Raw genomic sequence first — 69,543 nt, forward strand, 5'->3', positions numbered from 1 at the left:
ACGGAGTAAAAGAAGCTACGTGGGAACGCGAAGATGCTCTGAAGAAGGAATTTCCCCACCTATTTAGGAACCAGTCAAATCTCGAGGACGAGATTCATTTTAAGTGGGTAGGTTTGTAACATCCCGAAAATTTACTAAAATAAATCATGCGCTAAAAATTTTGTTTCGTCGTTGAGCTCAATCCCCTTCTTGAATCATCTCCCGCCTGATTTCCTGATACCCCCGAGGAATCGAGCCGACATCCAAATCTCCCGCTGTCCCATCCCTGTTTTCCCCCCCCGACCCGCGCATCGCGCTTGCGCGCGCCCGGACGCCACGCGTGGCCGACCGCGGCCGCGATCGGCGCCGACGCGCCCGCCCCTCTCTCTCTTTCTCTCTTTATTTCTCTCCCCTCCTTTTTCCTTTTTCTCTTTTTCTTTTTCCCATTTTCTTTTTCTTTTTCTTTTTCTCTCCTTCCCTCTCCCCCTCTCTCTTCTCCTGCCCCGCGCGCTCGGCCCCCCTCCCTCTGCTCTGCCGCTCCCGAGCGCCGCCCGCTCGGCCCTCTATTCCTGCCGCACCCGAGCACGCCCCCCCGGTCTGTGCCACGGCCGCACCAGCTCGGCGCCACCCCTGCCGCACGCACCCACGCTGCAGGGCAGCCCCACGGCCGCGCGCGCCCCGGCCGTGCCTAGCCCGCGCCCGCCGCGACGCGCACACCGCCGCCCGGACCCGCTCGCCTGCGCCCTGCCGCACCCGAGCCGCTCCCTGGCCGCGTGCCCGCGCCCCGGGCCGGTCGTGCGCACGCGTGCGCGTGCACGCACTCGCCGAGCCGCGACGCGTCGAGCCACGGCACCGGCCCGCCTGCCGCGCGCACACCGCCGCCGTTGACGCTGCACAGCGGCGGCGACTCCGGCACAGCGCCGCCTGCAGCGGTCGCCGCCTGGCCGCAGCGTCGCGTCACCTCGCCGTGCGCGGCCCCCCCCGTTAACGGCCGCACAGCGCCAAGCCAGCCCCACCGCCATCAACTCGGTCGCCGGCCTCCGCCGCATCCCGCCAAACCTCCACCGCCTCTCACGCCTATAAAGGCCCCGGCGCCGCTCCTCCACACCACATCCCTAGCCTGAGCTCCGCAGCCGCCTCCCTGACCTCCTAGCACCACTCCCGCCATTGCCGCCGCCGCGAGCACAGGCCACCGCGGAGCCCCCATCCCGCAGCACCGCAGCTCGAGCCGAGGTAGGCACTGGGATTCCTGAGCTCCCCGTCTTCTTTTTCCCCGGATCCGGGCCGCCGTCGTGCCTTGCGGTGCCGCCGCCACACTGACCAGGGTTGGCCGCCACCCGCCGCCGTCGTACCACCTCCTGCGAGCCACCACCTCCCAAATCAACGGGAGGGATCGACCTCCCACGGCGGCCGCCTCCTTTTCCCCCTACTCCGGGCTGCCGCCGTGCCCCCAGTCCGCGGGCCCGCGAGCTCCGACGAGCGCCGGCCTCCTTCCCCTGTTTTCCAGCATAGAGGGAGGAGGAGGAAAGGGGCCATTTAGCCCAAAACCCCCTCCCTTTCCCTTGATTCAGAAAAGAAGCCCTCCACTCTTTGCAAAAGAAACCCCGTCTTTTGTTTTATTTATAAGAGAAGACCCCCATTTCATGAAAATATTTATAAATAGGCCCCTGACTCTTTTAGAATAACCCAGATACTTTCTAAAATATAAACCAAGCCCCTGCCTTCTTAAACTTAATTACAATTAGGTCCCTGGACCCCTGTTTAGGGCCTAAACACTCCTTTGACCTATCATTTTATGCACCTAACGACCTCGGATCTACCCAAAACTTTACCACGTCTCTCTTAATATAGTTTTGACCATGCCATTAGAAGCACACCCAAATATATCACTCTATGCCCTATATTTTTATGTGTTCCCGATTCGAGCTCAACGATAAATCGTTATTTCTTTGTTTTGATTGTGCGCTTGTTTGTGTACGCTGTAGACCACGGAGTGAACGAAGGAGAACCCGTCAACGAGCCGTACTATGAGCAGGAGAACGAGGACCAGTTCCGCGACCCCGAGCCCGAAGGACAGGACTTCCCCGAAGGCTACGAAGACGGCAAGTTCAATCCCATCCTTTGATGCATGTTTCTGTCCTAGTTTTTATAAACACAACCCAATGGCCTGTTTTATAAAGTTGCATATGATTTACTTGCACGAAAACACGGTTGGATAACCACCCCTTGATTTGTGATGACCATTCCTTGACCACCTAGATTAATGTCTGATTTTGCTTGGACGTTAATCGATATTAGAACACTTAGGACCTTACTCATAATATGATTTATTTGATAAAGAAAATGTGTGCGTGTGGGAAGGGATAAAATGTGGATTTTCGAAAGATGAGTATGGACGTGATGGACGGCATTTCTGTGTGAATTGCCGATTGGTGTGCCTATGCCTGTGTGGCAGGGCAAAGAAGGGAGATATCCATCTTGTCGCGTCTAAGGACCGAGTTGGTGTGTCATCTCACCTAACTCCACTATCGTGCAAACCACTCGACCGTTGAATGGGCAACGGCGTAGCATAAATCCCACTAGTTGGTGTGATAGCCATCAGGAGAGCTGAGAGCAACGGGTGACTAAGGAAAAGGGATAAGCACCGAGTGACTTATGCCCGGTTATACCTAAGTGAATGGTCAATGACCCCTTGGTGCATCCCGTGATGGCTAGTCAGGCTTAGCTATGGTGGGTAATGGCTATGTTGGGATCTACTCCGACACGACGGTGTTCGAGTTGTGGTATCCTACTTGTGGGTAAAGTTGCACACCTCTGCAGAGTTAAGAATCTATTCGAATAGTCCGTGCCCACGGTATTGGGCGAGTTACGGTGTGGTCACATAACTAGTGTTTCATTGGGATGTGTTGGTGTGAGTTGTTTTGGAATTATGTCCGGCAGTTGTGCCGTGTGCTACGACGGACGGGGAGTCTGGTAGCAGTTTTAAAACCTGAACTCTGTGTTACTACAAAAACTGATTTCTAAAAGGTTTTCCGTAAAATAAACCCCTGCATAAAATGTCGTTTTTCTGCAAATTAAACCGTAACCTTATCCTTGATTTACCTATGCATATTATTCTGTTATAACCCCCTCCGTGGGTGTGGTTGGACTTGCTGAGTACATTTGTACTCACCCCACTCTTACTTTTTACAGAAGAAGACCCAGACTTCGTTCCAGACGACGCCGAGTAGGGTTATCGTTCTACACCCAACCTTGCCTGTGGAACCGGCCCTGTCGAGATGCCTCCGCTGTCGCAGTACTCTGAGCCCGTGGTAGACCCTATGTGGTTCGCGGTCTGGTGTTATGTCGTAGCCTGGTTAATTATTATTATCATCTGTATCGAGTGTCCTCCAAGGTTTGTACGGTTTTGAACCATCTGATGTAATAAATGTGGCATCAGCCTCCTGGGACTGGTGCTTTGTATCACATTTAAGTCTTCTCTTTTAAGGGGACGCTTCAACAAGCACACCAATCGGCAAATCACACAGAAATGTCATCCATCCTATCTAAACTCATCTTTCGAAAATTCCACATTTTCCCTTCCCACATACACTCACACGTTTTCTTTTTATAAAACAAATTGTACCGAGTTTAAGGTCCTAAGCGTTCTAGTAGCGATTAACGTCCAAACACATTTAGACATTAATCTAGGTGGTCAAGGAATGGTTATAACAAATCAAGGGGTGGCTATCCAACCATGTTTTAGCAGCAAAACAACATGCAGTTTTGAAATATGAAAATAGGTGGTGTTTTTAAAAAACTAGGACAAAATATGCATCAAATGATGGGATTGAACTTGCCGTCTTCAAGGACTTCCGGAAAGTCCTGATCGAGGTAGTGTCCTTCGGGTTCGGGGTAGTGGAACTGGTCCTCGTTCACTTGCTCACAGTACTGCTCATCGACGGGTTCTCCCTCGTTCACACCGTGATCTACGACGCGTACAAACAAACACATAATCAAGAAAAAGAAATAAAAGTTTTATCATTGAGCTCGAATCGGAAACAATTACGATATGAAGATAGGAGTAATATTTCTAGACGGTTTCCTAATGGCATGGCCAAAACTATAATAGGAATGGCGTGGTAAAGTTTCAGGTCGATCGGAGATTGTTTGGCTCATGAAATGATAGGTTACAGAGAGGTTTAGGGGTTAAACAAGGAGTCAGGGACCTGTTTGAAAATAGTGAAATGACCTGATTAGAATTCTGGGGAATGTTTGGGTTATTCTGGAAAAGGGTAGGGTTTTATTTATAAATAAGTTTATATAGTGGAGGGTTTATTTGTAAATATAATAAAGGATAGGGCTTAATTTGCAAAAGGCCAAAGGGTGGAAGGTGTAGCGAAAATGGCCTCTCATGCCATATTTCAATATAATGTTTTGGCGATTGATGACACACACAACACTTGGACTAATATGATTGTTAAGATAAACATTCCCAGGCTTTTAGGTTTAAGTGATGACAAAGACAAGAATTGAAGAGATTGTGAAGAAATCCAAGTCAAAAAGATCAAGACAAAGCAAATTTACTATCACCGGTTAAACCGATGATGAGCAAAATTGTACTCATCGGTGCAATGAACTTGGCACCGGATTAACCGGCGTTGGGTGTTTTACACTCACCGGTGTAATGGACTTGGAGGCAGAAGAAACAACAGAAGTTTTACAGGCACCGGTTAAACCGACGATCAAGGCAAAGTGAGCGTCGGTGCAGTTGTCCAGAGACTCTATTTTTCAGAGGGTTTCTGAGATTACATACACCAGTTGAACCGACGTTAGTTTTAAGAGCGTCGGTTGATTGATCAAGTAGCCGTTGGAGCAGTAACGGCTAGTTACTGGGCAAATACACTCACCGGTTAAACCGGTGATGACAAAAACTAGAGCGTCGGTTTAACCGGCGTTAAGGGATTTCGTCAGCCTTTTTTCCAACGGCTAGTTTGGAGGGTTGGGCTATATATATGCCACCCCACGGCTCATTTGAGTGTGCTGGAGTCCAAGGGAGTATACAAGAGCAAAAGATCATCTCCAACCACCATAGAGCTTCATTGTACATCATATAGACTTAAGCACACTTGTGAGAGTGCTTAGTGCTTGTAATAGGGATTAGTTCTTGCGAGAGCTCCCTTGAGAGAAGTCTTGCTGCGGCAAGCAATCCTTGTGATCCGTCGTGTGACCCTCCGACTTGGTGTGGAGTGGCAACGACACTTTGTGCGGGGGAAGAGGAGACCCCCTTCTTGGTGGAGAAGCTCCGTAGTGGATTTCGGCCGGGTGACCGAGAGAGACGGTGGCGGTGCACGAGACTCGGTGTCTTGTGGGCACTTGCCTTTGCTTGCCGGCATCGCCTTGGTGGCGTAGTGCAAGACGGTGATCGGAAGAGTCTCGGTGTCCCGTGGACGTAGGCGTTTGTGCCGAACCACGTTACATAACCGTGTCTACTCGGGAGTTTGCATTCCTCTTGCACTTACCTCTTTACTTACCGTATTACGTTTCCGCATTTACTCTATCTTGCGTACCTTTACTTTCCTAGTTGGTTTGATTAGGATTGGCTAGGTTGCAAGTCTTTTAGGGGTAAGTAGAGAGTAGCATAGATAAACCTTAGTCATAACTAGCATGTATATGACGTGTTAGGTTTATCTTATGCAAGTAGTTTGAGCCCTAGATTAAAAAGCGATTAGCAACCCTATTCACCCCCTCCCCCTCTAGGGTCGGACACCCTGGTGATCCTTACAGAAGGGTTCTTAAAAAAATAGAATAGAGGGGAGGGGGTTTTGGGCATATTTGCCCTCCTCTCTTTCCTCCCGACCGAAGAACAGGGGAGGGAGGGGCGGCTCGCCGGCGGCGGCCTGGGAGTGAGGAAAAAGAGAGAGGGAGGAGAGAGGATCCGATCCCGGCCTGGGAGGGCGGCTCTAGAGTGAGGAAAAAGAGAGAGGGAGGATAGAGGATCCGATCCCGGCCGTGGCTTGGGCCGGGGTGGTCCGAGGCGGCCCGGCCACGAGGGTGGGCGGCGGTGAGCGGCGGCGGCTGTGGTGGCGCCGCTGCGGAGCTCGGTGGCGGCCAAGGGGAAGGGGAAAGTGAGAGGGGGCCAAGAGGGTCCTATCCCTACCTTGGCTCGAGCTGGGGCGTGGCGAGAAGATGGGGCGACGAGGGCGGGCGACGGCGGCCACGGCGGCTCTGGGTGGCGGCGCAGCAAGGTTGGAGAGGAGGGGCACAGGGGCGGCGTGGCTCGTTGTGGTGGTTGTGGAGCTCGGGGGCCTCTTTATAGCCGAGGAAAGGCGGTGGGGAGGGCTGAGCGCGTCGGGTGGCCGGCGGGGCAGGTGGTGGTGGCCGGCGAGCGGCGCGGCGAGCCTTAATGGCGTTCGGCCGCGTTTGCGTGTCGCGGAGCGGTGTGTGTGTCGAGGGCGGCGTCCAGGAGCGGGGCGCGCACGTGGCCGGTTGCTGTGGCCGACGTCGAGCTTGGCTCGCGCCCCCGCGTCGAGGCGGCACAGTCGGTGGCGCTGTTCGCGCACAGTGCACAGACGGCAGTCCGAGCGGCGACGGCCAGGCGATGTGACAAGGCCGGCAGCGGCGAGCGGCACGGCCGCGTGAAGCGCGTGCGTGCATTCGTGGACGGGACGGTGGCGGCGAGCGTCGCGGCACGCGGAGCGCGTGCGCGGGGGGGCGCGCGTGGGCGCGTGGAGGCGGCCGGGAGTGAGCGCACGCGAGCTAGGCAGGGAGCGGGGGCCGGGGTGAGGCGGTGGCCGGCGCAAAGGGCACGGTGGCATTGAGCTACTCTGCGCGTGCACGAGAGCGTGGCAGAGGTGGGAGAGAGAGAGAAAAAAAAGAAAAATGGAAAAGGAAAAGAAAAAAATGGAAGAAAAGAAAAAGGGGAAAGAGAGAGAGAGAGATTCGCTCGGCGGATTTCGCGGCGGCGACCGCGGCCGGTCGCGCACGCGCGCTGGTCGGGCATGGCGCAGCGGTCGTCGGTACGCGACGCACAGAATAGGAAAAGAAAGAGACGACACAGTGATTGATTTTGGGTGTTAGTGCGGAGATCCGATGGGACAGGTTTCGGGAATTAGGGCTCAGGGGTTTAGGAAGGTTTTGAGCTCAACGATGAAAATTATTTTAGCGCGTGATTTAATTTTAGTGAATTTTTCGGGATGTCACAGCTGGCAACCCCGGACTGGAGCGTGCGTTTCCCTTTGGCGAAGTGCAAGCATCTGTCGGCGGCTGCTTCAGATCATGTGCCGATTTTGCTAAGTTGGAGGTCTGAGGAGCCGCGGCCTCGAGGGAAGAAACGATTCAGGTATGAAGTTATGTGGGAATCCCATGCTGAGTTTTCTAATTCTCTGCTTGAGGCATGGCAGAAGGAGGATGAGGCGACGACCCTACAGGAATTACAGAGCAAATTGAAAAAAGTTTCTTGCCATCTTGTGAGGTGGGAAAGGAACACATTTGGGCATGTACGCAGGGAGCTGCGCAAGTTGAAACAAGGGCTAGAACGGCTACAGTCCGACCCGCAGCGAACGGGTCCAACTCATGCGGAGCTCAAGATCAAGGAGAAAATTCTGGAACTGAACCATAGAGAAGAAATAATGTGGAAGCAACGTTCCAGAATTTTGTGGCTTTCTGCAGGTGATAGAAATACTAGGTTTTTTCACATCCGAGCTAGCAGAAGGAGGAGGAGAAACAGGATTGCTAGATTGAAAAAACCAGATGGACAGGTTACAAAAAATGTCTAGGAGATGAGGGATCTAGCAACTAGTTTCTACAGGGAGTTGTATACTTCGGAGGGGACCAGTAATATGGATGCAGTGTTGAATACAGTCCCAACGAAGGTTACCGCAGCAATGAACAGTAGCTTACTTGCAGCCTTTTCAGAGAAGGAAGTTAAGGAAGCTTTGTTCCAGATGTTTCCGACAAAGTCCCCGGGGCCCGACGGTTTTCCGGCACACTTCTTCCAGCGACATTGGGACTTATGTGGAACTAAAGTTACCTCTATAGTGTTGAGGATTTTGAGAGGGGAGGATGAAGCTACATCAATAAACGATACATTTATTGTTCTAATCCCCAAGGTGGCAGATCCAGAGGAGTTGGGCCAGTTTAGGCCAACAAGCCTTTGTAACGTCCTGTATAAGATCGCTTCAAAGGTTGTTGCGAACAGGTTGAAGCAAATTTTGCCTGAGGTTATATCAGAAGAGCAGTCTGCTTTTGTTCCTGGGCATCTTATTACAGATAACATAATCTCAGCATATGAATGTTTGCATTTTATGAAGAGGAAAAAGCCTCGTGGATCTAGATGTTGTGTTCTGAAGTTTGATATGAGGAAAGCTTATGACCGAGTTGAGTGGGACTATCTGTAACACCCTAATTTTAAATTTCAGTATTTATTAATAAATTAATTGGCTTTAGTTAAATTTTTCTAAGGTTTATTGTGTTTAGATGGCATTTAATCTAATTTTTTGTTCCTAAATAATTAAAATTTATCATAGGTTTAAATTTTTGTTGCATTCATGCTGGTGCATAATTTTATTTGAGTGTGGTTTGAATTCAAATTCATTTTTGAATTCAAACTTTGGTTGAATTAGATTTAGAAAAGAGAAGAATAGAAAAGAAAACCAGAAAATAGAAACCCGAAACCAGCCCGAACCCAGCCCAGCCCAACCCGTTTCCCTTTTCTTCCCCGTGGCCCCATCTCCTTTCCTTTTCTGGCGGCCCAGTCACCCTGCGCGCGGCCCACTCGCAAGGGCCCACGCTGCGGCCTGCCCCGCCCGCTCGCCTCGCGCCACAGAACGCGTCGCGCGCCTCAGCCGCTGCGCTCCCGGGCCCGCGCGTCAGCGCCTACAGCCGCTAGCCCCGCGTCGCCCGCGTCCCTCTCCTCTCGCTGCCAGCCCGGGCCCGCTAGTCAGCTCCTCCTTCCTCCTCCGCAGCGCCCGCAACCGTCACGCCGAGATCCCCGGCGAGTTTCCATCGGGGGCACGCCTCCCCAAGATCCCCGCCCGGCCCTTAAATTGACCCCGCGGAGCCCCTGCGCCCTCCCATTCCGCAGCACAAACCCTAGCCGCCGCCTCCCTTCGCTCCGCCGTGCCATAGCTCCGCGCCACCGCAGGTAAGCGGGTTCCCAAGCAATTGCCGCCGCCGGCGACCTCCGCACCCCTCTGACCCCTGGACTGCCTACTCAGGGACTGCGCGGACCTCTTCAGCTACTCAGCGAGCCCGGAGGACCACCGCAGCAACCCGGACCACGAAGCGCCGCCCGCGACCGCTGCCGGAGCACGACGCCGACGCCGCTGCACCACTCCCCCGTCCAATTCCAAGCTCGGTGAGCCTCACAACATCCTGCCCTTTCATTTACGCTAGTTGTCTTGGCCTTTAACCCGCTCCTGAGGTCAGCACCTCACCCGCCGGCGAACTTCGCCGCCCCGAGCCGCCATGGTCGCTGAACTTCATGCTCGGGACCTCCCCAAACCCAACTCGCCCCCTAGGTGGATTACCCATGCCGCAAGGGAGCTCCACGGCCAAACCCCATCCCAAATAGCCCCCGGAGTGCCGGATTGGGCATCTCCGGTGAAGCGCCGCCGCGGGATTTGGTTTCCCCGGCGACCAGCGCCGCCGCCGTCGCCCCCTTTCGCCTTGAGCCGCTAGATCCCGATTCAACGGCCCCGATTAGAAGGTGGGCCGATCCGATCTGATCCGCCAGATCGCGATCCGACGGCCCAGAATCAAAGATACCGGTTCGGCCGGTACTTTTTGCTAAAGAGCCCTTTAGTTTTCCGAGATTCAACCCGCAGTCCACCCTTAGTTAAAAGAATTTGCGGTTTAGTCCAAATTTTAACACGCAGCCCCCTGGCCTTTCTGGAATTAGAACCCGCCGTCCTTTGCTGCTAATTTTGCGCGTTAGACCCTGGAGTTAACGTTTAATTATGTTTTAGCCCTCGGTTTTAGCAGAAAAGCCCTGGAACCCTGTTTTTCTTACAAATAAGCCCCTAGAACTTGTTTTTAGCCCAGAAAATGCGTTTTAGTTCCGTTTTTAGCGTTCTTTATATCCACGCGATCGTTGTAACGCGTAGAATAGTTCTAGAATAGTTTTGTGCGCTGTTTTTATGTATTGATGTACTGTTTCTTAGTTTTTGTTAGTATTTGCTTGTATGCTTATTTTGTGCATTGTTTTGGCCATGTGTTCGTGAGTAGACGCCGATCCAGTTGAGGAGCCTCAGTACCAGTACCCGGAGCAGCCGTCTTCGGATCAGTTTGAGCAGCAGCAGGAGCAGTACGAGGAAGGCAAGTGTAACATGAACAACCTATCACTTTAATTACAATTTTCATACTGCATTTTAATACTGTATGCCTTTAAGGATTTCCTAGCCAGTTTATATCCTATATATATACCTTTGGGTTGCATTCTGGTTAGTTGTGCTAGGTTGCTGCGCTATAACACACCCTGGTCCTTTTTAATTAATTTGATTAATGGTTTACTTGAACTTAATTCTGAGAGTGGCACTCTGTGTGGCTTGAGTGGCTCACTTCTCATTAAAAGATGGTTTTTTTTTAGAAACATGGTTTAGGGGGGCCAGCACGGTGCTTACTGCCTGGTTGGCCACTCTCCATAAGGACCGGTTCATAGAGCGACAACCTGGGACAACAGCGCTACCACAAGGCTAGAATGGGATAGACTTGGCGTAATAACTAGATCCTTTTTGGTTTGGAGTAACTTATCTGCGGGGCAAGAGTAGTAAGCTTCAATGGTCCCTGCTCCTCCGGCTTGGTCTGTGCTTGGATTGCGCTCCTGTGCTTGTACCCCCGGAGGTGGGCCCCATCGTCGCCGACCTAACTCTCGCGGTTACGCCTTACCAACGAGATTCTTTTTAAAGGTCTCGTAGTGAGTCGCTGGCCATCTCACCTAAGGAAGTGTGATGAACAACTGGCGTAGCTCACGACTTGTGGGTAAAGATGTGCAACCTCTGCAGAGTGTAAAACTGGTATACTAGCCGTGCTCACGGTTATGAGCGGCCCAGATCCTCCTTTTGATTAGTGAAGTTATCTCCTTCCGACGAGGGAGGTGCTTCTCGGGGTTTACCTTGGTGGCTTGGTTTTGGTATGGTTCTCAGTAGTAGTATAATTAATTCTGATTAATTACTATGTAACTGGGTTAATGGTAATTCATCAACTCGTAGTAAATAGCTTTAATAAAACTTTGCTAACACTTAAAAGCTAATGCAGTTGAGTCAGCCAGCCTAGAGCCTCATAGTTTGTGTTATACTTGTTGAGTACAAGTTGTGTACTCACTCTTGCCTCTTCTCTACTTTTTCCTCTTGGCTACGCTACTGCTGCTCAGTTCCTGCCGACACGAGGGAGTTCGTCCAGCGCTACCAGGACTACGAGGACTTCTAGGTGCTTCGTCTCCCAGTCGACGTCCCTGTGGCGCCCTGCTTCAGCTTCGGAGAGCTTTTATCGTATTTTTGTACTTCGTTTCCGCTGTATCAGACATTTTGTCATTATTGTAATAAATAACATTCGTATTCGCTTTATTATGTCTTTTTACGTGATATGTGCTATGATATACTGTTCATTCTGTTGTATATACGTGTGACTTGATCCTGGCACGTATATGATTGCTCGGTTTATGTTCTTTTATAAACCGGGTGTTACAGAGTGGTATCAGAGCCGTATCGACTGTAGGACGAAGCCTAGATAGAACTGGTCGAGTTTTTAGGACTCTTTCTCTCCAATCCTTGACTGCTGAGACTATTTTACTATTATACCCCTTGACTTCTTTGACTTTTTACCCTTCTTGCCTTGATTTCTCTCTCTGAAGAATAGTTTCGTAGATTTTGGCCTGAATCAGTCATCTGACCACCATGAGCATAGCTAGGTGACCTTTTTAATAATAATACGATAGCACGTTCTACGACGCGTTGTGTTAGTCGAGTTGTGTGTTAAACTCGGCTAAGTCGTGAAAATTGTCTGCTTGTTATTATGCTACATGTTTGATTTGGATCTTTGAATGATTGCATAGCTTAGTAGTTTAAATTTGCTTAAAGAAAATCACTCAGATGTTAAAGTTAACTAATTAATAAAATGAGTTAGATCGTTGGGGGTAAAACAGTCAACTCTATCCTGTCTACTTTATCATGGCTGAGTCTTTTTCCGCAAAGAGTTATCAAATCCGTCTGAATTTATTCCTGCAATATCCTTACTCGTGAAATCTTTTGGTCAAATCAGATGGTGAACACCAGGAGCACCGGTTCAGGTTCTGGCCAGCAGCAGGGTCAGAACAACCAGGGTACTGGGATCCCGATGCCTCCGCCTTTGACTCCGGAGCAGTACTTCCAGCTCCAGATGCAGATGATGGCTACCCTGAACAACACTGTTCAGGCTCTTCAGCACGCTCACACTCAGCCTCCGCCTCCTCCACCGCCGCAGCCTCGCGACAGGCGTGCTGAGTTCCTGAGGGGTCACCCGCCGACGTTTTCTCACACGTCCGACCCTCTTCAGGCTGACGACTGGCTCCGTGCAGTGGAGCGTCAGCTGGACATCGCCCAGTGCGATGATCGTGAGCGCGTCTTGTACGCAGCAGGACAGCTGCGAGGGGCAGCTTTGGACTGGTGGGAGTCCCACCCGGTCCATGACCGCGAGTCTCTCACCTGGCTCCAGTTCAGGGAGCGCTTCCGCAGCCACAACGTCCCCGCGGGCGTTATGAAGATGAAGCAGAAGGAGTTCCTTGCACTGAAGCAGGTAATCTTAAATATAATCATTCAGCGGTTTCTTTTGAGCTAATGCCCCTTGTTCTATCCTTATGAATCTTGAGTTAATCTTCCGATATCTATCTGTCTTTGTGAATTCAGGGGACTATGTCGGTCACGGAGTATCGTGATCGCTTTCTTCAGCTGGCACGCTACGCCCCTGCCGAGGTTGCGGATGACCGCAAGAAGCAGGAGCACTTCATGGAGGGTCTTGAGGACTACCTCCAGTACGCGCTGCTCAACCTCCGCTTCGACGACTTCAACCATCTGGTTGACAGTGCGCTCAACACTGAGCGTAAGCACCTGGAGATGGAGGACAAGAAGAGGAAGGTTGTCCCCGTTGCTTCCGGCAGCAACACTCGTCCACGACTCCAGCAGCCCCAGCAGTACCAGCCTCAGTACCGGCCTCCTCAGCAGTACCAGCAGAGGCCACCGCAGCAGTACCCGCCTCGACAGCAGCAGGCAGGTCAGGGCCCGAGGTTACCGGCACCTCCGGCTCGTGCTCCACCGGCTCCACCAGCACCGCAGGCTCCACGTCCGGCAGCTCCTACCGGACAGCAGGCTCAGGGGCCTCCTCGCACCTGCTTTCACTGCGGCCAGCCGGGGCACTACGCCAACGCTTGCCCCCGGAAGGCGCAGGCGGGACAGCAGGGGCGCCCAGCTCAGCCCAGGGCGCCAGCACAGGGCAGGGTGAACCACGTGACGGCCGAGTCAGCGGCCGAGGCTCCCAACGTGGTTATTGGTACGTTCATGGTTAATTCATATCCAGCTACAGTGCTTTTTGATACTGGTGCTACGCATTCCTTCATTACTCAGTCTTTTGTCGAGCATCATGGTATTCATACTAGCACATTAAAGAGGTGCATGTTAGTATCTTCACCGGGAGGACAGTTGAGGTCTCACACTTACTGCCCGAGAGTCAGTGTTTCTTTGAGGGGAGTAGAGTTCTGTACTGATCTGATGGTGCTAGACACCAAGGGCATTGATGTCATTCTGGGAATGGAGACTCTGGCCAAATGGGGAGTTCGTATAGATTGTGCTCAGCGGACAGTCTTATTATCAGCTTCCAGTGGCCAAGAGGTTGTTATCAGTGCAGTAGAGCCCTCTGGATTTCTTCATCAGATGGAGGCTAGACCCACGGACGGTATTCGCGTGGTGTTTGAATTCCCGGATGTCTTTCCGGATGATCTGCCAGGTATGCCGCCTGAACGCGCCATTGAGTTTTGTATTGATCTCTTGCCTGGCACAGCTCCTATTGCAAAGCGGCCCTACCGTATGGCACCTATAGAGCATGAAGAAGTAAAGAAGACTATTGATGAGTTGCTAGCCAAGGGCTATATCCGTCGCAGCTTCTCTCCTTGGGCTTTTCCGTTGTTGCTGGTAGATAAGAAGGATGGCTCGAAGAGGATGTGTGTGGATTATCGGGAGCTGAATGCAGTCACTATCAAGAACAAGCATCCACTGCCCCGTATTGAGGATCTCTTCGATTTGCTTCGAGGTGCTCGTATATTCTCGAAGATTGATCTTCGTTCGGGTTACTTTCAACTGAGGATCCGTCCTGGGGACATTCCGAAGACGGCATTCACCTGCAAGTACGGGCTATATGAGTATACGGTCATGTCCTTCGGCTTGACTAATGCTCCGGCTTACTTCATGCATCTGATGAACATGGTCTTCATGGATTATCTGGATGTCTTTGTGGTGATTTTCATTGATGATATTCTGATCTTCTCCAAGACAGAAGAAGAGCACGAGGAGCATCTGAGGCTCGTGTTGCAGAGATTGAGAGAGCATCAGCTGTACGCCAAGTTCAGCAAGTGCGAGTTCTGGATTGACGAGGTGCCATTCCTCGGTCATGTTATCTCTCAGGGAGGCATTGCTGTTGATCCGAGCAAGGTGAAAGATGTGCTCGAGTGGGAGACACCGCAGACAGTAAAGGAAGTCAGGTCTTTCTTGGGCTTAGCAGGATATTACCGGAGGTTCATTGAGAATTTCTCCAAGATCGCGAAGCCTTTGACTTCTTTGCTAGAGAAGAATGTGGCTTTCGTATGGACTGATGAGCGTCAGATGGCCTTTGATGAGCTGAAGAAAAGGTTGACTACGGCGCCAGTCCTGACTCTGCCAGACCAGACGAAGAGGTTCACGGTATATTGTGATGCTTCGAAGGATGGTCTTGGGTGTGTTCTGATGCAGGATGGCAGAGTGATTGCTTATGCTTCACGGCAGTTACGTCGGCATGAGCTGAATTATCCTACTCATGATCTTGAGTTAGCCGCAGTTGTGCATGCTCTGAAGATTTGGAGGCATTACTTGTATGGGCAGCGGTGTGATATCTACACTGATCACAAGAGCCTCAAGTACATTTTCACGCAGAATGAGCTGAACATGCGGCAGAGAAGATGGCTAGAGTTAGTCAAGGACTATGACCTGGAGATTCACTATCATCCGGGCAAGGCCAATGTTGTAGCAGATGCTCTGAGCAGAAGAAGTTATGTCAACATGGCCGTGGCTTTCCAGATGCCTCCAGAGTTATGCGAGGAGTTCGAGCAGTTGAGTCTGGGCTTCTTGCATCATACCTCCAGTGCAGCATTTGAGGCAGTACCGACTCTAGAGGCAGAGATCCGGCAGCATCAGAAAGATGATGAGAAGCTGCAGGAGATTCGTGAGTTGCTCAGAAAGGGCAAGGCTCCTCATTTCAGAGAGGATGATCAGGGTACTTTGTGGTACAAGAACCGGATCTGTGTGCCAGATGTGAAGGATCTCCGGAAGTTGATTCTGAGTGAGGCCCACGATACAGCTTACTCTATTCATCCGGGCAGCACGAAGATGTACTATGATCTGAAGGAACGTTTCTGGTGGTATGGGATGAAGCGTTCGGTGGCAGAGTACGTGGCTATTTGTGACACCTGTCAGCGTGTCAAGGCTGAGCACCAGAGGCCAGCAGGTCTGTTGCAGCCTTTGAAGATTCCAGAGTGGAAATGGGAAGAAATCACTATGGACTTCATTGTTGGATTGCCTCGTACTCAGAAAGGGTACAACTCTATTTGGGTAGTAGTGGATCGTCTGACGAAAGTTGCTCACTTCATTCCAGTGAACACTACTTACTCCGGTGCTAGACTTGCAGAGTTATACATCTCTCGGATTGTCTGCTTGCATGGTGTGCCGAAGAAGATTATATCTGACAGAGGGTCTCAGTTCACTTCTCGGTTCTGGGAGCAGCTCCATGATTCGTTGGATACGAAGCTGCGCTTCAGTACGGCTTATCACCCTCAGACAGATGGGCAGACAGAGAGGACCAACCAAGTGTTGGAGGATATGCTGAGAGCTTGTGCTATCCAGTACGGTACTAGTTGGGATAAGTGCCTGTCATTTGCTGAGTTTTCATATAACAACAGCTATCAGGCCAGTCTGAAGAAGTCACCCTTCGAGGCATTGTATGGCAGAAAATGCAGGACTCCTCTCTATTGGGATCAGATTGGTGAAAAGCAGCTCTTCGGTCCTGAGATCATAGATGATGCAGAGCAGATGGTTCAGGCTGTGCGAGAGAATCTGAGGATTGCACAGAGCAGACAAAAGAGCTATGCTGATGGCAAACGGAGAGACCTGACTTTCAGTGTCGGTGATTATGTGTATCTGAAGGTGTCTCCGATGAGAGGAATCCGCAGATTTAATGTCAAAGGGAAGTTAGCACCTCGGTATGTGGGGCCATTCAAGGTGCTAGAGCGGAAAGGCGAAGTTGCTTATCGCCTGGAGTTACCTCTCCGCCTCTCAGGAGTTCATGATGTCTTCCATATATCTCAGCTGAAGAGGTGTTTGCGAGTACCCGAGGAGCAGGCACCCCTGGATGGAGTCGATGTCCAGGAGGATCTGACTTATACTGAGCATCCGGTGAAGATTCTGGAGACATCAGAGAGGGTTACTCGGAACAAGCGCATCAAGATGTGCAGAGTTCAGTGGAGTCACCACAGTGAAGCTGAGGCTACTTGGGAGCGAGAAGATGAGTTGAAGAAGACATATCCGGATCTCTTTGCTAGCCAGCCCAGCTAAATCTCGGGACGAGATTTCTTTAAGGGGGTAGGGTATGTAACACCCTAATTTTAAATTTCAGTATTTATTAATAAATTAATTGGCTTTACTTAAATTTTTCTAAGGTTTATTGTGTTTAGATGGCATTTAATCTAATTTTTTGTTCCTAAATAATTAAAATTTATCATAGGTTTAAATTTTTGTTGCATTCATGCTGGTGCATAATTTTATTTGAGTGTGGTTTGAATTCAAATTCATTTTTGAATTCAAACTTTGGTTGAATTAGATTTAGAAAAGAGAAGAATAGAAAAGAAAACCAGAAAATAGAAACCCGAAACCAGCCCGAACCCAGCCCAGCCCAACCCGTTTCCCTTTTCTTCCCCGTGGCCCCATCTCCTTTCCTTTTCTGGCGGCCCAGTCACCCTGCGCGCGGCCCACTCGCAAGGGCCCACGCTGCGGCCTGCCCCGCCCGCTCGCCTCGCGCCACAGAACGCGTCGCGCGCCTCAGCCGCTGCGCTCCCGGGCCCGCGCGTCAGCGCCTACAGCCGCTAGCCCCGCGTCGCCCGCGTCCCTCTCCTCTCGCTGCCAGCCCGGGCCCGCTAGTCAGCTCCTCCTTCCTCCTCCGCAGCGCCCGCAACCGTCACGCCGAGATCCCCGGCGAGTTTCCATCGGGGGCACGCCTCCCCAAGATCCCCGCCCGGCCCTTAAATTGACCCCGCGGAGCCCCTGCGCCCTCCCATTCCGCAGCACAAACCCTAGCCGCCGCCTCCCTTCGCTCCGCCGTGCCATAGCTCCGCGCCACCGCAGGTAAGCGGGTTCCCAAGCAATTGCCGCCGCCGGCGACCTCCGCACCCCTCTGACCCCTGGACTGCCTACTCAGGGACTGCGCGGACCTCTTCAGCTACTCAGCGAGCCCGGAGGACCACCGCAGCAACCCGGACCGCGAAGCGCCGCCCGCGACCGCTGCCGGAGCACGACGCCGACGCCGCTGCACCACTCCCCCGTCCAATTCCAAGCTCGGTGAGCCTCACAACATCCTGCCCTTTCATTTGCGCTAGTTGTCTTGGCCTTTAACCCGCTCCTGAGGTCAGCACCTCACCCGCCGGCGAACTTCGCCGCCCCGAGCCGCCATGGTCGCTGAACTTCATGCTCGGGACCTCCCCAAACCCAACTCGCCCCCTAGGTGGATTACCCATGCCGCAAGGGAGCTCCACGGCCAAACCCCATCCCAAATAGCCCCCGGAGTGCCGGATTGGGCATCTCCGGTGAAGCGCCGCCGCGGGATTTGGTTTCCCCGGCGACCAGCGCCGCCGCCGTCGCCCCCTTTCGCCCTGAGCCGCTAGATCCCGATTCAACGGCCCCGATTAGAAGGTGGGCCGATCCGATCTGATCCGCCAGATCGCGATCCGACGGCCCAGAATCAAAGATACCGGTTCGGCCGGTACTTTTTGCTAAAGAGCCCTTTAGTTTTCCGAGATTCAACCCGCAGTCCACCCTTAGTTAAAAGAATTTGCGGTTTAGTCCAAATTTTAACACGCAGCCCCCTGGCCTTTCTGGAATTAGAACCCGCCGTCCTTTGCTGCTAATTTTGCGCGTTAGACCCTGGAGTTAACGTTTAATTATGTTTTAGCCCTCGGTTTTAGCAGAAAAGCCCTGGAACCCTGTTTTTCTTACAAATAAGCCCCTAGAACTTGTTTTTAGCCCAGAAAATGCGTTTTAGTTCCGTTTTTAGCGTTCTTTATATCCACGCGATCGTTGTAACGCGTAGAATAGTTCTAGAATAGTTTTGTGCGCTGTTTTTATGTATTGATGTACTGTTTCTTAGTTTTTGTTAGTATTTGCTTGTATGCTTATTTTGTGCATTGTTTTGGCCATGTGTTCGTGAGTAGACGCCGATCCAGTTGAGGAGCCTTAGTACCAGTACCCGGAGCAGCCGTCTTCGGATCAGTTTGAGCAGCAGCAGGAGCAGTACGAGGAAGGCAAGTGTAACATGAACAACCTATCACTTTAATTACAATTTTCATACTGCATTTTAATACTGTATGCCTTTAAGGATTTCCTAGCCAGTTTATATCCTATATATATACCTTTGGGTTGCATTCTGGTTAGTTGTGCTAGGTTGCTGCGCTATAACACACCCTGGTCCTTTTTAATTAATTTGATTAATGGTTTACTTGAACTTAATTCTGAGAGTGGCACTCTGTGTGGCTTGAGTGGCTCACTTCTCATTAAAAGATGGTTTTTTTTAGAAACATGGTTTAGGGGGGCCAGCACGGTGCTTACTGCCTGGTTGGCCACTCTCCATAAGGACCGGTTCATAGAGCGACAACCTGGGACAACAGCGCTACCACAAGGCTAGAATGGGATAGACTTGGCGTAATAACTAGATCCTTTTTGGTTTGGAGTAACTTACCTGCGGGGCAAGAGTAGTAAGCTTCAATGGTCCCTGCTCCTCCGGCTTGGTCTGTGCTTGGATTGCGCTCCTGTGCTTGTACCCCCGGAGGTGGGCCCCATCGTCGCCGACCTAACTCTCGCGGTTACGCCTTACCAACGAGATTCTTTTTAAAGGTCTCGTAGTGAGTCGCTGGCCATCTCACCTAAGGAAGTGTGATGAACAACTGGCGTAGCTCACGACTTGTGGGTAAAGATGTGCAACCTCTGCAGAGTGTAAAACTGGTATACTAGCCGTGCTCACGGTTATGAGCGGCCCAGATCCTCCTTTTGATTAGTGAAGTTATCTCCTTCCGACGAGGGAGGTGCTTCTCGGGGTTTACCTTGGTGGCTTGGTTTTGGTATGGTTCTCAGTAGTAGTATAATTAATTCTGATTAATTACTATGTAACTGGGTTAATGGTAATTCATCAACTCGTAGTAAATAGCTTTAATAAAACTTTGCTAACACTTAAAAGCTAATGCAGTTGAGTCAGCCAGCCTAGAGCCTCATAGTTTGTGTTATACTTGTTGAGTACAAGTTGTGTACTCACTCTTGCCTCTTCTCTACTTTTTCCTCTTGGCTACGCTACTGCTGCTCAGTTCCTGCCGACACGAGGGAGTTCGTCCAGCGCTACCAGGACTACGAGGACTTCTAGGTGCTTCGTCTCCCAGTCGACGTCCCTGTGGCGCCCTGCTTCAGCTTCGGAGAGCTTTTATCGTATTTTTGTACTTCGTTTCCGCTGTATCAGACATTTTGTCATTATTGTAATAAATAACATTCGTATTCGCTTTATTATGTCTTTTTACGTGATATGTGCTATGATATACTGTTCATTCTGTTGTATATACGTGTGACTTGATCCTGGCACGTATATGATTGCTCGGTTTATGTTCTTTTATAAACCGAGTGTTACACTATCTGCGAGCAATCATGCTCCGTTTGGGCTTCCACCAATGTTGGGTTGAGACAGTGATGCGCATGGTAACATCCGTCTCCTTTTTAGTTCTTTTTAATGGTGATAGACTTGACAGTTTTAAACCTTCAAGGGGTATCCGCCAAGGAGATCATATCTCTCCCTATTTGTTTCTTTTAGCAGCAGAGGGCCTTTCGTGCCTGTTAAAAGCTAGAAATCAGTCGTCCGTACTCAATGGGATTAAAGTGGCACCATCAACTCCGGTGGTGTCTCACTTACTCTTCGCAGATGACAGCCTGCTGTTTTTTAGAGCTAATAGGGAAAGTGCAAAGGAAATCAAGGAGGTACTCAACACTTATTGTCAAGCTTCTGGACAAAAGATTAATATGGATAAGTCCTCAATTCATTTTGCGAAGGGCTGCAGGCAGTCTCTTCGAGAGGTGATCAAGGACGAGCTGGATGTCCATAATGAATCTCTGAGTGAAAAATACATGGGCATGCCGACAGATGTGGGTGCTTCCACTAACGGGGCTTTCAAATATATTAAAGATCGTGTGTGGAAAAAGGTCCAGGGTTGGCTGGAGCAGTGCTTGTCATCAGGTGTCAAGGAGGTACTGATTAAATCAGTTGCGCAAGCAATACCTACTTTTTCGATGTCATGTTTTAAGCTCCCTAGAGGTTTATGCCAGCACATCAATGGTTTATTAAGGAACTTCTGGTGGGGTAGCAAGGATGGAAAAAGGAGAACATGATGGGTCGCTTGGGATGAGATGATCAAACCAAAATATATGGGCGGCCTGGGCTTCAGGGATATTGAACTGTTTAATCTTGCGTTACTGGCGAAGCAGGCTTGGCACGTTCTCACGGAGGAGAGTTCGCTAAGTGCGCGAATTATAAAAGCAGTTTACTTCCCAAATGTGGATTTCTTAGATGCTAATCTAGGGTCTTCTCCCTCTCTGATATGGCATTCCATACTTGATGGCAAGGAAGTCCTGGAGCGGGGACTAATTAGGAGGATCGGAACCGGAGAATCAACACATATTTGGCAAATGAATTGGATTCCGAGAGAAAACTCTCTTCGACCCTTTAGGAGGGATTTGACTGATCCTCCGCAGATGGTTAGTGAGTTGATAGATCACACGACGGCATCATGGGACGTCCAAAAGCTTCATGCTGTTTTCTGTCCATCTGATGTTGAGGCAATTCTAAATATACCCCTTTGTACTCAGAGACAAGGGGATTTTTGGGCATGGCACCATGAAAAGAGGGGTATCTTCTCAGTTTGCTCAGCCTATAGGATGTTGGCCATAAACAAAGAACGAGCTACAACATACCTAGAGAATATTGCTGAGAGATCAGATTTAAGGTCTGAGGAAAATGAATGGATGTCGGTTTGGCAGGTAAAGGTACCATCAAAGATACATGTGTTCTTGTGGAGGCTTTCTCATCACTCCCTGCCGTCAAGGGATGTACTGCACCATAGGAACATGGCTACTCAAAGCACTTGTTCGATCTGTGGTATGCCTGACTCGTGGAAGCACTCACTGATAGAGTGCAACATGGCGAAATGTGTGTGGGCTCTAGAACGCGAGGAAATTACACAGCTAATGAGTGAAATTCAGGAGACTGAACCTAGGGTTGGTTAGCGGCTATTTTTAGCTTGCTAAAGCATGAAGAACTGACGAGGTTGATGGTCACTCTTTGGACCATCTGGTATGCTCGCAGGAAGGCGATCCACGAGAGCTCTTTTCAGAGTTCTCTATCTACTCACTATTTTGTGAATAATTTTATAGCCGACCTGGAGATGATCAAGACGGTGCAGACAGCGCCGGTGAGGGGAACCCAAGGTGTTCCACCCCGGTGGATTCCCCCACCACGAGGACTTGTTAAAATCAATGTTGATGCAGCAGTTTCGAAGAATTCAAGCAAGGCTGTGGCAGCTGCCATCGCTAGGGATGATGCAGGTAATTTTCTAGGAGCATCTGCGTTGGTGATTCGTGGACTCTCAGATCCAGAGACCGTTGAGGCTATTGCGTGCAAGTAAGACCTGGCATTGGCAAGTGACCTCATGGTTCACCACTTCAGGCTAGTCTCAGATAATGTTAATGTGATAAGAGGAATCAAGGAGGATGGAATGGCCGTTCATGGCCATATCATCAGGGAGATAAAGGCTAGAGCAGCGCTTTTTAGCACTGCTGATTTTGTTCATGAGAACATGTGCTCCAATGTAGATGATCATACCATCGCAAGGAGTACGATTTATGCTGAGTTTGGTAGGCTAGTTTGGCTGTTAAGTCCGTCTCAAAGCGTTTGCAACTCGTGTAACTTTGTTGATGAATAATGAGTTATGCCTCTAAAAGAAAAACCTCGATCGACCTCCCCGGCACGGCGCCACGGCGGCACCACGCGGGGGCGAGCGCCCGACTAGCTCAACCGACCCCGCGCGGCACCGACCATCCCGCACGGAACCAAAGGGAGACCCAACAAGAAAGCGGTGGGAGCTGAGAAAAATCCGCACCCGCGCCCGCGTGCTCAGCTCCGCCCTTCCCATCCGGCATCCGCTCCCTCCTCTCCTCTCGTCTCCTGCACCGCCCGTTCCAGCCGCCGCCGCCGCCGCCGCCGGCCCAAGTGAGGGAGCAGGGCAGGCAGCCCGTCCCCGCGCCGCCGCAGCCGCGGAGCAGCGCGCGATTCCGGGGACCGACCGACCGACCGTCCCAGGCGGCGATGGCGTACCGGGCGGAGGACGACTACGACTACCTCTTCAAGGTGGTGCTCATCGGGGACTCCGGCGTCGGCAAGTCGAACCTGCTCTCCCGCTTCACGCGCAACGAGTTCAGCCTCGAGTCCAAGTCCACCATCGGGGTCGAGTTCGCCACCCGCAGCATTCACGTCGAGGACAAGGTCGTCAAGGCCCAGATCTGGGACACCGCCGGCCAGGAAAGGTACGCGCCCCAGATCCGTCTGAGCTCTGCGAGGCTCATCGCTCCCCTTCCTCCTATCTGATCTCCGATTGGTCCGTTCGTTAGCGATTCGTTGGTCTGCATCGTATGGATCTCTGTAGCTTAACTGGGTCGGTGACACTTAATTGCTCTGCTACACATGGACGCAGCAGAACTGCTTCGACACTTAATTCGTATCTACCGTGACTGCACGTACCATTTCTCAATCAATCACATTTGTAGCAGCCAGAATCTGCAGATTACGCAGGGGCAGGCAGGTGCTGATACGGGATGGTTCTTTAGATATGAAACTATGGAACTGCAAATAGAGGATAGAACTCATAGCCATAGTTCTGTGCTGAACAGTTAGATTGACAGTGGCGTTCAACTCCTGTGTTTGATAGTGGAGTACCATTATAAATTTGGCTTTTGCCATTCAAGCATTTCATGCGCATCAGCTCACAGTAAATTGCCGTTGCTTCTGTAGGTACCGTGCTATCACAAGTGCATACTACCGTGGAGCAGTAGGGGCACTAGTTGTCTATGACGTGACACGGCATGTCACCTTTGAGAACGTGGAGAGGTGGATGAGGGAGCTCAAGGACCACACCGACGCCAACATCGTGATCATGCTCGTCGGGAACAAGGCGGACCTTCGCCACCTCAGGGCCGTCACGACAGAGGACGCAAAGGCCTTCGCCGAGAGAGAGAACGCCTTCTTCATGGAGACGTCAGCCCTGGAGGCGATGAATGTGGAGGATGCCTTCACCGAGGTTCTCACACAGATCTACCGCGTGGTGAGCAAGAAGGCCCTTGACATTGGTGATGACCCCGCTGCGCCTCCCAAGGGCCAGACCATCAATGTTGGCGGCAAGGACGACGTGTCGGCGGTGAAGAAGTCTGCTTGTTGTTCGTCTTAGCTTGGAAGGATAGAACATGTACTTGGGTTGGCTGATACATTTTGCAGTAGAGAGGGCACAGGATGTTATGGCAGTGATGGTCCTCAATCTGTATTCTTGTGTTAACAGGTGCCTCGTGTTCATTTTGCCATTTGATACATTAATTCATTCAGGACTTCAGATTGCTGGTATAGTTTAGGGATATGAAGGTGTGCGGCTATCAGATTTTTTTCATATAGGCCTTCTGTACCGTATTGCTTTTATTTGTCGTGTCTGTATACCGCCCCTTTTCCGCTTCAGCATGCTATTTACTTTGCTAGACTACTACAGTACCATGGTGAAAATTGACACCCTACTCCGTAGCAGTTACAAGGGTACTCATTGGATTCTATCGATATGCTACTACATGGAAATTGGCATGGCAAATGTTACCGTTGAAATTGTGCCTCTTCTTGTTTGTCATCATCGTCAGCAAATGCAGGGGCTCTGCGAACTGGTGATAACTTCCCAGGCTGTGCAACCTGCCAACGTTACTAGCTTCCGCAGTTCAAACTTCGAACTGACAAAAACCACCATGATTACTGCAGGTTCGGCACAAGAAATTAACACCGCTGAACGTACATGCGCAGACATCTTAAATCTCGTACCTTCAGCGAAATGCTCCACAAGCAAGGAAGACTTTTGGTTTCTTTCAACTACAGAATGTACAGAACTAAAGGTTCTTGTGCTTCTCTTTTGAAGAAGAGTAGATAAATACAATGTACAATAGAAAGGAAGGGAGCATCTAGCAAGGCCAGCATGGGAGCTTCACACTCCATGGGGCCGTTAAACACCTAAAGAATATCCTACAAAATGTCTGTACAGTTTTCGGAAACCTCAGTTTATGTCCCCAGTGAGGGGGACGGTAAATACAGGCAACCGTGTCTATATATACAAAGTTGAGCAAATTTTGCTCGCTGATGTTATTGGCGACAGTCATCCATTCCTTCTATCTGATGACAACGCTGTTGTCTTGCAGATGGGGCAGAGGTTCTTCATCATCAACCATTGCTTTATGCACGCCGCATGGCACTTGTGGCCGCATTCAAGGGTTCCTATAAGTTCTTCAGCTTCGTACTCTTCCTGCAAAACAAGGACCAAATTATCCCTGACAACAAGAAAGCATGCATATGGTCACCTTGAGCAACTGTCAAACATGATGGGTTAACTGTTATCATCAGTAAACCAATACTTCTAAAACTCATAGCTGCAAGTTATTATCTTTTACTACCATAATGTGCAACGGTGGAATCTATCATGTAACAGCTTGCTCGTTGATGATCTAATAAGGCCCTGTTTGTTTCCGCGGCTCACAATCGCGCGAAAACACATCGCGAACGCAGCTCCGCGCTCGCTTTTTGGAATCGCGAGTGGGTAGTTCATTTTTTCCAACTCCACGCCGCGGGCGACTGGCCGTCGAGCGTCCGTCACAGGGTGTTCGGCGGGATTATTCTGCTTATTTTGCTCAAAGTCCATCGCGAATGCGGAAAACGCGATTCCAAACAGGGCCTAAGTCAACAAATTATAATTTAGCAGTGAACATGGCAAGAGGTTGACCTGGCATATTATGCAAGCATCATTCTCCAAAGAGAGCTCAGAAAACTGATCAGACACTCCAGCTGCTCCTGGAACATAGAAAGTTGACCTCAAGTTCTCTTGGATGTAACTTTCTGTCAAACCAGTATTGACATCGCCTATCTGCTCTTCCAATGCTACAAGCTCCTGCAAAGTATGCAAAGGAAAATAATTTAATGAGATACATACATTCTCAGAAAAGAAGGCGCACAAGGAATTCACAAGTCCAAATGAGAGACATACTTCATAAGTCATGCTATCCACATCCAGACGCATGTCTCGATGTTCATCAATAACATGTCCTGCTTCATGAATCCTTGACCGATCCAGCATGGTAGCATTCTGCACAGATGCATCAATTAATTGAAATAGCTGTATAAATTTGAATCATTCACAGGAAGCATGTTTAATTATGCAGACACTGCAGACAGGCTGTACCATCGAGGCGCTGATAACATTTGTGATTTTGTATTGCATACATTTTTCTAGCTAAGGCCAGCAGGTAGCTAGGATTAAAGATTCACATGTCGAGGCAATAAAACAAAATGAATTATACATCTTTGCAAAAAGAAAGGGATGGTCAGACAATACTTCATGCAAATTATTCAAGCAACCATGAATGCAGTAAAAAGCTAGTAGCTACACATTGCAAGATGACAGCCACATGTTAAGTATTTGTACCAAATTAAAAAAGTTAGGGAACAATAATTTTGGGAATTTGATGACCAACATTCTAAAGTATTTCAATTAAGAAGGGCCACAAGACTTCCATGACTGTAAGCAGCAAAATTCTAACATCGATTATATTTGTATTGCCACAAACTTTATCTGTTATCGACATAAAAGTGAATTGTGCTTTGAGAATGAGAATGGAGCAATGATACCCCTGCACGATCAATGATGGAAGCTCAAATGGAAAATGTAAACTGTAATGTAAGTTTACATGATTACCAAGAAAAAATAGACTACAGTTGACCCATTAAAAATACTCAACAAGATATATTTTCTCCTTGTTAAAAAAATATTCCAGCATCCAGAATGTCATTAGAAGATATATGCAACTATGCAAGTAATTGAGGGGTAAAATTTTGGAAATATGAAGCTACCTGATATGGTAGAATTCTTAAAACCCCACTGTTAACTTGGTTTGTAAGAGGTGGATGCATCGGATGCCCAAAAGTATTCTCAGAATTGAATGGGAGAGCCAGCATTCTTGGATCTAAAGGAAGGCCTGCGGCAGAAGGATTTAAACCATGCACCACATTGTTACCAAGGAACTGTTGATGGGATACTTGTATTTGAGGTACTTGCATTTGCATACTATGCAAAGGATTCTGGGAGAAATGAGGTAGAGGCCCCTGAACAATTCCATTCGGCATGTCTGTGGTTCCTGATTAACAATAAGGCTTGTTAAAATAAAGTGTTGCCAAGTACATCACTAAAGCTCATTTTCTGGCCAGTCAGTCGATGATAGCAGAAATTTATTGCTAAACATACTAGCAAAGCTAATAAAAATAATAATATACTTTGTCAAATATGAAAAAAACTGAAAATCATGAAATGGTCCCTTAATTCATCATTCAGCAAAACATCAGATCAATTTATCTTCATTCAGAAGGTTTACTAACCTGGTAGATTGGCCAATGAATTACTATATCCCCACTGTGGTACTCCATGAGCAACACCATTTGCAGCCTGTGGAATCCATGTATTGCACTGGCCCATGTGACAAGTTGGAAACACGTAGTTACCATGAGGTACCAACTCTGGTCGAGCAGGCATTGAACTGAAACTGCTAGGAACATCTGCAGAAGGTCCTTCTAAAAATGGCCAACCATTGCTACTGTGGAACTCTGGTGGGTTTGAAGCTGCAGAGTTGGGTAAACAATTTGATTGAAATGAAGCATTCCATGGCCCACGTGCAGGATCCTGAGGCACGTGAGCAGATGAACTTGAACCTGCAAACCCATGAAGAAAATGATGGTTACCAGCCACAACTGCATTTTTCCTTTTGATGAATCCACTACCCGTGTCACCAAAATTGACACTACTGCTGCTCTCATCGATAGTTCCTGTGGGAACTTGATGATATAAAGATGGTGGTAGCACATTGCCCAGTCCAAAGCTTTGAGTCTGAGGAATATATATGTTAACAGCTGCTGTTGCCATTCCAGGGTTGTGCATAGCAGTTGGGAAGACAAAACTTGATGTAACACCAACATGTGGGTATGAATTATGAACATGCTGGCGCTCATGATTCCGCAGATCACAGATACCAACATTAGCAGTATTTCCTGGAACTCCGGTAGCAACTTGCACACCCAGGTTGGATGAATCAATTCCAGAGCCTCCATAATAGGAACTTTCTGATTGAACTTGGACATGTCCTTGTTCCCATCCAGGATTAACCGACTGATGTGTCCAGACCATATTTCTATGTGACATGATGTCAACTTCTATTTCCTCAAGGAGAACTATAGCAAATTTGTTCAGTAATTATCCTTTATCATCACCACTCTGCATATGAGATTGATCAAAGATGGTCAGTATTCAATCTAATCTGGATAAGTAGAGATGCAAAATGCAACAAAAGTGTGTCCCATGCATCAGATCATTAATTGCAAAATCAATAAAATTCTACTAACAGATCATAGGTGCAAGGCTGATCGGCAGCGGCGGCAGCACAACACATCTATGTCGTGATACTGTAGCAGCTACAATAGTGGTTGCAACGCAAGGTACCAACTTACTAGATTAGCTCATACACATTATTTTGTATCAGATTTTGGTTTGTTGCGGATCTTATCTAGTATGATTTGTTCAAAATTGAAATGGTGCAGATTGTGTTGCATCTTAAGTGACAGGCCGAACTAGCTCTATGAAATGGTATGCATCACAACCTGATAACCCACACTAATGGGGATGCAATTGATGAGCAATCATTGAAGCCAATGGAACCACACTTATGATATAATATATCAAGGTACACCTATGCATTATTGATTTACTCATTTATTTGCTTACAGGTGACCGTGTGGATAGTTATGTTAAAAAGATATGATGTAACTTCCTGTCAAATAGGCAGTAACACCGAACATTTAGTCAAGGTTTTTAAAGCGGTAAGGCGATGGGGAGCCGCTCAGTCGCCTAGGCGACGCCTAGGCGGGCTAAGGTGGGCTAAGGCGAGCCTTAAGCAAGGCGATGGGGAACCGCCTTGTCGCCTAGGCGACGCCTTAAAAACCCTGCATTTAGTGCAGTATTTGCATGTCAACATGAAAGGCAAGAATAGAAGACTTCGGAAAACAAGCAGCAAGGTTTATGCCACTTATGAAAATCTTGCATTAATCTAGTCCCTTCTGCGCTGAGCAAGGGATCTACCAAGGGTGCAGATAGGGTGCCTGAGCACTACTAATGCAGTCCCGCTGTACACAACTAACAGTCCCACCTGGTTGAACAGTAACTACTCTTTTTTTCCTTCAAATCTCCGTGCAGTTAATTACTAAACATCAAACGCAGCTAACAGTCCTGTTAGCGATGTTAATTAGTAAGCCTGGGTATGATGCCCTGTGGCTAGGTCGTGATGCATGACGAGTTAACGACAACTACAATCCTGGCTACTGGACTGGATTGCTAGGTCCGAACAAAACCCCAAGCTTCAAACACATATTGAGAGATGACACAGTACAGTCCATGAGAACTTAAATAGTTGCTAAAAGAAATTCATGCGTTGGTAGCAAAGGTAGTATGGGAACACAAAAATTAACATCCGATAGAGGGTGTCAAGCTTGCAATACATTCCAGTGGTAGGATGGAAAAACTAAAGAATACAAGTTTAGTCATTGAATGTCAAAACAGATTGGTTTCTCATGTCTGCTCCAATACAAACAAACAACATGACACGATAAAAACAAAAATGTAATCGGTTGGCTAAAGTTTTGTTTTCGTGGAGTGGCTCGCCAAAGAAGAGGGAGGTGGATGAGAAGAGGGAGGTGGATGAGAGAAGGCATGGAAGAGTATTGTTTGAGCAATCCAGTTTTTTTTTGGTGGTTTCTCTCGTGCGGTGTTGCGTGTCCATCATAACCACCTAGGGTTCAGCCATGTTCACCACCGCAAAGCTTGAGGACAAGTTACTTTGGGAGGAGTAATTATGGGCATATGTCCAAGCAGCCAAGTGGCCGAAAGTAAGCTGTAGAAGAAGTTATGACAACACATGGATATTAGAATGTGACAACAATGCAGATCCCATGGTTAGGACAAATTGATCAATTACCCATTTCAGTGACAACTTGCTCTACTTAGAATATTTATGTGTAACTTGAGAATATCAGAGCCTTTTGGGATTGACAAATGATGAATTTAGCAGTCTAGCACATTTATCTACTATGTCCATTGCCATATTAGAAACTCTCTATTGGTGTTACTCTGTTCAATCCTCGAGCCTCATAAATTTAAAGCGACGATAAAAATAATATATGAATGGCATTAACTTGAACAAAATGCTATATTATTGTGAAGCACAAAATAAGTACTGGGTATTTGAGCACCACAACCAACCAAAGAAAAAACACCAATCTAAAGCCCCACAACTGTACCACAAACTACCTAGACCCGAAATGCTAGCAACTACAAAATCCCAAGGTCCAGTAGTGACTAACTGAAAATACCAAATTTAACGACCAGAATGAAGAGCGAACTAGAGCCAAATTGTTCCAACCAAACCAAAGTTCGGGGTAGAACTGTTGAAAGTCCAAATGATTCCCTAATTGTTAGAACCAAACTTCATCACAAATCAGCAATGATCATGACAAAAACCATCACAGCTATCTCCCGACTCCATTCCACTAAGACCAAGCAAAACTCTCTACAGTGAGCACCTACCAAAAGCTTATGCTGACTGTGACTGGTTATGTGAGTTCCAATCCGTACGGCCGGCCGAAATGAAAAACCATACTCCATGGCACAAATTTCAAACCATATACGTACACGATCCACCACAAGTCCAAGTCCACAGCCTAATCACCGACGACAATGCTGACTCGTAGCTCCACAGCACACTCTGAACTCCGGAATGAGCTTAGCTGCATCAATCGAGCGAGCATGCAACTACACCACAAAATCCATCGGGAAAAAACAACAAACACTGAACACCGAGCCAGTAGCTTCCGGCGACCGCTGCGGTTTGCTGCAGGAATGCTGGTCCGCGGCCCCAACCAAACGCGCACGAAGCCCTCCGAACGAAAACCCCTCCCTCGCAGCTGACACCCCCCAACCCCCAATCGCGGCCCCAATCGCGGCGCTCGGGGATCCAATCGCTCGCGGGGCACAGTGACACGGGAGCAGAGCAAGCTCACCCCGCCTAGGACGATTCGAGAAGGAAAGAGGGGAACAGCTTCGCGGGGAGGATTCAGGCAGGAAGCTTCACCTCGGGGTCGGGGCGGCCGGTGGGGCGGGTCGCGATCGGCACGGGAGCTGTAGGAATCCGCGGGCCGGAGAGCCTCGCCTCGCCTTTGGGGAGGCGTGAGACGGAATCGGTTGGTGGCGGGACGGTGGCGGTGGTATCCGGGGGAGGGGGGGGGGGGCGGGGGATCGATCGGAAGGGGGCGACGGGACGGGGTGAGCCGCGAATTTATAAGCACGGGGAGCTTTTCGGGAACGGAAGGGGGAGAGAAATCGACGAGGGGGGCAGGAGGGCTGCTTTTTTAACGATTTTTGGACAAAATGTGCGGTAAGTCGAGGCGCTTTTTCGTGCCGTCTCTCCCTCGGCTCGTTTTACCACTGGCTCACGTTTTCCTCTCGGCTCCTTCGGATAGGGCGGTTCGTGCTGGCTTCCCCTTCCCTCGATCGGCCACCGCTGCGGCTATCTTTTTTTAGGACTACGCTTATCTGTTCATCTCTATTCTTGTGTCCAAGGATACCCGTATGGCCGTACCTCTCTCTCTCTGCAATTGGCGTCATCGATTCAACACGTGATGATTTTTGTTTTCACATGCTCGCAGTACCTGGATCATCGACGTGCGCTCGCTGTCTCCTTAATCAGCTAACGCTTCTGACCACAAAGTCTTGCTCTCGCGTGCGCGCGCGCGCCGGATCAGGAGTCGCGGTCTCGCCGATCATGCATGAGACTGTATAAGCCCTTGTTTAGATGTATAAAGTTTTGGATATAAAGGTATTTGATAATTATTGTTCCGTCATGCTTAACTAGGCTCAAAAGATTCGTCTTTGAAAATTATAGACAAACTGTGTAATTAGTTATTTTGTTTAGTTATATGTAATACTTTAAAAAATTTAATGTGATGGAGAATCTTGTAAAAATTTAGAATTTTAAAGAGAACTAAACAAAGCCTAAATACTCTATAATCATTCTTGCTTGGACGTAACTACATGGCGGATGGATCGCAGCTCCACCGGGTCCAATTCTCCTTGCCACAAGAAAAGAAGAGGCCCCGGTACCCGATCCGTCGATCGACTTGCTAGCTGGACAGCGAAGCTACTGCTCGCGCCTTGCTCTCTTGTCGCGTCGCATCCCGCGATCGCGACCCGCGACGCGCGCCTCTGGATGTGGCATTCCCGATCGCCACAACTGCTGCGTGCTGCCAGCCTCTGCCATTTCGCAACGAGTGGGTCCTGCGGAGACGCTTTGTCAGCTCGGAGATCGGCCATTTGACACGCACGCGCTGCTCGGATCGTCAGTCAGTCTCGGTCCCCAACAGTTTCCACGTCAGAGCCTGGGGCTGACCGGATCAGATGAACATGAGATCCATCGGTGCTGACGCTTTTTTTAAAAAAAAATACGCTTTGTTTTGAGGATCGCCGATCGTGGCTTGTTCGATGGCCATCGACGATGCGAGCGAGTTGGTCCTCGAGTCATTGCGTGCGGCCGATGCGTCGGGCCATTCACACATCCGTCGTCTACGTACGTCAGGTCACTTTGCAGGCCTTAGCGTGCCGCTCAGGCGGATGAGTGGATGACGACACCTGATCTTCCGGATAAGAGCAATAGGGTTAGCGCACCCGTGCGGCTTCCCGCGGCACGCAACGGCACGAGGGAGGGGAGGGCTCGTCACCCGAGGCCAACGGCGGCCTCGGGCGCCCGGCACATGGCCTCCACCGCACCGGCTCGTCAGACGGGTGACAGGCCGTCGTCGTAGGCGGTGGCCTGCCAATGGCCAATGCGATGCCAAACCGCAGCGCGGGCCTCGGGCGCGGAACCTGGTTTTGCTTGCCGCGTCCCCGCTCTGGGAGGTTGTGAAGCACGCGGCCGAGCGCGCGTCGCCGTTCACGTGCTCCCGGTTTGTCTACGGACCCGTCTAGCTCCGTCCAAAATCGGGGGGGGGGGGGGGGGGGGGCTCAGAAGCGCTCTTGGCATCGGTGGAACAAAACGCCGCCTGCAGCAGCATATTCCCCGTGGAAGATGCCAGGGAATGGAATCCTCAACCTCGATCCCAAGCCGAACCAGCTCAATGGCAGGCACGTGAATACAATGCGCTATGCAGGGCCTCGCGGAATGCGCTACACCGACACCGAGTCTCTGAACTCTTAAAAGTCAAAACAATTTTGGTTGGCCACAGGCCCGTGACTCACTGAGTTTGTTTACTGTAGCAAACAATTTATCAAGCTTAATTAACCCATCATTAGTAAATATTTGTTTTAATTAACCCATCATTAGTAAATATTTGTTGTAACATCACATTGTCAAAACATGACGCAATTAGGCTCAAAAGATTCTGTCTCACAGTTTACACACAAACTGTGTAATTAATTTTTTATTTTATCCACATTTAATATTTTATTTAATACTTTATGTATGTGTCCAAATATTCGATGTGACATTTTTGGCCAAAATATTTTAGAAACTTAAACAAGCCTGCGCAGAGTCAACAAAGCCTGTCGACATCGATATGCCGCAAAATATTGGCACAAGGCAAGCCAGGGTGATCCCTTGGATGTTTCTTTTTTTTTTAAAGTTTCCCTTACATGTAGCCTACAGACTACAGCAGAAGATCGCAAAAGAAAAAAGGAGACTACAGCAGAAGCAGCAGCAGGTAACCAGAAAACCTCCTGCCATGACAAGAGAGGGCATCCGAACTTGGATCACACCTGGCTGCTGCATTTTTTTTTGAAAAGGCTGCTGCAAGTTACTACACAGACCAAAATACCAGCACACCTCCACTGGCCAATCAGACAATAGAAAAGACTGGAAATCCAACAGGGAACATAGCACAGAGCTGAAAACCATATGGTCATTCGAATAACAAAGTCACAACTGACATAACACTAACACCAATAATGATCTCACACTCACACCAATGCTAGCTTCAACTGAATAACCAAATAAACTGAGGCATCCTGCACTTAAAAAGGTTACTTAGCCAAGCAGAATATCACCAAACACTAGTTCACTTAGAATATAGGGGTAAACGACGAGCTAAACAACTCCAGTGAGCAATGCTCGTCTCAAGACACTTGCCACAGAAACCTCACTGCTTTGCCTCCCGTTCACGGTTCCACTGCTCAATCTTCGCCCTGCGTTCCTCGCTGCTCTCCCTGACTGGGCTCCTCCCACGCCTTGGGGGTGGGCTACCACGTGGGGGTGGGCTACCACGCCTGCGTCTTCCTCCATCATCATACCTGTCGTGCCTGCCGCCTCTGCCCCCTCCATCATCATACCTGTCATGTCTGCTGCCTCTACCCCGCCCGCCACCGCCGCCGCCGCCGCCACCACGACGGTAATCATCACGGTCACGATGGTAGTCATCACGATCACGATGACCCCTCCTTTGAGGTGGGGGGCTTCTGCTTCTGCTTCTCCCATGGTACCTCCTGGAAGCAGAATGCCCATAGAGCTTCCTCCTGAGATCCCTGCCAATTTGTTTCACATGCATGAAGTTACAGTAGCCACCACGGTTGCAGCTGTTCTCCTCAAACTGCCTACAGGTTGCTTCACGGAAGTCAGTCACAGGAGAATACTCCACAATTATTGGGCGGCCAGAGTAAAAGCGACCCTGAAGAGCATTGTATGCTGCAGCTGCTTGTTCTTCCTCCCTGAACTGGACATAGACATTCCCTATCATGTGGTCAGCAAGGTTGTCGCAGACATTCAGGTTCTCGATCTCACCGAACTTGCCCAACTCCTCATGGATGTCCTCATAGAAGTCCTCAAAATGCTCCTGCATCTTCTCAGGATCAATAGGTTGGCCTTGAGCATCAACTCCAGGGGTTATCATATCAGGACGCTGATACATGTTAGCAAGAACAAGAGTCGGTGATATGGTTGGCCTGTTGTGCAGACGGGAACAGCGATCCCCATGACGACAAGCCCCAATCTTGAAGTAGAAAGGGCAGTTGACCCTATCCTTCTCAGTGCCAAAGATCGAAGCCAAGTGCTCCGCCATGATTCAACTCTGTGGCTGACACTATGCCTGCAAGCATAAGCAAGAAACATATCAGTAACCATCTTCAATATAAGATGAACTAGAGTGCCCATACATTCATGGTTTGGATATCTAGAAACCATGGGGATAAAGGAATACCTCAATAAAGGTCGTCAGTGTGCAAGACTAAGTAGACAAAAGGTACACATGCAGCTAAAACAAACCAGGGCTCACAACATACGCTTCTTTTATGATCACCAACAAGTAATATTCCTGTAAATTTAACCCTGTGCAGCCGACTGTATGACTGGAAAATTATACAGCTCAGGCCTTCCAAGAAATCCTAATCCCAATCCCTTTTTAAGACCTAATCTGCAAACTTACTCAAAAAGTTAAATATCAGGAGAAAGTGAATAGAAAGACCAAAATAACTGTGATCTATTTCAGTACTCGTCAGGGCTAAATCTTGCTCCTGGTAAACTGGTCACTTTTTAACCTATATAAATCTGCACACCGTTCAACTAGGTTAATGCCCAACAGATAAACTAAAAGGTAAACAAAATGAATTTGTCCCTCCAATATAATGTTTAGATTCTCCCCCTGCAACTGCAAAAAAATAAACCAAACAAAACCACACAGAGAGACAGCTCTTCGTCTGCTGCACAAGGGTATTCCTTCTGGTGAGGCCTTGTATTTTCCGCCCAACAAAATATTACTTGATTTTAACCTAAGCTGCACACCATTTTAGATTATTATTAATTTCTGATCAGAAGGAAGACCCAGAACACTGTTAAAACTACCAAGAAAGCAAAATCCATTCATATTCTTAATTAACTACTGCTTTGTTTATATTCCAGCAATCAGCCTAAACATGTCACCCTGTCACAATTGCAGCAATCAGCTAACCAACCTTGATTGCAAATTACATCGAGATAATCCTTGTATGGCTCTATGGGTTGATTCAATCGGCTAAAAGGGGGGCTACAAGTCTACAGCTGCTGCATATGCCAACCATGGTAGCTCCTAACTGCAGGATGAACTCGACAGCCGCAAAGCAGAGAGCAGTGCCGGGGCTGCGTCGGTTCACAAATCAAAACCCTAGATCGGGCTTCTAAAAAACAATTGTAAATATACACACAGGAACCAAATCTGCGGTAAGCAGGATTGTTGGAGTATTCGTCCCATCGAAAATGATGTGGATTCGACTACTCGCAGCAAGAAAAAATCCTGCAAATTAAATCTAAGCAAACTAGGTTTCCTTACCAAATCGATCCAAATCCCTGGTGGATCCGTGACGAGCGGCGGGGACAGTGAACGGGCGGGAAGCAGGGAGGACGCGTCGATCGGTGGCCGCACCCGCAGCAGCGACGGCCGACGGGTTGGGGACTTGGGGAAGAGGGAGCCGCGAGCCCGCGAGCCGAGACCGCGAGGAAGAGGATCGAATTGAGGGCAGACGCAGAAGCAGAGGGGGTGTGTATATATAGATATGTGCCTCTTTCAATTAATATATTGTTTTTTTTGGAAAAAAAGTCGAATTTTTTTAGAGCAGAAAACCTAAGTATAACCTAATTTAGCACCCTTAAGTATAACCTAAGTCTATAGTACCGTCTACAGTAGAAAAAGGTTTTATTTCACCCATGGTTTCCTCTAAACCAGTTTAAAACACATCTTTAACACATATTGAAACCGGATTTGCTGATTTGGCTGGTTTTGGCACAGGTTTTGCCAATTAGTCATGCAGGATGGCACAGGTTTTGCCAATTAGTCATGCAGGACAAAGTGGCATAACAAAGTGTCCACTTTTAACGGCTCCGTCCACATGACATTTTATATACCTCTCCGTCGTTCTTTGATTTTTGCCTGTGCCCGCTAGCGGCCACTGCGCACGGTTAAGCAGCCTGGGGCCATGAGCGGCACTTGCCCGCGCTTAAGCAGCCTGTGTGTTTTAAACTGGTTTAGCAAAAATAGAGGGTTAAGCAAATCTTATTGATACTTTAGGAGGTTATTTGGACTTAGCCTATACTTAGAGTAGTAAATTGGAATTTTCCCCCATGTTTTTTTTTCTTCTGGTGCCTCTTTTGGATGTTTGAACTAGGCTTAAGAACAAGGTAGATACATTTTCACTCGGTCAAGCGCTCTTCTTTGCAGCATTCTAAAAGAAAACAACACAAAAGGGCATGGCAAACTTTATGATGTGCTTATGCGAGTCTAGGGACACCTCTTAGGAAGTTGATTCTGGACGAATTTATAGATAGGATAATGATATAAGTTCTGATGATGAATTCGATAACAAGACACTCCCATGACCTGGATGAAGAAAAGCAATGGTAAAATTATCAAGAATTCACATGGATTAGTGTCGCGGTAGATAGACAAATGTATGCCCTTGTTTGTTTTCTGGCAAATTTTAAAGGCTCGATTTTGGAAAATTCAAAAGGTAGATGACTCCGATAGTGCAGAATCGAGAATCCAGAAGTCATTTGACTTTTAGATTTCTCAAAATTGAGCTTTCAAAATCCGCCAAAAGCTGAAACAAATAGAGCCTATGTTCTATGAGCCATTGGAAGCGAGTAAAGGAGGACAAGATTTTAAGATGGGGAAGAACCTTGCCATCATGTGAAGAACAGGAAAAAGATGCAGAAACTGTTGAGATTTTATCCCAAGAGTTTAAAAAAGTTAGGTGCACGGAGAAGGATAATTGATTAGGTGCTATAAATAATCTAGAAATAATACCCATTTTATTGCCCCCAAACAATCTATTTACTTCATTTGACATAAACGGTATGATATCCTGTCACTATTTTTCAAGTAAGTTCGTAACCCTAGGGTTAATTTAGTGTTATATATACTTCTCGCATATGAAAACAACTGTGAAGTATTTTAAAGGTGTTTTTTCAAACGAAAGTCATGATATCTCTGTCACCAGAATCATTTTGAATATAAATTCAACTTGTACGTGGAGTAAAATAAGAGATAAATCTCATTAGATGATAGGTTGAACTAATTGAAATAATGAAATAATCTGATGCAAAATCAAGGAGATGTTCTATTCAGGGGTCCATATCAAAAAGTAAATTACATAGGGTAGTAAAACCGACTTTCTTTCAGTGATCTCGATGCAACTTTGGGCTTTCAATGCAACATATTTTATCAAATGAGTTAATGGTACTATTTTCCACCATCGGCAACTTTGGGCTTTCAATGCAACATATTTTATCAAATGAGTTAATGGTACTATTTTCCACCATCGGCGCAATACCCTGCCTTGAAGGATCACATGCACAACAGATAACAGATACCCATAGAAATCCAGCAGGACAGCAGGATCACTACCTCAACGATCCGTAATCCCTCCCTCGCGGAGCACACCAGCCGAAAACAGTGACGTACAACCTGTTTCAGACTTTCAGCCACTACATCACCCATGACAATTGACAATAATATAGAAGGGCCATCAAGTAAATGATACAACACACTGGCAAAAAAACGCCATCAGAAGATGATAAGCGATCTACCCCTTTTATCAGACATAACACCGGTTGTACACAACAGGGGTTGCCAACCCGAAATAACATGAGCAAAATGTATAAAGTTCTCCTATTCTGGGCAAGCAAGACATGTTAATGCCCTGGCGTGATCAGACAGTCATACAGAAAAAGATTAAGCATACTAATGTCCTAGCATTTTGTTTTTCTGAGCAATTCAATCCCCCATATTCAAGAGAAAAAGCAATTCAATTCCCGTAAGTACTATGTGGGCTTGCAATTATTAATTATACATATGTACGTGCCCAATAAGCGTAATATTGCTTAGGAGTTTTATTACATCAAGCATGGATATATACATAGCTTGTTGTATTATAAAGTCAGTACTGGATGCACTTAAAGTTCCACATTCTACATGCAAAACGACCATGCTGAATTCAGTCAATTCAAGCCTCATCCAAGGGCTACATTCCACATCGTTTCTTAGTAATCATGGTATGAGAACATAAACTAGCAGAGCTATAGCATTGCTGGATCTGAACGCATGGTGTCTTACAATCTTATCTGGCGACCAGGAGACAAGTAATTCAACCACTGCCTCTGAAGATTCAACCAAACTTTGATAACCCACATATTTACCTGAAATAACAGAAGACAATCCTACCAACATGTTGAGATTGGATTGCATACTAGAGAGTAGAGACAGGTTGGAGCTGAAGTCAAACTGATGCACTTTCAGCGCTTCATTAATCCATCAATCAGCCAGAAAAAGAGCACCAAACTACAGAAGGTTAGTTACTCACAAAAGATGATTGATGTTACCGCAATCTTTGAATTTTAAGATGCCTAGTGACCATTTTTATACAAGTAAACTTCTTAATCGTCAATCACACACGTAAAACTGAAAATGTTCACAACATAAAACATAAACCACTCAAATCTTCACCAAACACAACAACAATAACAAACAATACAAGTATAGCATTTGCAACTAAACCGAAGCTTGCAACCTCTCGACGTAAAGCAAGGACTTCATAATCATAACACACTACAGTGGTATGCTCATCAACCAGATCCGATCATCTTATGCATCATAAAAATGTCAAGTTGTTGACTAACCAACAACAATGCATCCACCCATCAAGAAAAAACTGTAAAATTTCAGTTACATATTCTCACTGATCAGTGATCACCATGACCAAAAGTTTCAATCATAGCTATGAGCTGAATAAGCAACTTTGACGAGCAAACTGTTAGCAATAGCTCACCGCCTGACCTCACTGCCGTGGCCTCCTTCGCAGTATGTACACATCGGATTCCTCATAGGCGTAGTCCGGGTCCAAGTGCTCCCGTGCCACCTTCTCGATCACCGGGAAAGCAGCCGGCACGGAGTCCCAGAACGCCTGGTGCGCCTCTGGCGACCGGATTTGGTAGCCGAGCAACACCACACCGCGCTCGGTGTCGGCGAGCGCGTCCATGGCCGCGATGAGGTGCGTCACGGACTCCTGGACGTAGACCACGTCTGCGGCGACGAGGAGGTCGAAGCGGCGCGGGGTGGCGAGCGTGGCGAGATGCGCGGGGCAATTCCAATGGAGTTGGGCGAGGCGGGGCGCGCGGGGGAGGTGGCCGCGGTTGCGCCGCAGGTTGCGGCGGAGCGCGGGGAGGACGGCGGCGATGTCAGTGAGGACGAGGTCGGTGAGGCCGAGGCGGGAGAGGCCGAGTCCTGCCGGGCCGCATCCGGAGCCGAGCTCCACGGCCCGGGTGCCGGGGAAGCGGAGCACGTCGGCGAAGGGGAGGGCCGGGTCGCGGAGGCAGCGCTCGACGAACTTGACGAGGACCAGGGACGAGGGCCACACAGAGGTGCCCACCTCGAAGGAGTCGTTGTCCTGCTCGAACGTCAGCACCGCGCCCCCCACCGGAAGCTCCACCACCGGAGAAGCAGTGAACCGCATCTCCTCCTCTCCGCCGCCGCCGGCCCGTCAAGCCACTGCAGCGAAGCGGAAGGGTTTTTGGACGGCGCGACTCCGGGCGCGGCCGATCCGGTGGGGGGAGGCGGCCGTGGAGAGAATCTTAGATGCCAGGCCCTTGTCGAATTTTAAATTGAATGTGAACCCCTGAAATTTCATGGACCAATGCACTTAGGGACACAATGTAATAAAAAAATCTCCCAGGGTATAACTGCAAAACAGAAGTAACAGAGCACCGCCGAAACCTCCCCTCCGTCTCGTCGTCGCATCTCGCACCGTCGCCGGGTCGCCTCTCCTCCGCTCTTCCCTGATGGATCCCAAGGCAGCGGCGAAGTCGAAGCGCTCGCACACGGTGCACGGCCGCCGCGCCCACCAGACCCCCGCCGCGGCGGCAGCGCACAGGCAGAAGCGCGCCGCCGCCGCCGCCGCCTCTTCTGCCCCCCGCAGTCGAAACCTCCCCTCGAACTGGGACCGCTACGACGACGAGGGCGAGGCGGAGGAACCTGCATCCGCCGTGGAATGGACCGGCGAAGTGGCTCCGCGCAGCAAGGGCGCCGACTTCGGATTCCTGCTAGAGCAGGCGCGAGCGCAGCCCCGCGAGGCCCGGGGCCTCAGGGCGCCGTGGCTCCCCTCCCAGGATTTGCCATTTGGTGAGTGAGCGCCGCGACCTTTAATTTTCACTGCTACTTTCATCCTGCTTCTCCATTACCTGTACATTGAGTAAGCATTTTGATATTTTCGCTTCAAGCACTAGTGGTGATGCTATGCTATCATCCCATAAGCATGCTGAAATCCGATAGTGAGGAGAATTCTAGTAATACTGATTCCGAGAAACTCGCCATAGGTCATCTTTGTTTTCTTCTCTTAGAGCATCTCCAATAGTTCCCAATATATTTTCCCCAAATCTTGTTGTTTGCCAACTCCCCAAATAGGTATAGAGAGGCAAAATAAACTCCATCTCCAATAGTTTCCAATTTGTATTCCCTAAAAACAGAAATCATCGCGCCGCCCCTCCCTGCCTCGCGCCAGGACGTGACGCCGCCCTTCCCTGTGACGCTGCCCCTCGCTGATTATCGTGACGCAAGCTGCAGCCGCCGGCCCTCTGATCAGTGCGAGAACTGGCCTGCTGCTGCCGCCCCTGCCTCGCGAGCACCTCCTGCCGCCGCCCCTGCTGATCGGCGCCGGCAGACATTGTCTGGAGGAACAGGGGAGGAACATGTCAGGCAAGGAACAGGGCAGGCCACCCACGTGCAGTTCAGGCAAGGAAAAGGGCAGGCCATCAATGGCCCAGCACGCCGGCAGGAAGGGCAGGGCGGCCATACGCAGGCCTACGGCGGCGGCGGCGACCACAGAACGCGTCTGTCTATACCCAACGCGAAGGCGATGAACACATGCTACCGTAGGCCTATACCCAACACTGGAGAAAATGGAAAAAACGGATGGAATTCTATACCTGAACGGCGGCGGCGGCGGCGCAGCTTGTTCTCGACGGCGATGGCGATGGCGCGAAGGAGTGGCCGCGCGGGAAGAAGCCCGCGCGAGAAAAAAACGCGCGAGGGAGGAGGATCGGGAGTTCGGAAGGCTGCGTATTTTTACGCACAAGGGAGATCAATTTGGCAATTGTTAGAAGATGGGGAATTAGGATGGGAAACCATTAGAGACTATTTTTTTGACTTTTCCCAAAAAATCAAAGATGGGGAAGAGAAATAGGGAACTATTGGAGATGCTCTTATGAACATTTGAGAGCTCGTATCTCCTAAACTGAATTGATATAGTGTTGAGAATTCCTCCAGCACTCAGTTAGCACATAAACTCTGCATATGTATTTGTTCAATAGTTCCTCAAATTGATAAGTGGAGATATTTCTTATGTTGCTTTATGATTGTTGATTCGCTATTTTTAGATTTTGTGCAGGCCTCCACATCTATGTTCGAAGCTAAAGGTGAAGGGATCTTGTCCTGGTGTGCTGATGATAACTTCATATTAGAGGATGATTTAGCACCAGATTTTGAGGTACTATATATCAACTCTGGATTTTACTTTGCTGTACAGAGTATGCTTTATCTTAAATTGTTAGCATCAAATGATGTCCTAGTAGCTAATACAGTGTTAAAAATAGATGGTGTGGCAGTAACCACACTTTTGGCTTTGTGTGGAATTTGTGGAGGGAGGTTTTGTTTGGGTTCGCCAGACAATAGTGGCCTATTAGAGTATCAGTTAGAATATTGGATATGAATAGTATACGCATTTTTTCGATTGATGGACCTTCTGTGGTTTCTAGGTTTACCACTCATATAGAACCTTCTGTAGTTTCACATCGAAACAATTAAGTTGTGGGGTTACTATACCAAATTTTTTCATATTCACATGACAGCTTCTCCCCCCAACCTTTCAGGTGCCTTTTCTCTCAATGGATTTGCATGCATTGGCCAACCGGCTTTCGAAGCTTAAGCTTTCACAGAGACTTTTTTTAGAAGAAGATCTATTACCTGAGGATCTGGTATTCCCTTGTTTATAGTTATCCTGTTAAGAAGCTGTTTGTTTTGAGTTTGGATTCTTAGGTCATGTACAGTGCAAATATGCTAATATAGATTCTTGAAGAGAGAATAAATGTTATTCCATTAAGTGTCTGCGAAGAGCCTTGACTTACAACGAATATAGCTATTCCGAAGAAGCTTAGATTAGCCGGTAATTTAGTGCCTCGTTTAAGCATTCATCCAGCCAGGCACAGTCCACAGTGCATCTGACTTTCTTCAGCCAATTTTTTTACCAATCTGTTCATGTTACTTACTGTATTGAAATTGTATTCAAAGAGCAACCCCCCTGGTGTCCACATTGGCATGATTTTTGAGTAACTACCCACAACTGTTTTGACATATCGTTGCATTCTACAGGGCCATAAAAGCTAGCTGTAGATTGTGGGTTGTTAAAATCTGTAAGCTGAAGGGATGCATTTTATTGATTGTGGTATTCTAAAATCTCCTTTTAAAACCACTCGCTTGTTTTAGCTTCAACTCTTAGAACCAAAATCCACAATCCAAAGCTAAAACAAACATGCCCTAAGTTTGCCAGGTTTCCAAACACACCCTAAGTTTGCAAGTTCACTGTTCTGCCGGAGCTTTATTTTTACAATTTTGTGACGCATGAACTAGATCTCTTGCTACTGTTATTGTCGATACGCATTGGCTTTATGTTGTAACCAGAGGCAACACTAGTGATAAAATTACCATGCATAAGTTTCATTGGACATCAAAGAGTATAGATAAGTTTATAGCAATATGCCAATATATGGGAAATATGACCCTTTGTAGGGAAATTTTTCTTTGCCTTGGTGCATTAGCACCAGGGAAGCTTAGCGTTTTTTGGTGCTCTTCCTGTCTTGTAACTACAAGTGCACTTCTTGCTCTTTCGGTCACAACCACTTCTTTCTGCAACACTAGCCATTATGGGAGTTGCCTCAATGGCTCACTCTGCTATCATTTGCGGCAGCTATACTTATCTTAGATTTCAAAATTTTCTGTGCTTGATGATTAAACCCTCTATTCCTAGCTTGTTCTGTTCATGATATATACAATTTTAGGGAGGTGAAACTAATGTGTTTGCTGGTTATTGTGTATTGGTATGTAATTAGCTGTTTTACCTTCCCCTGTATTCCTTCTGTCAAGTATCTCATTGTAGGAGATTATAGATTTATAGTTGTATGCCTAGTTTTGTAATTGGTAGTACCATGCTATTGTATTTGTTTGATAAACATTCTATTTTATTTGAGCCTCGTTCTTACCCATTTCGCTTGACTTGATATTCCTGGATTCATCTGATTATTTCTAGGCTGATGTATCAGAAGAAAATGAAATACTGATTGAATGTGGCACCTCCGTGGAAAGTGATCCCAAAGGAAGCTTGGTTGGGGATAACTTGAACCTTGAACCAAGGAAAGACGCAAGTCATCATGAGTATGCTGGCAACACCTATTCTGATGATCAAATGAAATCAGAACATCAGTCCCAATGTTCTGAACATGAAGACGATAAGGCATATACAAGAACCATAGATACTGATCCTAGTACAGGGCATAGCAAAAGGTTAGAGTTTGAGGTGGGTTCTGCAGAAGAAGAACTTGACATGCTTCTCAATTCGTTTAGTGGAACTCACCTTTCTAGCTCCAACTTGGATGAATTGGTTGGACATGATTCAACTTCCCAAGGTACAAAGATCAGTTGGTCGGACAAGAAAGTTACACTTAGCAAGTCTTCCAAATCACCTGCGCTTGCACTTGTGGACAATGCTCTAGATGACTTGCTTTCAGAGACTTCCCTACCTGTACAGAATGAAGGTTTTGCTACACAAAGTTCAACTTCCCAACCAACTGTTAAATCTGGCCAGAACTTTGACTTTGGATATGCTAAGAAGGTTGATGTGATAGCATCCATTGATGATTCACTGGATAATTTGCTTGAAGACACTCCATCGTGCTTAAGTGAGCCAAAGGAAACTACAACTGCACAAGGACGAAACAAAATGCCAGATGACAGTGTCCCCCCTCATTCTGGCCCCTCAAATGCATCAGATGATTTTGATTCATGGTTTGATTCCCTATAGGCGAGAAAAGGGTTGTTGCTGTGAGGAAGTGATGGCTAACTTCAGGATTCTTCTCTGCGATGCAAATGTCCTCTATACCTTTCTTCCCTCCATTCTTGAATCTAACTGGTAAACATATTCAGGAAGCTGTATTCCAAAGTTCTCTATTCTATATGGAGGTCCACTAGACAACCATCAACCATCTTAATATTAAGTTTTAATGGGAAACGATGAGGTGGATAGAGCATGGTATAAAAGCTAAAGAAGTAAAGATCATCTGTGAAATTTGAAGCATTGGATATGTAACACTGCGAACTTAGCATGTTTTTGCTGTCTGTAACCTGTATTTTGCTACACAAAGTTCAACTTCCCAACCAACTGTTAAATCTGGCCAGAACTTTGACTTTGGATATGCTAAGAAGGTTGATGTGATAGCATCCATTGATGATTCACTGGATAATTTGCTGAAGACACTCCATCGTGCTTAAGTGAGCCAAAGGAAACTACAACTGCACAAGGACGAAACAAAATGCCACATGACAGTGTCCCCCCTCATTCTGGCCCCTCAAATGCATCAGATGATTTTGATTCATGGTTTGATTCCCTATAGGCGAGAAAAGGGTTGTTGCTGTGAGGAAGTGATGGCTAACTTCAGGATTCTTCTCTACGATGCAAATGTCCTCTATACCTTTCTTCCCTCCATTCTTGAATCTAACTGGTAAACATATTCAGGAAGCTGTATTCCAAAGTTCTCTATTCTATATGGAGGTCCACTAGAGAACCATCAACCATCTTAATATTAAGTTTTAATGGGAAACGATGAGGTGGATAGAGCATGGTATAAAACCTCGAATCAGGCTGATGCAAACATTTCACAGAAGTATACTTAAAGCATGCTCCGTGATTCAGTCTGTCTACTGATGTGCAATAATTTATGCCAAGTATATGTATAGTCTTTAGAACCTGTGCAGCTAACAGTTGGTGCTTCTTAGATTTGTTCTTTGATTCAGATGTTTAACCTGTGTGCTGCTGCTTGCTGACCAAGCATCTGCCAATGAAAGAAAAATAGATCTTTGTGGGAAAAGGTAGGACATCTGAAGGCCTTCTTGTCCTTCACCAGTTGCCATGCGAAATTGATCTCCCTGTTTCCCAGCAACAAAGTAATTCGATGTAAGCTTTGGTTTTGACGTCTTCATTTGGTCTGGAAAGAAAAAAAATACAATTGTTGGTACAGAGATTCAATTAAGTTGGCTTTGTCGCGCATTTGTTTTGCACTTCGTGCAGTGTACGTTGAATCGTAGTCGAGAGCATATCATGCCAGTCCACCATATCCAAAAAAAATCCTGGTATTATCAATTTGTCATGAGGCCACAGACGTTGTTGGCTGTTGCATCATCCGGGGGGTACACCGATACGATGTTGCTTCGAACATAATAACGGATAATATCTTTCTATTAATATTTTAGGTCCATGTTTTTGGTACAGGCGCGCGTAGCGCGCCAACCTGACTAGTTACTTTCGCGGGCCAACCACATGACAACATGTCGCTCATGCCCATCCCGTGACTTCATCTCCATGTTTGGGTTGGTCTGAAGTCCCCATTGCAGATAAGCTCATTGAATAACTGACACACAGAAATACAATTTATCTGATCGCACGGAATCTGCTACCCCATAGTTACAGATAAACAGGTAGGCAGTAGGCTCAGTAAAAGAAAGTAACGACGGTACCATGATGCCAGATACCTAACAACTCAACCAAAGTCAAGCATTTTTGCTCTTGTTATAGTTTGGAGTCTTTGTCGCCCTCCCTTGTGCCCAAGGCTCATCCGCTGCACTCTACAAGTTGCTTGCGAGCTTGTAGAATCAGGGCCACAGGATCATGACGCGTCGCTGCCCGGCTAGCACAGCAAACTCTGCTCGTTTAATTTTCGTCTGTTCCAATGTCTTTTACGCAAGTTGTGGCTGGCCAAACCCCATCACACGGTGTTCAATGGTAATATGCCATGGATCCTTCGCGGGGGAGAGATTGCCCTACCGAAGAAACAAGAGAGCGCTGCCAGATTTTTTTTCCCCCAACCACGCCCCGCTTCTTGACGACACCCGTTGAACAGAGACCAGGTCCTCCTCCATCAGGAATTCAGGATGCGCTGGAACCCTCGGGCGGCGGAGGGTTAGTTGGCCATGCACAAACAAACCAACCTGACGCCCGCTAGTGCGCTGGTACGCCGAGGCATGACGTCAACAGGAGTCTCCGCGGCGCCGAGCGCGTTCCCAGCGGCGGCCCCTCCGATGATCTCACCCGCCGTCGCCGCCCAACCACCTGCTACTTGTCAAACCCGTCGGCGTCAGCGCGCGATCTCCCCGGATCTCCGTCCCACGTCGGACCGTGGCCGTGCTCGGGCCACGTCGGCGCGGCGGACCAAGTCCGCTGCCGCCGTCACCGGATTGCGTCGGCGAGGCTGCTTTTTTTAAAAAAAAAAAACAAGTGCCGGTGACTGTTGGCGAGATCTTGACGCCCCCGCCCGGCCACTGGTTCGCCTGCACGTCTCCTGGTTTGGTTGTGTCCATGGATGTGAACTGCCGACCATATTCTGGAGCTGCGCCTGCGTTCGCTTGGCTTCGCTGACGCCGCAGCCACAATTGGAAGCAGCGTATTAGCTGGGAGTAATTAAGACCGTGGCAGTGGCATGTTCAGGCCTTTTGAGCTTCTAGACTCCGGACTGGTTAAAGCTCGATGTTTGGGTATTTCTTCGGATTCGTTGCAGCGCTTGCAGGTTGATGTGTGAAGTTCCTCGCTTTTCTTTTTTCTTTTTTCGAAAAAGACGAAGTTCCTCGCTTTTCAGCATGAGCTTACCATCATTTTCTTCCACTGTCTCGTTTCTTTCTTTCCTGCCACGTGCTTCTCGAGTAATTGCAGCTTGTTGCTTCCTCTCCTACGTGCCCATGCTGATCTCACTGTGATGAGCCTGATGTGTTAACCTGTTTTTCTTCCCTATAATTTTGTTTGAAGCAAAGTCCATATCAACATGCATGCATCTAAGTTAGGTGATCCATGTTTTTTTTTAAATTATTCTCATGCTGATAATAAAGCCTATCCTCGTTGAATTCGATTTGCCACCAATTAACCCCAAAGGACTGCAGATCCTACACCTGTTGCGCTTGTCCTCAGAAATGGGGAAAACGAAAGTGAGTGTACCATTTCTTTTTGAGCAAGGATATACTAGGTAGTTGGCGTGTACCCGTCAGGGCAAACGTTTTGAGGCCCGGTTTGCCTGCTACTCCATACACGAACGTCTCAGATGGCATCTGACAGCGCGGATGGATGCACGCATCCAATGATCCCAAGTTTTTCATTCCGCGCAAGCTTTGTCCCGTGACAGCTCATCTCCTGCTATTCTTCGCACCGGCCGGGCCAGCAGCAGGGAAATGAGCGTGCCCAAGTACCCATTTTATTCCTGCTCCGTGGTACTGGTCTTTGTTCCCTAGCGATGTATGATTGCATAGTACGTGCCGTTGGCTCCTGTCTGGTTAGTTTTGGAAGGCTCATGTACCTCCAGATGCTGGAGCACATGGGGCGAGCGTGCCAACGTGGCAAATCATTGCGTGTGCACCTTTTGTTTAACATTTGAGCTTTTTCCCCTTCCTTTTTGTTTTTGGTCAGGTGATAATATATAGTGTGTCACTATTTTAGCTTTATCCTGTGGATTTCAGAACAAGCAACAATTACCTGGTACATGATTAATTAACTGACTGAGTGTGTCGCCGTGTCGGTAAATGTTTTCATTTGAAAATTCTTGTTTGAATCAATTTGCAATCATCTTCTGCTGCCGCGCACATCAGGGGAATGATCGCACACGCACACGTCCTTGTCGTAACATTTGCGCTGCTAAAATAATAGGCAAAAAAAATCTCAGTCATGCGATTTTTGCAGCTCCAACTGGTGGCGAACCTGTAGTGTTCATGAATCATGAATGGTATGTGCGCACTGACAAGTCCAGAAGCTCATCGGGTAAACTTGCATCACTCTTCATATTCACATGATGGAAAATAAAATGGAAATCGCTTAAGATAAGCACTCCAATTTCCTAATAACTACTTATGCAATACTATACGCTTCTCCTAAAAGAATCGAAGTCCTATCTAATGATAAGTTAACAACGCCTTCATTAACTCCACAAGGAGGAAAATAAAAGATGAAGACTTGGAAGATCGGAGCGCCAGCAGGGAGAAGTCGATGTGCACGGCCATGAGCCGTTCGGAGAGCTCCGTGTCCTCAGAGCCAGAGCGCACCGGCCTCCTTCAGTATGGGCACGAGCTCGCCGGAGATGTGCACGGCCATGAGCCGGTCGAGGCCCCCGAGGAGCCTGCCCCCGACGAACACCGCCGGGAGCGCGACGTCGCCGTCGACGATCCCGGCGAGCTCCGCCTCGCCGGCGACCTCGTGCACGGCCGGGTTGACCCCGAGCCCCTGCAGCAGCCGCTTCACGACGTGGCTGAGGCAGCACCCGCGCCTCCCCACGACCACCACGGGGCTCTCCGCCACGGCCCGCCTCACCTCCTCCCTCGCCGCGGCCGGCTGCTGTGCAGGCAGCCTCTCCCCCGCCGCCGTCGCCGCTGCGACGGCGGCGTCCACGACGGCCGCCGCCTCGGCCGCCATCGGCGCGGGGCGCGGGCGCGGCGGCCACGCCCGGCTGGCGCCGTACGGGATGGCCTGGTACATTCTCCTCGGCGCGCGGCTTCTTGCACGACTTGCTCTTCTTTTTTTTTTCTTGGTTCCGTTGCGAAACGCGAGCAGCGAGCGACTTGTGTTGCGCTTGGGCAGGAGGTATAGGCCCGACCCCGATATATAAAGGGACGTGAGGTCAGCAGGGCCGGGGGATGGCGTCATCCGGGGGAGGGCCCACGCTGTGGGGAGAGGAGGAGAGGAGAGGACAGAGCATGCAGGACGGCGACCGCGGCGTTCGCGCCAACCGCGGCGCGCGCGGTGTGTGGCGTGGCGGGGCGTCAGCCGCGGTTGGAGGTGGTTTGGTGGGCCCGCCGGGCCCCGGCCGGAGCCGGACGGCCCGATCGGTGACGGCAGGACGCGGGGAGGAGGAAGGGCGAGAGCCTCAGCCTGACGGGGCGCGAGCAACGTGCAGCGCGTGGGAGGTGACGTTTCTGGCTGGCCCGCCGTGGGGCCCGGTGACGGCCGCCGGCGGCAGCCGCGCAGCGCGGAGTCGGTTCGGCGGCTGGGGCTGGCGCTGAACTACTGAGTCTGCGAATGGCCCAGCAGCTCCCCGCCCAGCCGAACAGGCTGTCTAGAGCTGTACTAACAGTGCCGTGACGCACTATCAGAAAATTTATTTCAGAATAAGGCGAAGTATATATAGGAACAGTAGTGCTTGTGACTTTTCGTATGCCAATATGCCAAACCCGTCATCCATTTTTTTTGTAGTAATTACTAATGAAATTGGGCCTTTGCAAAGGTTCATTTGCTAATTAGTTTCCATTCACGGTTCGAGATCGCGTTTTAAATTTGTGTAGTAATTGCCAATCGAGTTTCTGGAAGAAGAGAAAATCGCATGGAATGAAGTTAGTTTCTCGCGTTTGATCGAGGCCGGCGATCGAGATGAGATCAGCCATACCAGGACTTTGAATTCCCTCGCACGCGATGGCGTAGGCAGAGGGAGCGGCGCCCACGTCTCGTTGGTCGCCGCGCGCGCGCGCGCGAGTGGCTTGCTGGCCGTTTCCAACTTCTCCACCGCTGACCGCCCTCGCTCTATTCTAGTATAGTATGTGCGTGCCTCTGAAGTCAGATTCGATTCGAGCTAGTTGGACTCTACACACGTAGTCACCTGCCCATCTCGAATAATGGGTGAGTTTCTTACTACCTGATCGCTTACGTGCCTGTGCCGGCCTGCATGGCAGCCATGGGTTTTCATTTTTCATTTCGCCCGGGTCTCGCGTTCCGATCGCGTCGATCAAAGCCGGCCTACGTGCGCGTCGGTCACGTGCGTCGTCGTCGCGCGCGCGTTGCGTTCGACATGTTGGCGTCTCTTTCTTCGGTTCCGGATAAGGCTAGCTAGCTCATCAGGCATCCGACTAGGTCGTCGTCGATCGTCGGCTGATTTGTCTTGTAAAGAATAAAATATGGTTCCATCGTCACCCCGAACAAGATCTAATTATTGCGTATATGCTGCGATAATCTGCAGTGTGTGTGTGTGTGTGTGTGTGTGTGTGTGTGTGTGTGTGTGTGTGTGTGTGTGTGTGTGTGTGTGTGTGTGTGTGTGTGTGTGTGTGTGGATTTCGTGTGATTTGATTCCCGTGAAAGCTGCTGCGTGGCTTGTGCAAAATCTCATGTTAAGATTCCTGCTACGGAAACCCTTTTTTTTTTCTTTCATGCCTCTAGGTTGGCATGCAGTTTGGTCGACGGGTGTCGTCCTGCAGCTGGCATGCAATGGGGGGATTTCGTGTAGGTGTGATATATAACTTCTAGAAACAACCGGCTCCACGCTATAGCACAGCTCGCTTTCACCCTTTTTTCCCCCGAATCATTTGATAGGATTTCATTCCTTCAGGATGATTATGATGAGCCAGTGGATCGGACGAGCACGCACCGTCGTTCACTCGTTCAGGCCCGGGAGGACGAGCACGGAAAGCATCAGCAAACCTCGCGTCGGGGAGGCGTGTGTGTACGTGCATGCACGACGACGCACAACCGCCACGTCCCCGGTTCGGCAGATCGTCTCTCAACTCTCAACCGCCCGCATCCGATGGATGTGACGGGGGACCCACGAACACGAGTACTTGGGACGTGGTAAAGAAGAAAAATGTGGAGTGAAAGAGGGCGAATATGATCGAGGGACCGGATCGTCAGAGATAGCAACGAGCCAACGATCGGTGGTTGGGACACTAATATACAGTACATTAGCTGTTCAGCAATTACAATACAAGAATCTAAGCTCGAGTCATAGGGGGGGGATCTGAAGTAGTATCTGACCAAGTTAGGTTTTTAAGATCAGCTTTTTGGAGCTAGATGATGCATGCAGTTGGACTGTTGGAGTACATGTTCTCCTTGTCTCGCTGCGTGCTATTATGAGCTGCGGTTGGTCTTAACCCCTCTCTTTCACCTTACATTTCGGCATAGCAAGCCAAGAAGTACCACTGTGGCGAAGCAGTCACTTTCCCGTGACACCAGGATGCCGTCCGTCGGCCGGAACGCGCAACCACCGGCCTCGCGCGCCAGCCAGTGAGGCAGTGAGTCACGTCGCTGCATGGGCCGCTCGATGACGTCACGGTCGATGCGTGCGGCCCGCGGGCCGCGGCCAGCTCCGCGTGCGAGAAAAATATCTCTGATCCGCTGCAGGCGAAGGCGGCAAAGGTCGGCACAGCGCACCCTCGCGCGGAGCGGGCGCGCGGCGACAAAGAAGTCGAGTGCAGGTACAGCGAATGAAGGAGAAGGAGCGGACACACCGCCGGCGCGAGCTCGACCCCGGTCACGCCCACACGCGCGTGGCGGCGGGTAGACCGAGGCGCCGGCCGGCCGAACGCGTGCCCGCCTGCCCGGGAACGCAGAAGCAGAGCGCGCTGGGCTGCTTGTCTTGTCACGTCCGCGTCGGCCACGGCGCCGCCGGCGTGATCTCTCGCTGACGTGCACCGACTCTCTTCTTCTTCTTCCCATAAGCCAAATTGCACCCGAGTTGTCTTTCTCCATGCAACACAAAGAGCAATATTATCCTTTTATAACCGCCTCCGATGAAGCAGAAGAAAAAAAAAAGAAAACAAAGGAACAGAAAAGACAAATTTTGAATTTTTTTTCGTGACTGTGGCTGAGCACATTTTCATTAAAAAGAAAATAATTACAAACACAATCTTGATGCGAATTTTGAACCTAGGCTGTAGTTGATTTACAGCCGAGAAATCTTGAAGACGGGTGAGGGCGAGCGACTGTAGAAATTCCCTGAGCAGTTCAATTGGAGAATTTGCGGCGAAAAGCAGATCGATGTCACCGCAGCAAACGGCATCACGGCACTGCAAGGTTTCCAGTGGCGAGGGCGTCGATCCGCGCTCGGCCGCCGCCAATGTTGCTGAGGCTTTGACGAGCGAGGAAGATGCCAATTGTTGTTGCCAGTGGACGTACTGGTAGTGGCAGGAGGAAACAACTTGAAGAAAAACATAGAAGATTAACAAACAACTAGGTTGGTTACTAGGGTGCTTTAAACCACCCATCTCTAAAACACGATTCCGGTGTCATTTCCTAGCACGACGTCATGCCACGTCAGCGAAAAAAATCATGGCCGTCGATCCGGCGACCAACGGCCCGCGGCCGGCCGAGCACCTCCTCCCCGCGGCCGGCTCCTCGCGGCCGCCCCCCGCATGCGCCGACCACCGCCGCAGGCCGCGCCTCCCGCAGCCACGCCATGGCCTCCACCGCAGCGCGCGGGCCTCCACCGCCGTGCGCATGGCCCACGCCGGATCCAGCCGTGGACGGAGGAGGGAGGAGGGAGGAGCGAGTAGGGAGGAGGGAGGCGAGCGGCGGGCTCCAGGCGAGGGAGGGGGAACGAGGACGAGGGAGGAGGCCCGCCGCCTCCCGCAGGGCCGCCGCCGAGCGCTCCGCCGCGTGCGGCCGCTCGACCGCTCCCGCCTCCGCTCCGCCCCTACTCCTCCACCTCCTCCACTGCCGCTGCGCTCACGGCCGCAGCAGGGGAGGGCCGCGCCCGGTGCAGCGGGCCGCCGCCGCCATGGCCACCGCGCGACGATCTGAGGGAGCAGGTGAGGGCCGCGCCGCCCATGGCTACCAGGAGGAGGAGGCGCGTGTGGGGCCCCCGCTCCGCCGCAAGGCCCGCTCCTCCTCCGCCTCGAAGGCGCGCCGCCACCCTGGATCCGCCGCCGCCGCACGAGGCCGCCGCGGGAGGGGGAATCCGAAGGAGCAGGGGAGGGCCGCGCCGCCCCTGGGGCCTTGTGGCAGCCCCACCTAAATTAATCCGGCTTAAGTGCGCTAAACATCACCGAAACAGTAACTAGGGTTAACACGCACTTAAAACGGAGCAATCCGGCAGTGCTGTCGGGTAAAATCCCGATTAAACCACTTGAAACAGGATCGACAAAGCAGTCCAGAGAATGCAACATTCCACAATTTTTACAGTACAGAGTATGAAACTGATTGTTATTATTACAAACCGAGTTTGAATTTATAAAAGTACAACAGAGTTCAAGTTTGACGAAAAATGAACGATAGTCTAGCGTCGAAACCAGACGTCATGATGAAGTCCGTACATGACGTCAACCGTAACCTCCGATGTACCACCTGAAAAACAAAGCAACAAGCAAGGCTGAGTATACTAATACTCAGCAAGACTTACCCGACTAAGGGTATACTTAGCCCATTATCTAGACATGCAAGGCTTTTGGCTTGAGGGGTTTGTTTTGCCGAAAAGCAGTAAAGAGTAGATCCTTAATTGCAGGTTTTGGCTTTCAGGTTCTAGTTCAATTAATCATTCTAGGTGAGCATCTATCCAATAGCATACATGGTGGGAAAAAAATTATCTTTCATCATCCAACCAACCATATTCATCATCATCATCTTTCACTTCTTACTCTATGTGGCAAAAGGGTTAAGCAGTCTCATTGTCCGTGAGCGGCGGAACGATTCGAATCGATTTTGTTATCCTGGCCAGGCAGACCTAAACACGTCACGTGGTTACTCCCAGAGTCACACGTGCAACTTTTCCCTTCAATTCCCGCTTCACGGAACAGGCCCACCGCCCTCGACTACAGAGCCCGGCTCTGCACCCGTCATCCCAGATGAGACCAAAGTCAAGACAGTGGGGAGGTATGTTCCGGCCTCGGTTCAATCCAGTACTTAAGCTTACCGATTACCATATTCTCGGCATGTGTCTAGTATGTTCAAACGCTTAACCACCACTACCACACACTGCGGCCTTAGCATTTTCTTCACTAAACAGACGGGGTCTCATCCAGAAACATAGTACCCTGACCTCGCCCGTAGACCTTATATTCTGCAGTATGTAGTAGAGAACCTATCATCTCGCGAGCGGCAGGAAATCACTCGACTTTTACCGGTCCTAATTAGCAAGGCATCTACTCGCACTTAACTTCTAGTAACCAGTACCTGGGTACCTAGGATCATGCATCTAAGGTTTCAGTCAACTCCTGTAAATATAAATGCACAGATACATAATAGGAACATAATTTTTATAGCATTTAAAATACTAGGATTGATGCACCAGGGCTTGCCTTTTTGCTGAGCGGGGTTAGTATTTCTCTCGGTCTTGGGCCGGATCTTCACAAGTTCCTTCCTTGGCTTGCTTCGCTAGCTCCTAGCTTCATGACCAAATTTATAGACGACGTCCTTGCTACGATTTCTACATGAATGCACAAGCGATGCAAGTGAGCGAAACAATTTAAGATTTTTGACCGGACTGTCGAGTATGCAAACAAGCTAATTACACAAAAATAGGTAGCATAGCGTGGCATGTGGACTACAAGAAATGATTTCAACATCTTAGTGGCACAATTATTTAGTGCAGATTAATTAGGCACATGCACAACCCACCTGGAGGCTGGAGCATCAGCTAACTTTGGATATGAGGTAAATTGAGGAGGTAATAACAATTTAAATACAGCTAAGAGCATTTGGCCTTGCCTAAACATACTATCAAATATTTTCCCTCTTCGATACAGATCTAAGTAGACACACAGAATTGGCTTTGCTAAATGTTGGCATTTTATGACTATTGGTGAATGCAAATAAAATAAAATAAATAAAATAAAAACTCAACTACTATTTAGTGAACACTATCAGTTAAAAGTTATTCCATGAGTCAAGCAGATTTTATCTGTACAACGTTATCATATAAAGTCATGACAAAAGCTGATGATATTTTGATAGATTATGCTTCAAGGGAACTAACATGATTGATCTCACAGGACTTCAAGCAACAGAGAATTAACCATTTATTTAGAAATTTATTCATCACACAGATAAACCACAAACAAAAGGACAAACCTTTCATGAGAAACTATATATGCATAAATTAAGGAATAACGATACAAAGCTATGACAGATGGTTTCGTGATTTTAGAACTACCAATATTTTTCTAGGAATTCCACAGAATCAAACACGCACAAGTATTGCTACCAAAGAGACTAGCTAGCTTCTACTATCCATCCCTTCACCAAAGTGTGCATACAAACATAGTGCTAGGCCTGCACCTGCTGCTTCATCTAGGTATTTGACCTTCAAATTTTTCCTGCAGGTTTATCTACTCAAATATAGCAACTAGTAAAAGTTTCGTAATTTTCCAAGTACAAGAACCATTTATCATGAGATAGCACTATTAACCATGGATTTAAATCAAAACCAAAGCTAGAGAGTTGTGATGGATCCTAAACTTTTACCATATTGTTCATTTAGTATCTAAAGCATACTAGAAAAATTTTATTTGAAAAATACCAAGTAGAGCATCAAGAGCAAAATACAGCATTTATTACTAGCCTAGAACAAGATCTAATAAAACCCCATAGCTATATTTGTCAAAATGTCCTCAAATTTTGACAGTAATCTATTCATCTGAGGTGTAGCACATTGTCCAAAAATCAGCTAAATATAATGGGTAGAACTTGAGATACATACAAATGTGGATAAAACTAATATTTAATGTAGAGATAAAACTATTGGTCAAAAGCAAAAGTGTATGTAACAAAAGTTGTAGATTTTGTTTCAAGGATTTCAGAACAGTTGAGTTTGTATTTTTCTGATTTTTCTATGATTTTCTACGAATTTTCAAAGTTTGCTGTTTGAAGTCTATGTACATTTTGCAAACTAGCCTCTGGAATTTTCGTTTCTTTTAACTGGAGGTCCCTGGTCGGACCAGGAACAGAGGAGGGATTCCGGCCCTTTTTCCGGCGAGCAAAGTCACCGGAAGTGGGGGCTAGGTTGGGGGAAATGGAGAAGAGGTCGAGCCGCACCTGTAGAGGGCCTTTGTGGGGGCTGGGGTGCTCGGAATTGGCGGCGCCGCGGAGAGCGGCGGCCAGCAGTGGTCTGCTCCGGCGCGGCGGCGCTCCGGCGGCCATGGGTGGAGGTGGCTGGGCTTGGGAGCTCCGTTGGGGCGAGGTGAAGCCGTTCCCGAGGTTGTTTTGAGCGGGGAGAGGGTAGAACGACGAGCTCGACGGCGAGCTGCGGACGACGGCGATGCTGTGCCGCGGCGGCGGTGTTTCGGAGGCCCTGGGCGGCGATGGCTGGGCCGAGGAGCTGCGGGACATCGAGAAGAAGCTCGCTAGGGGTTTGTTTGGGGGCGACGAAGAGCGGAGGAGGGGGCTCCGCGTGGAGGTGGCTCGACGGCGAGCAACGGCGGGCGGCAGCGTTGCTGCGCAGGAGGAGCTCGACTCTAGGCTCAGGCACGAGAAGTGGAGAAGCAAAGTCGAAGTTGGCTCTGATGACGGCTTAAGCGGTGGAGCTAGGGAAGGGCCACACGGCCAGGCGACACGGAGGCACGGCGACGGCCATCCTCGGCGTCGTCACGGCGAGCAGAGGACGATGGGACGCGTATCGCGCTTGAGGGGCGCCATGGAGAACCGGTCTTACGAAAACCAAGGGCGCAGAGCGGTTTGGGTCGGGGGCGCGGCGAGGGCGCGGCGCGTGGCCGACGCCGGCGGCGAGCGCCGTCACGGCGAGACACAGAGAAAGGAGATGGAGTGAGGGCAGTTTCGTAAATAAAGCGAAGTTCAAAACTCCAGTTTGTAAACTCAATTTTTCTCCTTCTAAATGGCCTCAAATGAAAAACTTTTGAATACCAAACTTGCTCAAAATTTCGAGATCTACAACTTTTGTTTTAGGCAAAAATTCATTTGAAGCTTCGTTTGAAAGATAAAATTTAAAACTTGAGTGCATTTGAAAAGGTCTTATACGCTTCGAAATTTAAATTTTTCTCCCATTTTTGTGTGGCGACTCAAAAAACTTTGAACACTAAAGTTGTTCATCTTTTGAAAACCTACAACTTTGGTTTTGGACAAAAATTCATTAGAGCTATATTTTAGAAATTATTTTCAAAGCATATTTGTTTAAAATTTGAAAGATGGTTTAAAACCTCGAATACTATGGTTCATTTGACCGGTCATTTTATGTGCAAAATTTCATATACACAAAAACACACATACATTAGTTCAAGATTTCCTATTTAATGATGCATGATTTGATGCTAATTACACTGAAGTGGATATTTAAAAACCTGAGCCGTCACAGGCCTGGCTTCTCGACCCTTCGCGAGAGCGGCGAGGCGGCCGACGCCTCATCCCCCACCTCGCGCCCGCAGCCTGTATTGCTCTCCTCCACCCGTGTTGCCATCCACCGGGGGCGTCCAGGACCTTCGGCACCTCGCCGTCTCCGGGGACGTGCCTCCTCGCCAACGCCGACGATTTTGATGCGGTGCTACTGTCCGCCCCGGCGGTTGCGGTGGCGGAGGAGCAGCAAGAGGCGGCGAGGGAGGTGGAGCGCGGCCTCCTAGAGCTGCAGCAAGTGTTCCTGGACAAGGCGCTGGTGGAGGCCCAGGGCGCGGTGGAGGCTGAGTTGCGGGAGGCCCGGATGCTGCATGCTGAGGCGCGGCGGAGGCGGTTTTGCTTGGCCGGCGGACTCGCGGCGCTTCTGCTCGTCGCCGTAGCTATTGCTGTTGTAACGGCACTCGTGTTGGAGCGCAGAGGCGGCAGCGGCGGCGAAAACCTTCTGCTGCAGATCGCTGCGAACTTGCCCGCGTGGTGAATACCTTGGGATGACGTGATTTCAGCATTTGTGGCCGCGAAGAAGCAAGACGCTCGAAAAACAACAACAATCTCAATCTCAAATCTCCATGAGTGACCACGAAGGAAGTGAGACAGATACAAGTTTCTTCAGGCGGTAAGCAAATATCCTTTCCTTTCCACATATGTTGATTGATTTTTGCTCCTTGTACATAGATTACATTCCTTTGCTTTCAATCTCCCTCCCGATTACTACACATGTAAAATCAGTTCTCCATCCTTTTTGTTGTGTGCACAGCCTGGGAAATTCCATAGGAAAATGATAACAGTGATATCGAACGCTCAGATCTTGTACAAAATTTAGCTTTTCAATCACATAAGAGGTAATTGATCTTTGGTCTATCCTATTTAAAATTTTATTGACTTGATGTTCCTTACACCAGCCAAAGAGATATCTAAAAGCTGGAGTCATTTTTGTTGTCCTAAACAGCTTAAAATTGGGGGCTACAATCTTATTTATCAGGTATGCATTCAAACTGAGTAGTACAAATAGTAATCACCTAAACTTTACAGTACAACATACCTTTCTTATAAAAATCATATTTGCCTATGCAATTGTTTCTATTACTGACCAAATAATCATGTTCAGAGTTCTGCATAAACAAGAATGAATGTGTCCATATATGCGGCTGACAAGGGCATCTAACTGATGAGAGCAGCAAATAGAAATCAACTTATAGGATAGTACATAACGTAAACCTACAAGTACTCTTTGCTTATCAAAGCCATAACAAATAAAGAAGGAACACATCTTAAGACAACTTTGCTTCTGTCATATCTACACATTCCCTATATTTGTCAAAAATGCTATAGCTACAGCAGCCACTTTAGCAAACTCGATTTCGACAATAACTTTTGTTATAACCAGAGTTCTTTTTTTTACTATGCTCATCGATTACTTGAATACAACGTCCTGGTCTTTATTCCTCAGCTAAGGGCTACTGTAAAAAGATCAGCCATCCAGTTCTTCATTGGTTCTGTGTTGGAGTGAAGTGATAAACCATTCCTGTCATGGCATTGACATGTATGCTAAATTGAGCACCTGCACCCTCTGCTGTCTTTAGATGATCTATAAGCAGCTGTATTATATAAGCAGCTTTGGTTAGCAAGAGAAGGTTAGAATCTTGCACAGTTCGGCAGACATTGACTTCTGAACAGATCTTAAAAGTATGCTCTTCTCACTTCTCTCTGCTTTATTTTTTGGAAGGTTTCAGGAATCTACTGACAGTAAAAATACCAAACTTGGTTACTCCACCACAATGAGCATTTCGAGGTTCTAACTAAAAGTAGTTGATCAGGTTATGTCCCATGGCAAAAGTAGTTGAGAGAGAGAGAGAGACTACATCGAAATACTCATTTGCAACTACCGATATAAATATTACAGTAATGATCATGTGGTGCTTGATCTCCTGTAAATTCATAATACAGGTTGCAATTCGAAGCCATATAGCAGCTTGCTTTATTTGATCAAATTCAAAAGATATGTTGCATTGGCTATTTTACCTCAAATTGATACTTTCAACATTCACTTAATGTTACCCTTGTAATTTTTACCATTTTACCTCCTAATATGCATAAAAGGTATACTAAAGATAAATGCAAGTGGCTCACCACATGAAACACGCTCTTAAGGTTTTGTGTTTTCTGATTCCATAAAGCACCCTGCATGACATGATGTTCATAAAGTGGAAAAAAATCATCTAATGGATTCTAGCTGTTTTGTCATCTTCTTTGTCTCAAGTTAGTGCATGATCTTTTGAAGGCATGTAGTCATTTCTAATCTTTAGAAAATTGGGGATTGAGAAGATCGCCAATTATTGTGGATTTCAGTTGGACCTCTTATATATATTAATACCTCGAATACACTCCAAAGAACAAAAAAACACTCACCTTACCTCTTGTATATATATTAACACCTCGAATACACTCCAAACACCGACGTATCAGAGATTCATAGGTCTAGAATGGCCTAATCAAGCTGGGCGCGGCAACGCCGCGCCGAGTTTCTAGTTGTTACGAAATGTTTGTTGCACGTGTGGGCTAAATCTTTAGTGATCCAGTTTTGTTGTCCTGGGCCATTTGCTTCCAGTTTTTCACCCGGACCGCTTTCTTCGGCCCGCTGGCTGGTTTCCAGCCGAGGCCCACACGATGACACATGCCACCAGGCCTGCTTCTCCCTCGACGGCGGCGGAGAGTTAGGGCCCAGGTGGCCGTCGCCGCGAGACCATCATGCGACGCGAGATCGGCCGTCGCCGCAATTCCACTAGTCCAGCCTGCAGTTAGGGCCCAGGCAGAAACGCGAAACCGGTAAACCAAGAATGGGCATTATTTTTTTAGAATTCTGACTGAATTTGGAAAGTCGGATAAATTTACTGGTGGGGAGTTGGGGACTGAGACCCCGTTCGGTTGAGCTTAAGACCTTGTTTGGTTCCAATGAACTTTTTTTAAGTTTCTGTCACATCAAAAAGAATTTTACTATTTTAAAGTATTAAATAAATTTTATTTATAAATTTTTTTTGACAGCTGAGTGCTAATTCGCGAGACGAATCTAATAAGCCTAATTAATCCATAATTTACTACAGTGGTGCTACAGTAACCATATGTTAATCATAGATTAATATACCTCATTATATTTGTCTCGCAGTTTAGCCCCAGGGTTCTGCAGTTAGTTTTTATAATTAACTTTTATTTAATACTTTTAAATATTAAAATTCTTTTTGATGTGACATGGACTAAAATTTAGCCCATAAAACCAAACAACCTGTAACAGCCCAAAATCTCACACAAATAAAAATCATATAAATTCAAAATTCATTTTCGAAATTCATTTTCAAAAATATAATTTTAAGACTGTTGAGCTCATCTTCTTTTGTATAAAGAAATTTTTTCCCAAACTTAAATTATCTAATTTCTTTCTAACAACCATCATCAAATCATTTTTCCTCTCTCCCTGACCACCGGGCTCCGCCTGTCATCCTCCTCACTGTCCCCCTCCAGAAACCTTCTCGTACCTGGCCAGCTCGTCCCCTCGCTCGAAGCATCGCCACCCTGCTGATCGCTCTGCCGTGCTCATCCCGGTGCCTCGCTCCCTTCCGCACGGCCTAATCCTCTACTGAGGCTCCAGCAGCAGCAATAAACTTCTCACTCTCCCTCTCTTACCCTTTTTCTCTTTATGGGTGGACAAAAATATCGAAGCAACACCAACACATAGGCCACGTGGTTTGCAAAATCGGCCACGCCGCACCGTCTAACCGCGCTGCCCGGAGCAAGGACATGCGCTGGACGTGAGCGCATTCAAAGCCAGGGGAGCTCCAACGCGCGCACGCGGAGCACACCACCGTCTTCGTGTCCCTACTCACCGTCCTCGCGGCACTAGTCACGACCGGTCCACATCCCTCACCCTGCTCTCTCTCCATCGGTAGGCCAAAAATATCGGAGCAGCACAAGCAGGCAAGCAGCCTTGCTCCTCTCTCCGCTTTCCGCGACAAGCAGCAGCTCTCTCACTTCCTGCATGCACACAATTAACTCTCATCTCCCTCTCACTTCCTGTACACATGCATGCACACTCACGCACACATTTCTCTCTCACACGTCTTTTTCACTCCCTGCACACATGCATGCACACTCACGCATTAGCAGACACAGCGGCATCACTCGGCTCTCCTCTCTTCCATCGATCCACCACTGCAAGAAGCAAGCAGCAGGCTCTCTGCTCTCCGCATGCAACCACCAATCAGCGACAACTTTCCCTTGCCGAGCATATCCATGGAGTCCGACCCATCCTCCGCTCCTACCTTGTCCGAGCGGAGCAGTACCACGACGACGGCGACCACGCTGAGCTGGAGGAGGACGACGACGACCACCGCGAGCTCGAGGATGCCCACGCCGCCGACGCCGAGTCACCGATGGCCACGACGAGCAGTACCGTGAGCCGTAGCCCCGAACTCGCCAACGACCCAGCCAAGCTGCCACCGCCGAGCCGAGTGTCGTCGTACCGCAAGCCTCCATCACGCCGGCCACGCCTTCACCGTCGACCCACGGTGAGCGCTGACGTCCCGCTCCCGATGCCCAAGTGCTGCCAACGTGAGCTACGGCCGCCAATGACCCCTCCGTAGATTTTAAGACCTCCGTCCCCTGTCCTAGTGCAGGAGCCCGCTGCCGTCACCCGCGTTTCGCACCCTTGCAGCCCGACGCCGCTGCGGTCCGGCTCTGCCGGAGTACCGCACGCGCGTTGCGGCCGTGCGCGGCCTCGGCCATGCCGTCGCCAGCGTACGCGCGTACCCTACCCAGGCCGAAAGGTCCTACCTTCCCTCTCGCCTAGCCATGCCGCCAGCCCATGAACTCCGTTGGCATGCTAGCTCTCTGTTTTGTTTCCCTCCCACGAAAGTTTAGTGCCCTACTAGCTTCTAGGTGCTACAGCACCATGCATGGCAGCCAGCGAGCGTGCTTAGCCTGAACACGGGGGCACTTCTAGCCATACCAAGTTATCTTTAGCACTTGCTTTAGCACGCATGGCTATGGACCCAGGTATCAGCACGAACAGGCACACGACGCATGTCTGCATTCAGCTTCACAGACCAAGCTTCTTCCTATGCTCGCCCTCGCCGCGGGCGGCACGTCATGAACCGGCCATGCCGGACACTGTGCTCATGCATGCCGCCAGAGGCCGTCGTGCTTGCCACCATCCTCGCACGCCCAGCACGAGCCAAGTCACCGTGGACCAGTCGTCGCTGGACGCCACGAGCGCAAGCCTGCACAACTAAATAATCTAAAGTTACGATCTATCCAACCTTACATATGGTATGCTTTTGTTCGGTAGAACGGATGCCGAGCCGTTCGTCGGACGGAACGTTGCCGACTCGTTGCCACGCGCCAACCTCCTGCATAGGGGTGCCCCTCACGGTGCCATCCCCTTTCGCTGAGTACACGACACGCGCGAACCGCACTCAATTGCGCCACAGTACCCTCCTGGCGCCTTGCCGCATCCGTCGCATCGCCGCAGACCGCCCGCCGTGCATCACGCTGCCGGCCACTAGCATGCCGCTCCACGCACGCGTAGCTACAGCACCGTCAAAGACCAGCGCCCTCGCCGGCTTTTGCCCGGCCTCGTAGCAAATGCCGTCAGACACAGCGCCGCGCTCGGCCTCACATGCCCGACCGCTCCTCCACCTCCAGCCTATAAAAGGCGACGCTGAGCTCTCCTTCCCAGCCAGCACAGCTACCTTTCCATCCCGAGCTCACTCATTCCCTTGGTACCATCAGAGCAAGAATTTGCTCGTCACTCTCTCATCCTGATGAGCTCATCGTGCTCTTGGTAAGCACTGCATGCTATCTAGCCTGATTCTTCTTCCTAAAATTTATCTAAAATCAAGCTCTAACTGTCTTTTCTAGTTTTATAAATTAACAAGTTCAGTTTGTATTTATGGGTGCTTTGTTTGTTTGATTTGTGCCGCGTAATAGTCGCTGAGAGTTCGCGAGCAACGACAAGAAGCCTGGAGTCCGGTGCCGCGAGATAGGAGATTTGTACCGCAAGCAGAAGCCCGGAGTACGTACCGCGAGCACTAGAACTAGTACCGCGAGCCGGAGAACGAAACGTGTACCGCGAGTTGTACTACCCGTTCGTTGAGCAAAGGCAAATCCAACATTTTCCCTTTTGATCATATTTATCCCAGTTTTTAAACACAACTCGTAGAAGCCTATTTAAAAGTGCATTTAATTTTGTATATGAAACCTTGAAATATTTTACTACTTGATGTAGTTAAATACCCAATTGAAAGGTCATACCTTGCTATTGTTTACATCCTGATTATTCCTTGACAACCTAAGGCTCATCTCTAAACATGATTATATCTGTTTAGAGGAATACCTTGATAAATAATACTAGAATGCTTAGGATTTATTTATGCAATATTACTCACTTTTATTTATCAAATGCAATTATTTACAAATGAGAAAAAATGGGATGGTTGTTTTAAAAGGTGTGAGTTGAATTTATAAAGTATAATGAACATGGTGATGATGATGGTGATTACCCAGAGATGGGGCGGAATAGGGTCCATGTGTGGGACTACTGGAGGTTTGACTCGAGCATGTGTGGTTCGGTCTTGTAGTTGTCCGCCTTGTCTCGATTAAGGACCGGTAATTGGCAGGATTCTAGTCAAGTATTACAGTGTGTTATCGCCATAAATTAACAGGATTAATTTATGGGCCGAGAGCAAAATGAGCTTAAAGCAGAAGATTGAAGAAGGCTTGTAAATTGGCTCCTGCGTGAGCATTTAGGCCATATGGGCCATGTATCTTTAGATTTAGTTTAAGATTAGAGATAGAGTCCGATCGGGACAAGATTAGTTTAGATTGTTTCCCAAGTCTCCGGACTATAAATATGTACCCTATGTTATTCATGAGAGGGAGAACATCATCACGTCTCGCAAACAATAATCTCGGCGCATCGCCACCCCTAATCCTAGGGTTTCATCCAAGTAAGCGTCATGCTGCCCTGATCGCTTCTCGCGATCAGGGCAGCGTTGTTCTTGCTTTTACCTTGGTATTACTCGTACTGAAGCGTTTTTGATGGCGAGTAGTACTAGTTATCTCGATGTTCGTAGCATTGCTTTTAGTAGATCTGTTGTGCTTTGTTGCTTATCATCTACGAATATCATGTTATCTTTACGCGATCATGTCATCATCTTATACCAGTTCTTGCTGCATAGAGTTAGCTGCGTAAAGGCAACACCCTGCTTCTTTTATGTCTAGTAGATCTAATCTGTTATAGTTTGCTCTTATCTCTAAGAGTTGGCGTAATATCTGTTAGATTAGGCCTTGCAAACGGGTTGGATGATCCGGTGGTGTACTAGATGCTTTATCTTAGCCTTAATAGAGATTGTTCCGGGAATCGGCTCTTGCTAGTTCTTATGCCTCTGTTTTGGGTTATGGTTTAGTTATCTGTTACGTTCATTAGGCCCAGTCACGTGTAGGATGTTCCGGTCTAGCAGTGAAGCTTTTACCATCATGGATTAGATTAATTAGATTTAATTGAAGTAGTTTTACAGCTATTTGCTTTATTTATCAATATCTGGATAGATGCAGATCCAATCTGACACCGGGACTCGATCGGCTCTTTAAAGCCGATGCAAGAGTCATCCCGGGGAGCCGACCACGGCTCGGACTTATGTTTCAACATGTTTGTGTATGCATGCAAACCGTTGCAAGCACGTTCGCACCTTCCTGATCGGGTATAGGTCAGGTGGCACGCCCTGCGTCTTCACAAGCCGTGGCATGTGCTGGAATTGCGGGCCGTCGACGAGGGAGCAGTGCCTGCCAGCGCCCCGGCAACCTCCCGGCTCTTCGTGTTGCCTGTCGCTGCTCGCCGGTGGGTTTCGACCGACAACACATTCTGGCACGCCCAGTGGGACATTCATCAACAACAACGCCCGCCGCAGAGATGACAGGAGCTCAGGACCAAGCATCAGTTCTGCATGTCACCAAACCTGTCATGTATGAAGAACTGACTCTGGAACACAAGCAAAAATACGATGAGGCCAAAGCTCAGTTCGAAGCCGATCTCATCGGCTCTTTTGAGAGGACCCGCAACCATGGCATCAGGTGGAAGGGGTTCTCACCAGAAGGCGCTCTCGACAGCGTTGATCTGTCTGTGCCGTCAGAGGAATGTATCAGGGCCCTACGCCAGGATATGAACTACATGGTGGCTCACACGCTCCATCGGCACTCAGAAAGCCTGGTGAACGAGCTTGAGCGCGTGGCACATCGCGTTGTCCAGGAGGTAATCAAGAACCAGTACTCCCCATCGGGACCAACTCTGGGGAGTCACAGGGGGGAAGCTGCATTGCAAACCAAGCCGCTAGTGTCCTACTCGCTCGCGGCAGCAATACGGCAGAATTCGCCGATCTACGTCGTCCACAAGATCGGCGGTGATCCTGGAGAAGGCCAATTCCTCACCGAGCCACCCAAGGAGATCCCGCATGACTACACGTGCGCCTACATCCCTGAGAGCGTCAATCCAACATGCTCGGTGCAGATGGTAAACCCAGGAGCTTCTGGAGCAGACGCGGAGAAACAAGCATGGTTGGCAAAGTACGCTACCGGGCCGAATGCTGAGCCATCGGCCCAGGAGTTCTTAGTGTGGAGCAGGTCAGTGCAATACTGAGAGACCAGTTCGGCATCCTGCCCAAGAGAAAAGCGATCGGCTATTCCAAGCCGTATCCAAGTGACTACGACTTGATCCCGTTGCCACCCAAGTATCGGCTCCCTGAGTTCACCAAATTCAACGGGTCGGTAGGAGCCAGCTCCATCGAGCATGTGAGCCGATACTTAACGCAGATTGGGATGATCTCAGTGTCAGATCCGTTGAGGGTCCGGTTCTTCGGCCAATCTCTTACAGGCCCAGCTTTTGGATGGTACGCGTCATTGGCTCCAGATTCAATTCGAAATTGGAGGTAGCTGGAAGATCAGTTCCATACCCAGTATCACTCAGAGGCTGCTGAAGCTGGGATTGCCGACCTCGCCCAAGTTAGGCAGAAGCGAGGAGAGACTGTGTCGGAATACATACAGCGCTTCAGAGAAGTCAAGAACCGATGCTACTCATCGCGCATCACAGAGAAGGAGGCAGTCGATTTGGCTGTTCTGGGACTCGCTAAGCCGATCAAGGATCTGGCTTTTCAGTTGGAATTTACCTCTCTGGCACACATGGTGCAGAAGCTTACGGCATATGAGCTTTACCATCCTGAGCTGTACCAGGACAAGTTCAGGCGCCATGTAAACATGGCCCAGGCGGATGAATCTGATGACTCTGGCGAGGAACAAAAAGTGGCCGTGGTAGAGTGGACCCGTGGGGCAAACCCCGTCCCGTGCAAGTGGGTCAAACAGCAGGGGCTTGTGAAGGGCTTCGACTTCAACGTGACCAAAGCAGAGCAGATATTTGATCTGCTCCCCAAAGAAAAACAGCTGAAGCTCCCAGAGAATCACAAGCTACCGACGGCACAAGAGCTGCAGGGAAGGCTGTACTGCAAATGGCACCACTCGGTCACTCATGTCACGGGTGAATGCAAGGAGCTGCGTCGTCAGATCCAATCGGCTATCGAGCAAGGCCGATTAATTCTGGCTCAACACACGATTAAGGTCGACACGAAACCCTTCCCACAAGCCAACGTGGTAGAGTTGTCAGACTTCGCTCCTACGAGCCAGAATTTTTCGTTCCAGATCAACATGGCCGGGCCTATACGCCGTCGTGACGAGCAAAGGAGATAAGCCGTTTCTGGTAAACGGCCCCAGGATCAAAATGAGCCAGGGCGACAGCACATTACTGAAGAGCAAGTGCGTTACATCCGCAATCAGCTTCCAGCTTCCGATCGGCTTCTGAAAAAATATGAATATCAGCACAAGTTGCGTCGCCGATATCAATCGAAAGAAGAGGAGTACGAGTACCGCACAGGGAGGGCACTGGGAAGGCGCCAGGCTGTACGCGATCACTGGCATTGCCCGTTCTTCAGGTACTGCTGGAATTCTGGCATGAGCCGATTGCCCACTATAGATGATTGTCTGGAGTGCAGGCCTCGGACACGCCAGTCAGGCGATACTTCGGTGTTTCGACGCTTGGGGCCCAAAGTGCTTCACAATGAACATGTTGACCGGTCGGCCAGGGGTGATTCCGAGCCAGGAGAAGAAGACAGGTACCATCGCCCACGGTGGTGTCCTGACGGGCTTAATCGCTCGCAGAAGCGCAGAGTGCAGCGCTTGCGCAATCTAGAAGAGGCAGAAGCAAAGTATCTTGATGAAGCGTCCCCTCATAAGAGAAGACTTAAATGTGATACAAAACACCAGTCCCAGGAGGCTGGTGCCACATTTATTACATCAGATGGTTCAAAACCGTACAAACCTTAGAGGACACTCGATACAGATAATAATAATAAGCAACCAAGCTACGACATAACACCAGACCGCAAACCACATGGGGTCTAACACGGGCTCAGAGTATTGCGACAGCAGAGGCATCTCGAACAGGGCCGATTCCACAGGCAAGGTTGGGTGTAGAACGATAACCCTACTCAGCGTCGTCTGGTACGAAGTCTGGGTCTTCCTCTGTAAAAAGTAAGAATGGGGTGAGTACAAACGTACTCAACAAGTCCAACCACACCCACGGAGGGGGGGTTATATCAGAATAATATGCATAGGTATATCAAGGATAAGATTATTGTTTAATTTGCGGCAAGTTAAACCTTATGCAGGGGTTTATTTAGCAGAAAACATTTCAGAAAAACAGTTTTTGTTTTGAGTAACACGGAGTTTACGTTTTAAACTGCTACCGGACTCCCCGTCCGTCGTAGCACACGGCACAACTGCCGGACACAATTCCAAAACAACTCACACCATCCCATCCCAAGAAACACTAGTTATGTGACCACACCGAAACTCGGCCAATACCGTGGGCACGTCTATTCGAATAGATTCTTAACTCTGCAGAGGTGTGCAACTTTACCCACAAGTAGGATACCACAACTCGAACACCGTCGTGTCGGTGTAGATCCCAACATAGCCATTACCCACCTTAGCTAAGCCTGACAAGCCATCACGGGATTCACCAAGGGGTCATCGACCTAAATCTGAGGTATAACCGGGGTATAAGTCACACTGAGCATATCCCTTCTCCTTGGTCACCCGTTGCTCTCAGCCCTCCTGATGGCTATCACACCAACTAGTGGAATTTATGCTACGCCGTTGCCCATTCAACGGTCGAGTGGTTTGCACGATAGTGGAGTTAGGTGAGATGA

General features: G+C 48.9%; 6 protein-coding genes across 12 annotated transcripts; 2 read left to right on the forward strand and 4 right to left on the reverse strand.

Annotated features, from left to right (window-relative positions):
• Window positions 1–22,609: 22,609 nt before the first annotated feature.
• On the forward strand, window positions 22,610–24,213 carry LOC120697836 (ras-related protein RABA1f-like). The gene is made up of 2 exons (XM_039981191.1): window positions 22,610–23,051; window positions 23,536–24,213. Exons 1-2 carry the CDS (start codon window positions 22,834–22,836, stop codon window positions 23,966–23,968), a joined length of 651 nt encoding a protein of 216 aa, XP_039837125.1. The 5' UTR covers window positions 22,610–22,833; the 3' UTR covers window positions 23,969–24,213.
• Window positions 24,214–24,605: 392 nt separating this feature from the next.
• On the reverse strand, window positions 24,606–31,144 carry LOC120697835 (probable E3 ubiquitin-protein ligase ZFP1). 2 transcript variants are annotated; one of them, XM_039981189.1, is made up of 6 exons: window positions 30,984–31,144; window positions 27,190–28,078; window positions 26,668–26,951; window positions 25,805–25,903; window positions 25,544–25,708; window positions 24,606–25,069 (listed from the first exon to the last, which is right to left on the reverse strand). In XM_039981189.1, exons 2-6 carry the CDS (start codon window positions 28,004–28,006, stop codon window positions 24,923–24,925), a joined length of 1,512 nt encoding a protein of 503 aa, XP_039837123.1. In that variant the 5' UTR covers window positions 28,007–28,078; window positions 30,984–31,144; the 3' UTR covers window positions 24,606–24,922. The 2 variants fall into 2 exon arrangements, with proteins under 2 accessions (XP_039837123.1, XP_039837124.1); XM_039981190.1 differs by lacking the exon at window positions 30,984–31,144 and adding an exon at window positions 30,440–30,753.
• Window positions 31,145–33,756: 2,612 nt separating this feature from the next.
• On the reverse strand, window positions 33,757–36,407 carry LOC120697839 (splicing factor U2af small subunit B-like). 4 transcript variants are annotated; one of them, XM_039981197.1, is made up of 3 exons: window positions 36,196–36,405; window positions 35,092–35,304; window positions 33,757–34,980 (listed from the first exon to the last, which is right to left on the reverse strand). In XM_039981197.1, the coding sequence occupies exon 3, from the start codon at window positions 34,951–34,953 to the stop codon at window positions 34,039–34,041; it is 915 nt and encodes a 304-aa protein (XP_039837131.1). In that variant the 5' UTR covers window positions 34,954–34,980; window positions 35,092–35,304; window positions 36,196–36,405; the 3' UTR covers window positions 33,757–34,038. The 4 variants fall into 4 exon arrangements, with proteins under 4 accessions (XP_039837131.1, XP_039837129.1, XP_039837133.1 ...); XM_039981195.1 differs by having other exon boundaries at window positions 35,092–35,664; window positions 36,196–36,397; XM_039981199.1 differs by lacking the exon at window positions 36,196–36,405 and having other exon boundaries at window positions 33,757–34,126; window positions 34,166–34,980; window positions 35,092–36,186.
• Window positions 36,408–39,336: 2,929 nt separating this feature from the next.
• Window positions 39,337–40,507, reverse strand: LOC120697840 (protein N-lysine methyltransferase METTL21A-like). Its single transcript, XM_039981200.1, has one exon. The coding sequence runs from the start codon at window positions 40,367–40,369 to the stop codon at window positions 39,695–39,697; it is 675 nt and encodes a 224-aa protein (XP_039837134.1). The 5' UTR covers window positions 40,370–40,507; the 3' UTR covers window positions 39,337–39,694.
• A 52-nt stretch (window positions 40,508–40,559) lies between these two features.
• Window positions 40,560–45,798, forward strand: LOC120697837. Of its 3 annotated transcripts, XM_039981194.1 has the most exons (5): window positions 40,560–41,034; window positions 42,288–42,397; window positions 42,780–42,884; window positions 44,213–44,757; window positions 45,348–45,798. In XM_039981194.1, exons 1-5 carry the CDS (start codon window positions 40,695–40,697, stop codon window positions 45,448–45,450), a joined length of 1,203 nt encoding a protein of 400 aa, XP_039837128.1. In that variant the 5' UTR covers window positions 40,560–40,694; the 3' UTR covers window positions 45,451–45,798. The 3 variants fall into 3 exon arrangements, with proteins under 3 accessions (XP_039837128.1, XP_039837126.1, XP_039837127.1); XM_039981192.1 differs by lacking the exon at window positions 45,348–45,798 and having other exon boundaries at window positions 44,213–45,302; XM_039981193.1 differs by lacking the exons at window positions 42,780–42,884; window positions 45,348–45,798 and having other exon boundaries at window positions 44,213–45,302.
• Window positions 45,799–48,957: 3,159 nt separating this feature from the next.
• LOC120697841 (monothiol glutaredoxin-S9-like) lies at window positions 48,958–49,867 on the reverse strand. The gene has a single exon (XM_039981201.1). The coding sequence runs from the start codon at window positions 49,850–49,852 to the stop codon at window positions 49,238–49,240; it is 615 nt and encodes a 204-aa protein (XP_039837135.1). The 5' UTR covers window positions 49,853–49,867; the 3' UTR covers window positions 48,958–49,237.
• Window positions 49,868–69,543: the final 19,676 nt, after the last annotated feature.

Source organism: Panicum virgatum, chromosome 3K (assembly GCF_016808335.1).
Source record: "Panicum virgatum strain AP13 chromosome 3K, P.virgatum_v5, whole genome shotgun sequence".
Lineage (NCBI taxonomy): Eukaryota > Viridiplantae > Streptophyta > Magnoliopsida > Poales > Poaceae > Panicum > Panicum virgatum.

Bases quoted from the DNA above. Each gene is read 5' to 3' on its own strand.
- LOC120697837 (XM_039981192.1), top strand. From the start codon at position 40,695: ATGGATCCCAAGGCAGCGGCGAAGTCGAAGCGCTCGCACACGGTGCAC. The intron at 41,035-42,287 runs GTGAGTGAGCGC...CGCTATTTTTAG, and splicing joins CTCCCAGGATTTGCCATTTG to ATTTTGTGCAGGCCTCCACA. The intron at 42,398-42,779 runs GTACTATATATC...CCAACCTTTCAG, and splicing joins ATTTAGCACCAGATTTTGAG to GTGCCTTTTCTCTCAATGGA.
- LOC120697836 (XM_039981191.1), top strand. From the start codon at position 22,834: ATGGCGTACCGGGCGGAGGACGACTACGACTACCTCTTCAAGGTGGTG. The intron at 23,052-23,535 runs GTACGCGCCCCA...TTGCTTCTGTAG, and splicing joins GACACCGCCGGCCAGGAAAG to GTACCGTGCTATCACAAGTG.
- LOC120697840 (XM_039981200.1), bottom strand. From the start codon at position 40,369: ATGCGGTTCACTGCTTCTCCGGTGGTGGAGCTTCCGGTGGGGGGCGCG.
- LOC120697835 (XM_039981189.1), bottom strand. From the start codon at position 28,006: ATGTCACATAGAAATATGGTCTGGACACATCAGTCGGTTAATCCTGGA. The intron at 26,952-27,189 runs GTTAGTAAACCT...ATTGTTAATCAG, and splicing joins TTCATTGGCCAATCTACCAG to GAACCACAGACATGCCGAAT. The intron at 25,904-26,667 runs GTAGCTTCATAT...GCATCTGTGCAG, and splicing joins TAAGAATTCTACCATATCAG to AATGCTACCATGCTGGATCG.
- LOC120697841 (XM_039981201.1), bottom strand. From the start codon at position 49,852: ATGACGCCATCCCCCGGCCCTGCTGACCTCACGTCCCTTTATATATCG.
- LOC120697839 (XM_039981196.1), bottom strand. From the start codon at position 34,953: ATGGCGGAGCACTTGGCTTCGATCTTTGGCACTGAGAAGGATAGGGTC.